The 68,754-nt window shown below is 42.4% G+C and overlaps 1 protein-coding gene across 1 annotated transcript; it reads right to left on the reverse strand.

Annotated features, from left to right (window-relative positions):
- Positions 1 to 1,148: 1,148 nt before the first annotated feature.
- Positions 1,149 to 51,810, reverse strand: TBX15 (T-box transcription factor 15). Its single transcript, XM_065675637.1, has 8 exons — positions 51,696 to 51,810; positions 38,944 to 39,157; positions 31,717 to 31,818; positions 28,954 to 29,125; positions 28,438 to 28,605; positions 25,097 to 25,161; positions 17,703 to 17,800; positions 1,149 to 3,546 (listed from the first exon to the last, which is right to left on the reverse strand). Exons 2-8 carry the CDS (start codon positions 39,033 to 39,035, stop codon positions 2,762 to 2,764), a joined length of 1,482 nt encoding a protein of 493 aa, XP_065531709.1. The 5' UTR covers positions 39,036 to 39,157; positions 51,696 to 51,810; the 3' UTR covers positions 1,149 to 2,761.
- Positions 51,811 to 68,754: the final 16,944 nt, after the last annotated feature.

Genomic DNA, 68,754 nt, shown 5'->3' on the forward strand with positions numbered 1-68,754 from the left:
CTTGATGTTGAATATTCTGATCCTGAATCAACAAAACACTTAAGCATATGCTAAGATGAAGGAATGACTACCCATCTAACTAAGCTTTCTCATTTTATGTATGTGCCACATAAGAGCTAAATAAATATGCCTATAAATATGGTCAACCAGTGCTCACCCTAAGGTAAATAAGTTTCATACTAGAGGCAATTGGGTGGACTAAGGGCTTAGTTAGATCAGGGACAGTGTGCTCAACACCTCGAAAGATCACACTGCGGAAGAGCCTAGGTGACAATTTCGAAGCTTTTTCCCATGGATTCCTGCTAAAATGCATGGAAACTGGGATTCCAGCTCTTCACACTAATGTTGAAGGTCGTGCTCTACATCTGTGTTTTGCGATCTTCAGTGACTGTTTCCTGTGATAATTTTTGACAAAATTCATTTTCTTGTTCTAATCAAGATAAGAAACATGTATTTTGATACTGAGAATTAGTTTGATTTTGTTGAATCTCATTCTATTCTTATCTGAGATACAGGCTCACTAACCAAGAATTAAACAGAATATAGAAGAAAGAGAAACCTAATGCAAAAAAACACCAGAAGGAAACACTGGCTCACACATCACACTACCAACCTGTAGAAATCATTGCCATAGGATGGAGTCAAACCCAACAGCACAAGAAACATCAAAACACAGACAGGTTATTTCTAAAGACTCTGGAAGGACATAACAAAGGCTATAAAACTCCCTATTTCAGGGTTAAAAACAGAGGTAAACAGAAGACAACATGGGGAGGGACAGATTCTCTCTCACCCATAGTCACCCAACCCTTTTTGGCAGGATCCATGGATAGACACAGTAAAACCCAGAATACAGTCGTACAGACTAAGCACAGAACTGGAAAGTTGTAAACTCTGCAGCCATAACTTACATCCAGTTTTGAAGGAGCTTCAGCTTCCCCACTACTTTCATTATTAATGTCTCAATCTCATATTAGAAATGTAATGTAGTGCAAATGAAAAACTGACATAACATACCCCAAAATGACATTTAAAGAATGAGAAACACATTATACCGTTACTTGCAAGTATGATTTTCTACATTGACTGTGAAAAACTGTCCTGAAGACCTTTTTATTAGGTTTCAACAATCAAAATAACAACTCTGGCTGTGCATAAGACACCCTTTCCATGAAGAGAGGCACTTTACAAATCCCAAGCACTCAATTCTTGAAGTTTCTTGAGAAGGCAGAAGTTTTATTTGCATTGCAATATTGCCTAGATTTCACAAGTCAGCACAGTGTCTTCATTTCCTCTGTTGTGCAAACATGTGGGACAGTGCTTGGAAATGTCTGTCTCCAGAAGATCGCCAAGGATGTCTCATAGACAGAGAAAAACACAGAGGGAACAATTGCAAAGATTTATTTAGCGCATTCTGTGCTTGGCACTTAGAAACAGAGTTCCGTGCATAGGGCAAATCTTTATACACCTTTTACTTCATACATATTTTACATACCATTTTTATTGCCCTCTTTTATATTCATAATATTGAATCCCCCACTAGGCATATAAATACATTTATCTACAACACCTCACAACAAATCTCAATAATATCTGTTTTCTGTTACTTGGTATTTGCATTTTCACACAACTTAAATGCGTAACTTGCACCAAGCTACAATTGTTTTCTTATTTTTAAAGGACTTGAAGAAAAAAAAAACAGAAAAGAAAGATGTCAAAAGGCAACGATCTATTTGGTTAAACAGAGATCATGTGGCAGGTGGGAGGTTGGCAAATAGTCAACCTCACTGTTACTGAAATACTAATGGTTTTCTATGGCAAATCTTGCATGCAAGGCCAGCTGCACTTCCAAAGAGCAGAGCTCTCTTTCTCATTGCTCTTCCCTATGAGCTCAGTCTGTAGAGTTTCCTCCCATTGGGTTGAGTGCTATGGGTCACACATTCCCCACAAAGGCTGTCATCTGTTTGGTTTTGGTGCATCACTTTGGGTCACGTCAACAGGAGCTGAGCTCCTCTCTCCCCCATGCATCTTTCTGAAGAGCAGTCCCTGCTTATGTCTGAGCCTCACTTGAGAGTTAAACCTTTTCTTTCTCTTCTCTCTCTCCCATGTCCATCTGCAGGCTGGGTGCTGGTAAGCCTGACCATCACAAAGAAACTGTCAGTCCATGGTGAAAATGCAGAAACCTCTTTGGGAAATGAAGATCCAGCCCAGCAGCACCGTTCCTGTGCTACAGTGGCAGAAGGACCCAAGGGCCACTGTTCACTTCAGGAATGGGCTGAGTCATTCCAGCAGTGAGGAACGGTCACAGAAAGGGGAGGTCTTTAAAGCCATGGGCAGTGCAGCTTCAGAAGATGAAGCCTTGGGAAGACTGCCTTTCTTCAACACCTGGAGGAGACAGCACAGGGGCATGGCTCCCTTGATGCTGAGAGCTCACACTAGCTGAGAGTTAATGCATAAACTGTATACTCAGATGCTTCTCTCCAGCTTCTCATTAAAGTCATGCCCTTCTCTCTGCAATGTCCAAAAAGAGCAGACACTTCATGCCAGGTCCGGAGGCCCTGGACTACAACAAGGTGTGATGGCTGTCAGTCGAGGCTTTCCACAGGGTTCTGTGGCACATACCTAGATGGCTTATATTCTTATTTATCATTACAATACTAGTTCTACTACAAGTTTGAAGGCAAAAATGTACTGGGATGGGTTTATCCCTGGGAACAATGAAGGTCCAGCTGCCTTCAATGCCAAGGACAGGCATGGCTTGTTAGACCATGTGCACAGACATCTGTGAGGAGGAGCCCTGGACCGCACCATACTGTCTGTTGTCACAGGCGTTGGCTGCCTGCTGGTTGCTAGAGGGAGGGCTGATCATGTGCATCCCGTGATCCATCCCTGTGGAAAGGTATTGCCTCTCTCCAAAGGCCCCGCTGGATGGGGAAGAGCAGAGTAAAGTGCTTTGGGAGGTGGTGAGTTTCTCTGGGCTCGCCGCCAGCCTGGGGGAAGCAGGGAAATTGTATCCATAGAGGTTGTAAGGGTTGTGCAGGGAGAAGGCGTTGTAGGAGCTCTGCTGCATGTGGCCACCACCAAACATGTGTGAAGAGGAGGAAGTGGAGGCAGGGTTGCCTGCTTGCATGACATACTGGAACTGGGAGCTAGGGAAGGATCCTAGCTGGCCACTGTATGCTTCCATCTTGCTGTTGCTGGGCAGGGAGGAAGGAGCTGGCATTCCTGAGATCAAGGATGGAGTCCTCTGAGGCATGAAGGTTTCGGAGGGCTGCGAGGCAGAAGCGGTGCCGCTCTGGAGCCGGTTGTAGCCGCTGTCACTCAGCCCTGGGTAGCTCTGCAAGGCAGCCATGTTGCTTCTGGCACACGGAGGATAATCAGACAGGTTGAGGTTGCAAAGCTGACTCTCCCGGCAGCCCACGTTGAAAGTGTTGGGGGCCAGATGAAAGGCTGGAGGGGAGCAGGATGGAGAGAGAAGGTGAGAGGAAGCAGATGGTGATGGAGTGCCCGTGCTGGAGGTTGTCGGGGAGGTGCCTGTGCTGCCTCCTGCAAAACAAAACACATGGGAGGGTGTTCAGACCCCGGGATCACATCTGCACAATGGGACTCTCATTAAAAACCAGCCTAGTTTAATAAAGAAACAGGGGTGGTAAAATGGCCGCTGGAAAACTCTGCCTTTCTTGGCAAGGGCACTCACTTTATTAATAGCATCCCTTGGTCTTTCCTGCTGCTTTTTTGTTATGACTTTGTTTTTCAGCAGAGGTTTTCTTCCCTTTTGAAATAGGAGAGGGAAGCAAGCCTGACACGGAGTAATGCAAGGCAGTGGGAAAAGCCGTAAGGAAGCTCTGCACTCAGTCAAGCAATCTGCCATTTTTAGGCATGTTTATCCTTCCTTTTTTGGGGGTGTCATGGGGGTGGGAATCCTTTCCCCTGTCTCCTGGTCTCCAGGAAGACCACCAACCAGTGAGGTGTATGGCCCCACTGCGAACATGCTTCATCACCCACACAGGGGGCTTTCAGGCCAAAAGTATGTTGGAGTTCTGCACTGTTCAACAGCCTTTTCAGGTGGCTCATGGTACAGCAGTACTGATTTAAGCCAGAAGTAACACCAAAATGGGGGGACACAGGTTTAATCTATAGCCTATTCTATGGAGCAGAGAAAGGGGATGTGCCAGGGTTTTCAGTCATGTGCTTCATCTTTAAAGGGGATTCCATCTGCTGCATTAGTGGCGTTAACAGAACATTGATATACATGCATGTAGGTGGTATCAATGTATTATACAATATTTATGCAATGAATGATAGAAGTTATGATCTTGCACAGGAGAGGTGTTCATGTATTCTGACCTGGGAAAACAATACTGCATAATACTACCAAGAACAGTAACAAACTGAAAGGAAAGGAAGTGATGTGAAGAAGCTGATGGCACAATTTTGAGCTTAAGAAGAGATTATTTATAGACAAGATTTGGAATTAGAAGAAGCTTCCTGAATCAACCAGGAAAATCAGTTCTGAGCTTAAGTGAATGCAGTTTTCTGGTGTGAAAGATTTCTGTTTTCATGGGAATGATTCTCTTTGCATGAGAAGCCATTTCTGCATTAGGGCAGCTAACATTGAAGACTCTTGTAAAAGGAGCAAGGAGGTGCTGGTGAAGAGATTTGATGAGGGGTTAAGGAAAACCAGAGGAACTAGAGAGACAACTTGTAAGGCAGCATTTTGGGAAAGCTGGAAGATGACAGTTGAGAGGCAAAGGAACTAGAAATGAGGGTGTTAGACTGGGCAGCTGAAATTTAACCTAGGCAGAGATTGCACATAAAGGGCCAGTTTTCCCTTGTGTCCCTTTGTGGGAAAAAAAATAGCAGGGTTTTGATACCAGTCTAGGTCTGCTGCAGTACGGGAGGAACTGAGTGCTGTGCTGCTTGGTGAAAAGAAAATAGGTGATGCTAATGGTTAAGAAATGCACTAGAGAGACAGGTTCTGTGTCAATATACAGTGGTAAGAATGTAAGTAAGATTATATCTCTTTCTAACACATGAAGATTAAATAGAATGGGATGTTAGAGTGAAAAAAGTAACCTTGAGACATTAATAATCTTTGGGATTTTTTAATTAAATTGAAACAAGAGTCAATAAAAAAGAAACCCAGCCTTGGGTGAGCACAGCCTGGAGTAGCTGCCAGCGACCCAGGGAGCATCAAGAAAACGCATGTTTCTGTGTTGCTAAGTCAAAGCAGTCATTTCCAATATCAGCCATGAGTAGGAATGCTTGTTGCCGAGCCACTGACTCCTTTTGCATTCATTCAGAAGCATAAATGAGGAACATTGCATCAAATCTCCATTAAAATCTATGAGAAAAGCTGAAGTTTCAAATGACATCATGGACTCTCTGTATTCCCTTCTCAACATCACTGAAATGTTCGAAGTTGCTAGTGCCATTTAGCTCCAGAGTTCAAAGACTTTTTGTGTGAAAATCTAATTTAGCTTTCATTTTAAAAGGCAGATTTCCCTAGTTCTTTTAAAGTCTCTGACAAACAACCTCTGGCTAGCTTTTTTGTGGTAAATTGGTACCTCCTCAAGCCTTTCTCTCCGTCTTTCTATTACAGGCTGTTAATACTGCAGCAGGGTCAGTAGAAGGGAACATCTGCCTCTAGTTTCATTGCAAAGTCTTTTTTAGTTGAAATTGCTGATAAAGGTGAGACTGAACTGAGGTAAATGACTACAGGCACACATTTTCCTGTTAGCCCTGCACTAAAGAGGGTAACTCCAACAAAGAGGGCAGGCAGACAGCTGAGTTCGTATATTGCCACTTAGCTGTCAAAGCCCAAAGTAGAGAGGTCACATAATCACAAAACAAATAGAGCACAAAGTGAGATGTATTAAACACACAGTAATCCCGCACTTGATTCTTTACACCACATATTTCATGAACAAACTTCAGATGGTGACTTACTTGCTGACAGAGCCTGGAGAATAAGTAAAAATACATATGTATATATATGAGCATTTAATGATCTGTTTGAAATAAAATACACAGAATAAATGATTAACTGCAATGTCTTCATTTCAGTCTTCCTTTACCCCGTAGTTAACCTTTCAAAACTATGCAGAAGCAAAGTATAGACACCAGTTACCTCAAGCATTAGGCTTTAAAAATCTGCTAAGGAGTTATGATCAAGTCATACCCATAACTGTGGCTTTGGATCCAGAGAGTAAAAGAGACCACTGCTTGGCAATTGTGTGAGTTGCTTACTGGTTCCAAACTAAGAACTGCACATTTCAGGTTACTCCCAAAGAGGGACTGAAGTGATTCTGCTCTGAAGTATCCCTATGTGCAGACCAACAGAAAAACCCTGGAGCAACAACTCAGCAAGTAGGAAACGAAAGAAATGAGATGTTTTTTTCTTTTTCTCCGTAACTTTGAAATAGTGAGGAGGTGAGAGATCTACCAACAGGAGCAAATGACAGACCTGACAACTCTCATTCAAGAATGATGCTTTGCTGCCAATGCCAACCACAAGCACAGGATGCACCACGCTTCTGCTGCAACAGAGCAGAGCACAGAAGTTCCTGATCATTTCCAGAATAAACTTGACACCTTTAAGAGGAACAGGAAACAATACAAAGCAAGGCCCATCTCAGTTCGCTATCTTCAGAAAGCAAATGGCTCCACTCTGCTCTGAATGATTATTTCTTATCCATCTTTGCTGGCAGCAGTAAGTATGGGCCAAACACAACCTGGACTTTTGTTGTAAGTTATAACTTGGACTGTAGTTGTTACAAAGTCAGCCAAATACCCCTACAGATGGCAGCAAGCCCAGCAAGTATATCCACACCATACTACAGTCTCTGATACACAGATGTGTATGTCGTTTTAATGGGAGGCATGGATACAAACCCATCTAGTACGTAAGGCTATGTTTAGGTCTGGTTTAAGTCAACTGAAACCACATTTAAGCAAGAGAAAATCAATCCCTCAATAACTCTCCTCCATTCCTTTTCCCTACCCACTGTTCTCCCTGGAAATAGTTGCCAACACCAACAGCATTTACCAGCAGTGTCACAGTATCTCTCACCTCCACACTTACCATGATTCCAAAGTGATTAATTACTATTGCATCCAGTCTTTAGAAGACCATTTTTAGCCCTGCATACATTAGTCCTACGTATGTGCAGTTAGCAAGTCACATTTATATAAAATACAAGGTTCATAACTTCAAAGTCTCCTTTTTTGCATCTGAACCTTGTCCCGGATGGCAGATAAAATTGTCTGTCCTCACAGCCTCCTGCCATTATGTCCAGGACTTAGCCAAGCACTGGTACCGTCCTGAAAGGAGCCTGCTCTCTGTCTGGGCATACAAATGATAACAAGTGATAAGATTACCTTATCAAATGGACAGGAGCATTTCTAAAGAGGGAAAGTAGAGAATAATCTCGTGCAAGAAAGGTTAAAACTTGCAAACTGGACTGAAAAGTAAGAAATTGTTGGTCAGGAGGGAACATGGGAAAAGAAGAATGAAATCATGGTGAAAGACAGGGTGACTGTGGAGAAGGTGGGATGTGAAGGCAAACCTTCTTCCTCATGCCAGCAATCCCGCTTGTAACCTGATGTGTAGAAGTGCTGGCTGTGAGCCAGTGTCAAATACATGCCCACAAAGATTAGGGAAGAAACTACAGCTTCTCATCTGTGCGTGAATAGGAACTGCAATTAAAATATCACCTCAAGCGGCTTATGATTGGTCTTCTTTTTCTGTCATCTGTGTCCTTCTTGGTAATGGTGCTGTCTCTCCATATGTTTCAAACAGGTCCTTGCTTTTGTTTTTTACCTGGACTGAGCTTGTGTTAAAGGCAATTTCAGGGTCAACTGCAAATGCAAACATACCCATTCCGTGGATATGATGTGTCATAAAAGAAGGGCCTGTGGTTGTCCTGAAACATCCAGCATGCCAGAGCATCTGAAAGGCAACAGGGACCTCTCCCGCACAGGGCAGGTTACATACAGAACTTCTAACACTGAAGTGCAGATGGAAAACTCATGCCAGCAGACAGTGTTAGCCAAGGGAGCTTTCTGGAAACTGGGAGATGATGGGAGAGCATCAGTGCCAAGGGAGTCTGAAGCAATTGTGCATGGAAAATTTTCTGGGATCTCTTTCACGAATGACACCACAGCAGTCAGTTGACCCACAACTTATCCCAACCTCCTTTATCTGAAATCACACTCATAAATCACACTTTGTATTCCACTGCAGCATATTTTCCTTGCTAGTGTTTCGAGGCATCAGCTGCTATCATCAACTGTGGTGCCTCTGTAGAAACCTCTCAGTCCTTGAAATCCTTGCTTAGGGCAGAGGAGGAGAGCAAGCTGAAGCTGAAGTCAACACAAAATACCTGAACATGAGTGCTATGCCCTGTGCAATGGCAAAGACTCATCAGACAGGCAAGAGCTTTGGAGCAGTCTGGGCAACTTGATCACTGCCATTATCTGACCACATAGGCAGCCTGCAGCTCCTAGCATGGTTGGGTTCAGACAGTGATGATCTGGTATTTGCTTTCTCTTCAGAGCAGATGTGGCTGAAGGTCCTTCGGGCTTGCACCTTGACTTTCTAACAATAATGGGAACCACAAGTTGATTTGTCAGGCAGCACAAAGTTATTATGCTTTGAGTGCAAATGCTTCTTAAACAGCTCAGCCCGCTTCCACCTACAAGCTAGCTTAGTTTATCATGGCTACAGATAGGATCTGCAGGTTCAGCATGGCCAGCCTATGGTCTGGAGGCTGTACTCAGCCCAATAGAGCAGTGTCTAGCCCACAGCCACATTCTTTCATCTTCAGATGTGAGCAGGATGTACCATAAATGACAGATCCCTGGGAGTGATAGGTGCACTACCTCACTGATCAGTCTCCTGGAGGAGCCACAGCCCCTCTTCCGACACATGCCCAACACACTGGTATCTCCATGGTGTGATAGACATGTACCTGAGCACCTGATGGCACAGGAAAGAGGGGCTGTGACCACTAGTCATTCATCTGACTCACAGCTCTCCTCCTAGCTCTTGACTTGAGCGAATAAGCCCTCCAGAGGCAGTTTATATTCACTTGGGCACAGAGCCATGCTAACGGAGCTCTCCAGCTTTCCAAATGGAGCTCACTGGGAGCTGACATGTGTCTGGCCAGCATGAAGTATAGACAGAGGATTCATTCCTAGCTTTCCAAAATTCAAGTCAAAAGGCTTCAGAAGGACTACAAGATTCTTCATCACATCCTTCTTGTGCCCTCACTACCCTTCTGAGTTCTCTCTTCACCACCTGGGAAAATTAAACAGCTTTGATGCCCCTTCCTTGTCCTCTCACCAAGCAAGGGCAGGGCCACCTGGTGATGTGCTGGATCTTCTCTTCATTTTTTCCCCATTCCTAGGAATGAAAAATTCCCACTTTCATGGGAATGAGAGCCATTTCTGCCTTCACAGAGTGTAGCTGCCTGTTTCCTCTCTAGAGCCTTTGGCCAATTATCAAATTATGAATCCACTGGTAAAATCTTTAAAAGGCCCAAACGAGACCCAAAATCTACCGCAAGCCAAATTTCTGGGTTGGTAGAGGAAACATAAAGACTGCTTTGTAGTTCTTTGGGCTACAGCTCACAGAGCACAAAAGATGCTTACAGCAATAGATTTAAGGGTGAAAGTATGTAAGTATGGCACAAAAATAATGAATGAAAGGAAATTTTATTTAAGGTTAGTAAATTATAGAGAAAGACCTTTCTTATAAATTTGCCTCAGATTTCTCACTGGAATTAGTGGTAGATCTATAACAGCTCAGAATAACACTTTACTTCCCTTTAGCTCTTACAGATTTCTGCAACACAAACTGAGCAGTTCGAAAGTTAGAGATAAAACCTACCTCAGTCATCCTCCAAAATAAAATATCTTGAAGCTCTAATGGTAAAAAACAGCCCTTTTTTCTAATGTGGACAAAAAGTATAATTTGGGATGTCTGATTTCCCATCTATATCCAGAGCATGAAGAGGGCTTTCCCAGACAGTAAGAGACAACATCCCCTTTCCAGTCCTCCCAGTCTGTCTTTAACACCAGGGTTTCTGCTCCTCATATAAACACATGGTATTCTTGTCTCAGAAGGCCTGTCGGACAATACTTTTTGTCTTGTTTGCAGACAGTTGCAATGTGGCATGAGCTGTACATCAGCTCCTTCAGAAATGCCTCCTGCTTCCCTTCTTCAAGTACAGACAGATGAAACCAGTTCAGGCACCTACCTTAGTGGAGAAAATAGCTCATTGATGGTAATTATGCACTGTCCCTCATGCCTACAGCCATCAGCTGGGCACAGACATTGACGATAGGGTCATGTAATGAAAGCTATCCAAGGAGATGACACTGAATGAAAACAGGATGCAGAAAAGGACTCCCTGTGGCACAAGTCCTTCAGAAAGTCACAACAGAAGCTGCTGCAACTCCACAGCCGAGATTAACTGAAATCATGGCAATTTCTTTGGCGGTGAGAGAAGTAAATTGAATTGTAGACCTCTCCTGCCAATCTTGATGGAATCTGCTTTGGGCCAACACAGGACCTGGAAGCTCCAGCACATTAAATGATTAAAAAGGAGGATAAACAACTGTGAAACCACAGAGGCACTGTGGGTCAGAATTTCTGAACCGAGGGAAAAGGTTGCAGTATTGTGGCAAGCTCAAAGCACATGCACTTTCTATCTGTAACAAAATAATGTGCCACTCCGAGGAAATGATGCAAATCTTCAAAGTGTCATTGCCCTCTCCATACATTTATATGAGATACGATCACCACCCCCGTGAGATAACAGACATTTAGGCTTCAGTAATTAGAATTCAGCGTAAACACCCCTCTGGTGTAACAGAATGTTTGAGGCTTCTTTCAGGTCATCAAGGAGCACCACAGAATTCGACTCTCAGAGCCTCGTGTCACATCTGGGAGGGTATTTTAGCCTTTCACTGTGAAAGATGAGACTTTGAAGCACCAGACATGCCCATTCCTTAAAGAAAAACTGTCTGCAGCTCAACCAAGAAGAAGCTGTAACAGTTTGTTCCCTGTTGCTTCGTTGAAATGAGGCAATCTACAAGCCATTTGAAGAATGCAGCAGAAACCAGCGCTTGATCCCAATAACTCTGGCAACAACTGTTCTGTTTCCAATCTCCTCTTCAAGGTCAAAAGACTCAAGAAGATAATTGAGACCAAACCCAGATATCTGACCTCTGCCAATAACCTAGACCATTCACAACTGATTTTGAAAGGGAAGCAGCATCTAGATTATCCTGGTGGCATCGCTGAGAGAACTGATGGCTGCCATCAGGAGGCAAGTGGCCAAGCAGATGTATTTGTAGGTTGTTCATTCTCCTTTGACATCAGCAGCTCCGCTCTTTCGGGAGACACTCTTTGGGAATCTGGGATCTCAGATAAACTGAAAGGCTTTTAACAGTCATTTGCTTCTTTCTCCCTCCAGGCACCTGTGATGCCTTCAGATGATGTTCTGGAGGGCTCAGTCTTCCCTCTACTTGACACCAATACAAATTTGTGCATCTACAATATTGTTTTCAGAGGGTTGCAATCAGGACAGCTGTTTAATCATCACCCCCAGCACAGAGAAGAGTATTATACCAAAGAAGACATTAGTCACAAGCAGTACAGATAAACTTTGACAAGACAGAGGTGATGCCTGCCCACAAAGGGTAATGTTTACAGACAGGGAAGCTGCAAAAGCAGCAACAGCTCAGCTCAGGGTATCTGTCTCCCACCTGCTGGTGTGTCCATGCAGTGTAGGGTCTGTCTGCACACATCGCTACTACAAGAAAACATTGTTCTCTTCCAGCAGTAAATGAGAAGATTGAACCTCTTCCACAGGGAGAAGAGGGAGCCTTTTGTGCAGATCCTTTCCCTTTCAGAGGGAGGCCAGTTTGTATACACACACTGCTTGAGAGATACGAACATACCTGCCGCTACAAGAGGTACCCATTGATACCAGAGATAGCAACAGATGTCTTACTGGAAAGAAGCATAACCCTCTTTGCCACCAGTAGAAAAATTTACAGCTCTTGATACTAATCTCAACAACCACTAATGACAATTTTGCAGACTCTTTAAGAGATGGCCTCTCTACTTCTGGTCTCCAGTCCAAGATCAAAGTAGATGCTCAAGCTGACAGAGAACGTGTTGAATCTACTGAGAGCAGTTGGTAGAGTCCTCACTAAAGGCATTTCTTCAAGTAAAGAAACCCCATTTGAATGGAAAGCTGCCTTTAGAACTCACCAATCAAAGCTGCTTGACTCTTGTGGATTTGGCATGGAGGTATCAAAGCAGTAATCTAATGATGAAATAAAATTTTATGTGCCGTAAACCTGCTAATATACCTCATTGTGACTCTCATACTGGTCCTGAAATTCTGCTTAGGAGGCAATTCTATCTACCAGCTGCCTGAATACATTTGATTTTACTTCTTGCATAAATCATCAATTTCTACAAGAAGGATCAGATACTAGTCACTATTGTAATACTGTCACAGCACCTTTCTAGTCTCTATGTCCTGGCAAAACCTAACAGTCACTGACAGCGACCTACTCATCACAGTATTTTGTGGGAAACTGTTTATCACAGAAGACAGCGATGGCCTATTTTACTCTTGGAAAGTGACAAAATCCAGAGTTACTGGAACTCTTCTTTTTCCCTCCTTCTTTCTTTTCTCTCTCTCCTTTTTTTCTTTCTTCTTTTTTGTTCTATTCACTGTTAAAACCAAGAACCTGAGCCACAGATTTTTAATAATGAGAATCTGGATGAGGTTCAATCTAAATTTTGAAGATATATTTCAATTAAAGATTTTACTAGATTCTTGGCTTTCCCCACATCTCTTTGTCATGTGTGTTCAATAATCCCAAGCCTCCTTTTTCCCTAGTAGGAAGTAAACTGCAGGGTGAGTGACATCATTCTCCAGAAGCCTTTCCTGGACTGGTGTTTTCTGAGCATTTCTTGCAAAGATTTTGGTCAGGGCAACTTCTTTTTTTGTCCAAACTGGCTGCAGATCTGCTGTGATCTTGTCAAACATGATGCTTTCCCTGGTAAAGCTGCTACTTTTGGATTTCCTGCTCCAAAAGAGAGGGTTTGCTCTCAGGCCAGAGGGTTTCACTGGCAGAAACAGCATATTCTGCTCCTTGCTATGGTGATCACTCAGGTCACAGACCTTGAGAGACTTACTGATTTGCTTTATTTCAACAGCAACACATGCAAGTAAAGCTTATGGACCACTAGAGTCAGCCACATGAGGCATCTGTGTGACTGGATGATATCAGGCTTTCCAGTTTGTGTAGCAGCTGAAAGCTGTCACTGTGTAGATTAGAAAGTTATTTAATCCTTTTATGAAACAGCTGCATCCAGCACACCGAGTATCTATTTGGTGTGTCACTATGGCCCTTGCTCAACATACAGCTTGGGCCAAACAAATGAGCATTGCTCTAGGATGTATGTTGAACAGCAAAACAGATAATGTGGAAAGAATTATAATACTTTTAGATAATTGTATCATGTGGATGCATCTGGAATACTCTGTGCAGACTTGGTTTTAAATAAATTATTAAGGATCTAGAAAGCTTCCCACTTGAAAAGACTAGTACTATTCACTGTAAGAAGCACAGAAGAGGGACATAAAACCTTATCAGATAATTACATGTATGAAGGTGGATGAGGGAGAACTTCTGTTCTCCTTATCTCAACACATCACAAAATGGGATGAACATTCAGTTAGAGCAGAAAAATCAGAGCCACTTGAATGAAGCATGTTCCACACATTTGTGTCATAAAAACATGGAAATTGCAGTCTTAAGTGTCTATTGAGGATGGGTGACACAAGCTGCCATGCACTCTTCTGTCTGTAAGATAGTACAAGCTGCAACAGTTTTGTACTTCATCCTTTTGATTAACTATGAAAACTGAGTTTCCATTCTCAGGCATCTTCTCCATCCAACAAATCATTATACCTTTGTTTTATTCTCTGAACCTTCTTCAATCTCTTTCCACACTTTAAAAATACATGCTGTAGAAGACCATGTTGTAATGACAGCTTGCAGCTAGGAAATTGTGTCCGGACTAACTTACCACTGCTTTTTGTCTACACAGAAGATAGCATGTCCCTTTTTATCACAGTATTACTTACACTGTCCCTTGCTTGTGCAGTGGCTTATCTTCCAAGACCTCCAATTTCCAGTCAGTGCCAACACTTTCCACTTTCCAGCACACTCAGTGGGTACATTTGTACCACATTTCGTTTCTAGAGACATGATATTGTATCTGGATGAACTAAAAGCCGTGCCTTGTTTGAATGCAGGCAGGTTACCAAGCAATCTCTTACTGCACATCATACTTTTGTCCCCATCATTACTGACCACTTTGCAGTTTTATGAGATTTGTTCCTTTTAGCAGCTACACTGTTAGTTCTGGACAAGTTAGTACTGGAACCAGTCTGCAAAGCAACACCAGGACTGTCCTTACTGAATAGGGTTTTCACAGTTATCACACCAGTGCTGAGATCAGTCAGCTGCTCATTTCTTACCATACAGTAATGGTAACTTTTCCAAGCTGGCATGCATGGCAAAAAAATAAGTGATCTCTCAGAATCATAGAATCATAGAATCATAGAATAGTTAGGGTTGGAAAGGACCTCAAGATCATCTAGTTCCAACCCCCCTGCCATGGACAGGGACACCTCACACTAAATCCATCTCTCCTATACAGTTATTTCTATCAGCCAAACCCCCAACCTAAACAAATAATTCAGGTGGATTTGTTTAACAAAACTGTTTTGGAAAAGGCAAATAACACTTTCATTTCATTAAAAAATTACCAAGTGACAAAACAAGCGCTAAGAATCCATAGCAATCCATAGCACAGAAGAATCTAGCTGGAATGCAACAAAAGCACCAGATTTATGCTGCTGAAGTCCCAGGCTTCTGCCCCAGAAAATGTAATTTTTTCTACCACAGTGAAGGGGACTCACCTGTAGAAAATCCAGACTGAATTCCGTAGTTCCTACAGGAAAACTGCTCCAGGACTTCGCCAGGTTTCATATAACTGGAGCCTATTGCTTTTTCCCTACACCACTGACAGCATCTTATTTCAGTACTACTACGTACTCTTTCCCTTCTCATCAGGTTGAACAACCATAACTCACTCCTCGCTGACAATGTTTCTTCCTAGGCATGTGGTCACTTTTACTGCTCCCATCTTTTCTCTCCGTAGTTAAGTGTGCACTCCTCTTAAGCTGCAGTGGACACATCTAGTCCCAGAAATGTCCTGTAGCCCCAGTGCAGTTTCCCAACTAGAAATTCAAGGAATAAAATGGAGGCTTACAAGTCCTCAAATGTTTATTCAAAAATGTCACATATGCGCCCAGCTTTGGAGACAAAAAGCATGATCTAGAAGTAAAGTGTCTGTTTATTAATATAATACCCTACAAACTTCTAATTCATAAATATGCCCTAACTATTCTATGATTCTGTGCAAGAGTATAAGATAACAGCAGGCTGCTCTGACCACTTAAGCTTCAGATGGAAGAGAGGAGCAAAGTCCCAGGTAAGTCACTTCCATGGAAAATACTGGCTATGGCTCAGAGGATCCAAGGTGCAATAGCTTATGCTGAAGTCAGCCATTAAACACCAGTGGTTCACTTACCTGTCACACAGTTCAAGTGCTTGAAAGCAATGAGATGAAGAGGTATGGGCACAGTACAGCCTGGTTATCTTATGTTTGGAGGGAACAACCACATGTGGCTTAAAGCCATCTCAGTATTTCTTGCTCTTTCTGACAGCAGCTCCAAAGTCTCCGGACCAATATATTTGTGCTGACCTTTGGGGCCTGTCCCAGCAACCAGAAATTAAAATAGACTGCTTTTACCTTGGATTTGCACCTATTGCTGAAACCCGGGGATCAACTTGTTACAGCAGCCACTGGAGAGGTGAGCACTATGATGGAGGGAATATTTCTGGTTCATTATCTTGAGATCATTTTGCGTGACTAAATGCAGACCTTGAGTGCATGGTTTTGTAGCGAGCTGTTAAGTTTTGACACTGACCTGTGGACACAACTTTCATAAAGGGCTGCCCCTAAGCCTAATGGTCTGTGGTGCAGTGGTGGTGGTCTGCACAGAGCCGGATGGTCACAGGGTACTGGCTTGCTTCCTTGTTTTTCAGCTGCCAAACTATATTAAAGCTAAAAATACATTGAATATTTTCCTTTCCTAATATTACTTTACCACGTAAGCAATAGCTGGACTTGCCATTAGGATGTTATCTGATCAGTAGTGGGAGGGGAGGCATGGGGGGGGGGAGGGTGACACAGGGGAGGGAGGCTGCCTCAGCACTGTGACCAAGAGGAGAGGCTGTTATGTTTCTATTTAGGTGGGTGATGAAAACCCCTCTGAATCCCAGTTTTAACCCATCCCTGACCACAAGTGCTGCTCAGCACAAGCCCTTGAGTTTGTGCATGCCTTCCTCTGCCCCATGCTGCCCTGTGGTTGTGTAAAGACCACTCGTGGGGAGTCTAATGCAGCCAGCAGGAGTGTGCTATGTCCTCCTCTGGTACTGTGCCACCAGAAAACGATTGAGCAGGTGACCTGGGCTCTGGGGTGTTGCACAGGGAACTGGGGTGAGGAATGGACAGCCAGAAGATGTCCCTGTGCTGGATTCCCTTCTGATTCTGCCCTGCTGACAGGCAAATGCAGCAGCCGCTGCTCCTCTCCCTCTACAGGGAGACCATGCCATCCCTATGATGGATTGAAGGTCTAGAGGGAAGTTTTGGGGTGACATCAAGTTCAAGTATGAGAGGCTGGAGAGTCTGCTACACATGGCATGCATTTGATTTTGAATGTTTAACCTCATAACTGTCACATTTGAACACGGGTTTGGATTGTCTCTTTTCTTGCATGTATATTGGAATAAAAAAAGGACCAGGTTGCCCTGATACCTCTATTCCCAGTGTTTTTTAACTAGAAATAACTGCAGCTAAGTGAATGAGGAAGTCCTATCCCTGGAAAAAAAAAAAAAAAGAGTAGAGAAACGCAGCCTGAAACTAGAGATGAAAGCCCTACTTAGCAAATGAGAGATGTAAAGGGCAGAAGCTATGAAAAGACACAGCATGAGCAAGCGGAAAATGCTTGGCCTACCTAATAATTCCTCCCAGACTCATACTAACAGAAAGTTTCTCCAGCAAAGCCACTGAATTTTGAAAGCAATGTGATCCTGGGGGAAAGCACATTTCTGGTCTTCGCTTTGTATTTTCACACAAATGGCAAATGTTAACTCTAAATGGAGAACGCATGCCTGGTGCGCTGGAGCCTTTCCTCTCTGTGCTCTCTTCACACTTAACTCATGCTGTGTGCTTGGGCTGGTTTGCCTAGCCCTGTGCTCTACTCTGCTCCTCCTTCTATCTCTTGAAACTCCAGCTCTAGCACTGGGGATGCCAGGGAGATGAAGCAGCTCCATTGCACTTCATTTCACTATTCTATTCTATGATTCTATAAGGCACTGCCTGTCCACCATTTCCATCCATTCTCTCTCCTCTTCCACAGCAGTCAAGAGCTCAAAAGGGTATCTGACGTGCCCATTCTAGCCGCAGGATGTACAGCAGAGCACACCTCCTTGTGCCCTTTCTACACCTCTTTTCATGCCCTTTGCTCACTCACCTTGCTGCTTCTGCATGGTAGTGAAGTCTTCAAAGGTGAGAGTGCGCACAGGAGGCCTCCAGAAGGCATAGGTCTCCATAATGGCTTCCAGCCCCGTCCTGTGCAATGAAAATAAAACAAGCAGAAAATAATGTCAGTCAGTTGGCAAGGGTATTGGCGCTGGGGAAAGAGGGCTCCGACCTCATTTGACAGGCTGCCAGCAGCCACCAAAAGGTCACCTTGGCATCCGTGAATTCCTCAAGCAAGCCTTCCTGCACAGGTCACCAGAGGAAAGTGCAATTCCCCAAGTGCAGGACTGCAAAAGTTCTTACAAGTCTCTTGGTGCCTTTTAAATCTTTTTATATTTAACAAATATCCCAAACTTTCTTTATGCACTGCAGGGGGCACATGACTGCCAGATCCTTAAAGCATACTTTATCATAAAGCAGGCATCCACACTTTGGGGATACAAGTTGTCATGCAAACAAAGGCGGTCTGGGATTCACAGAATCAGAGATTTTGTGAATTGCCTTTCCCCACCACTTTGTAGCTCTGGATGCTGTTTTGAAGTGCTATGGGAAACCATCAAAAAGGGAATCTCCTTGGTTTTGGAATTCACTAGAAATACATGAGATGCTTTTTATAAAAGATCGGTGGCATCTCTGCTTTGGGTCCCTAATTCACTGCAAAGACAGTACCAAAAAGAAAAAGACAAGATCAAGTGAGAACTTCTCCTGTTGGTCTCAGATTTGTTCTTAATTTCACCACAGAATGCTAGCTGTGCTGAACATCTCTAGTGAGGACCTAGGTGCATTATTAGGAAAAGACCCTTCTTTATGAGATAACCGCCTGGAGTTTCTTCCTAGGAAAGATTTCCCTCTGTGGAAGCTGCACATTGCTCCATTCCCCATTCCTCACCTTCCCCTGCCTCTTTTCCAGCAGTAGCTTATAGCCCTTGCACTGACTGAACACGACTAGAGATGCTTTGTCAAATGTGAGAACATATCCCCTTTCAGTGCAAAAGGCTCTAACATCCCCAGAGCCTCTCATCAGATGTTGAGCTGATACTGGAGCCGCCTTTTGCTTATGAAAATGTCTTTCTGCACGTGCCTCCACTCACTCAGTTAACTTTCCAAACTCTCCCCGGAAGCTCAGATGCTTTAAATACATTGGAGCTGGCAAACCAAACTCTGTATTTTAAGAGGAGGTTTAGAAGAGAGGTTGTTGCATGGTGTTTATTAGCTGCTAAGCTGTTAGAAGTAGAAACAGAAGACATCTCTGCATAGCAGTCTCACACTAGTGCTGAGCACATTACAACAAAACTATTTGGTTAATACAGTGGCCTCTGCCAGCTCATGGAGCTCAGAGACAACAAGGCAGCACAGAATGTGAGCCCATCTGCTAAGCTGGGCTCTATGTGCAAAAGCAGCTCTTTGACTACCGGTACCACCCCCAGGATTTCCTTTGCTCCCTTTGTGAGAAAGCCGCACGTGTTCAGGCTCCATCTGCTTCTCAACACACGCAGCTGGGAAGAGAACAGCACCTTTTTGCAGCCTCATGAAATGATCCCCAGTGCAAACACTGAGGGAGGACTTCCTGGTACCATACATCCAGGAGGCATAAAATGCCTTGACCAAGTTGCTCTGCAACAAGACCTGCTGTTGGAAGGACCTAGCTTGGTGATTAAAACCAAGTAATAGATGCAAAAAATGCAGATTGAAGTGTCCAGCTGTGCTAATCCAGCTGCTCTGCATCTGCCACAAGCATTGTGCAGGGAAATAAGGAGGCCAACTCTCTAAAAGCAGTGTTCGCAGTCTGGCTCAGACTTTAGATCCCTGTGCACATAACCCCACTCTGCACCAGCATCTGACTTCCAGCTCTGCTCTCCTGACTCCCTTCCAGTAAAATCCAAGCCCTAATGGGAGGTGGCTCAGTGAAACAGTCAATGTAGGTTAAAACTATTACCCCTGCCTCTGCCTGAAGCCTGCATCAGTTTCAGATCAGGCTTATTACCAGTTCTAAGCTTCTAGCTCTCTGTCTACCACTTTTCCCTGTATCAATTCAGTTCTTGCAACTACCTTAGAATTTGTACTTCTAAAGAAAAGGGGGGAAAAATGGGGGAATAATAAAAAGAAATTAAAGAGTAAATTAGCAGTTATATAGCGCTGTCAAGGGTTGGAATCCACTGTGCCTGAGAGGGCAGCAGTGGGGTTACCAGAGTAGCGTGAAAAGCTGCTGTATACCTGCCCTGTATGCCAGGGAAAGGAAAAATGTGACTGGGAACCCACGTCCTCCCACTCCAGGGGAGCAGGTCTAGAACAGCCCCTTTGTTGTGGACACAGTTCTGTCTACCTCCCTTTTCCACACTGCAACTGCCAGCAGCAACACTGTGGCTTCACTGGATTCCCTGATTGCCCTGGAATGCTGAGGGCAGCTCTCCAGCCACAGGTGTCTGAAGATTGGATGCCAAACTCCACATCTGGCTTAAAGCCACCTCTTTCCTCTTCCTGTCCCAAATGAGAGTCCTTTACTCACTCCAAGGTGTGCACATGATGAGCATGCCTTATAAAACACCCTCTCTAAGAATGTGGGTGATAGAGTTCAAAGTTGTGTCCAGTTCCCCTATGCACAAATTTAGGTCTCTATATACAAGATCACCTTTTTTTTCCTCTTGGTTTGTTCGCTTGTTTGCACAGAACAAACGTTATGGGTGTTTTTGAAATAGTATCTAAGCAGAACACATCCTTACAGAACTTTTGCATCCTTCCATGCATCAGACAAGACCCATGAGACAGCAGCTTCACATGCTAGCTAAACTGTGAGGCACCTTCCACCCCACGCATGGAGTCTTGTGGAAAAAGAACATGCAGCCATGCAGAAAACAGCTTTGGTGAGAAGGCACACCACCTTTTTGTGACTGATTTTACCACTCTAACCACAGCCTTTCAATATATCTTTTTTCTTCTGACTGTGATGTATTCCTATTTTTGAAAGAAAATGTTGAGGTGAGGAGGTGGGAATCAAGAAACTCCATTGCTGTCAACTCTAAAAACCCTCTCTCCCATAGCAGTTTATGACACTGATTTACTAATAAGATATCCAGAGCCACATCACAGACCTCCACCACAGGACAGAAGCGTAGTGCTTTTCTAGTCAGCAGAAATACTGAAGTGCTATTCTGTGTGTGTTCTAGCCCCTAACAGGGAAACAAACCCCACATTGCCAATGAAGAGACATTTTGGGACAGCAATGAATGCTGTTTTCAGCATTTCTGAACTGTCAGCAGCTTCTTTCTGGGCTTTGGTGAGGGCTGCTGGTACCAAATGTGATGGACATTATGCATATGTCATCCACTCTTCCTTCCAAAAACTGCACTGAAAAACTGACTTCAAACTGTCTATCAGGCCATAAACCCTCCCCTCTCACACCATCTTTATGAAGGAAGTAAAAAAAAGTATCAGAAGAGGACTCACTGCCAGCTTCATTTTAATAAGGTCAGTCCTTTAAAATGTATCCAAAATTCTCTCTTTTTTATTCATTCTTTTATATTTAGTGCTATAAAGTTTTAATAATAGGCAATAAATGAAACAGTTCCATTGTCTGAAAAATGAAAAAAGATGTACAGGCTATCTGTGCACCTCCATAATCCATCCCATATGGCCGACCTTGCCATTCCCACTGCACGCAGGATTCAGGTCATCATTGCATTGTTCACTGGGGGAGCCAAACTACTGGCTCCAAGCACCCTCCTGGCTCTCTTATCCTAGACAAAAGCTCAAAGAGCATTTCCAACACAAAGAACTTCTACTCACCTCAGCTGCCCACATCTGAAAGAAAAGTGCTATTGCTTGCTGTCAGCTTAGGGTTTTATTCTTCCATGACCCTGCTGCGTTTCCTGACTCTTGTCCCTGCAGGTTTCCTCCTGGATAAGGGGCTTCTGCAAGCATCCCACTGCCAGATGAACTCTACTCAGTCTCCAAAAAAAGGTTCTGTGGCATTAAATCTGCACCCTCGCTACACAAACATTTGGCAAGCTGAGCTCCATGTGTCAAAGCCTCTGGTTCTCAATCTCTTGAAGTTCAGGAAACCAAGTAATGCCTGCCTTATACATGTACTATGTAGGTATCCTTTCACCACCAGGATTAGTTGTCTTGCTCCACTTTTACAGATGCTTTACATGCTTTTGCAGATAAAACAGAGAGGGACCAAAAATGGTGTAGAAGGAGTCTCTAATAAGTGGGTAAGACTTGACCTTCCAACACAGGCTAACTCCATCCATCAGGGCTAATGGCTACATTACTGAACACCATTAGTTAGCACGGTCTGACTGCAAAACAATGTCCAGCTACCGAGTTGTTTCTCTCTGAAACACCTCACTGCTCCTTCTCCCTGCAGAAGGACTGGCACAGCCAGCTGTGAAGGAGACAGACATGCAAACAACTGAAGGAGATCCGAAAAGGGATCTGTGAAAAAAATTGCTCCCCCAGATGGATACAGGCAGTTCCATCATGATGGGGTGTCCCTAGAGCAGCAGGTTTTTAGCAGCGTCTTATACTAATGAAGAGAGACCGTAGTTACAAGGAACTATAGAGAGAGGCTGTGAGTTGATGGAAGTGAAAGATTTTAACTGGAAACTGGTTTTAAAAACAACAGTTGACTCCATAATTTCTGCAGCAGGCAACAACAGTGAAGCAATATCAGGATACAAAGTAAGTGAAGGAAAAACATCCATCTCCATTTCATGGAAAAGCCTCAACACAAAGCAGAAAGGAAATGTCCTAGGAAAGAAGTGGCCCAAGAGGAGTTCTCCGAAAACCTCTTGGATACGTACTACACTTGTCTGCTTCAAAAATGGTCCCTTTTTCAAATTACCCTGTTTCTTTCTCAAAGGAGGCCTACAATTTCAGTGGGATGTTCCCCACGTCCAGCCTGATGCACCGTAGCTAATCAAGGCTGCAAGGATGTGGAAAGCTACAGAGCATCAAGATCGGCACTCCAACTGACCAGTGATCCTGATGAGATTACAAATTCACAAGAGGAAGAGAAACTAACCAGCACAGTTAAGAAAAGTCCCATTTGAAGAGCCTTTTCAAGGCATGGCTTGGACCTTAATGCTTTCCTCCTTCCTATGTGTACATCTATGTACATGTCCTCTTTAAAGGGAGCAGCTGAGTATTAGAATGTCCTCCACTAGCTGACAACAGCAGTGCAACCTTAGCCAGACCACTGCTTGTGAGGCAGGCGCCTGACTGCTATATATGCTTGCAAATACCTTTGCCTGTTTTTTCTTCCTAAGGCCTCAGGCTGCTCTCTTTGATGTGTAATACCTTAAAGATTTTAATTCCTCTTTACATCAGCAGAGAGCCTTACTGAGCCCTCCCCACAGCTGCAGCCGTGTAGCAATTTCCTGCCCTTTCTTAAATCAATGAGCTACAAAGATCAGTAATTCCCAACCTTTTCAGGAAACTGTCCAAATTCACTGGGCTAGGACCTTATTAATGCCTTCCACGTTAATCTAGCCCACCATGTACCTGGAACTGCATCAATCCCTTTTCTAAAACCAGCCTCCAGTGCAGCTGTATCTCTGCAGACAGGGAAGACCTTGTACCCAGGGCAGATACTACCCACACACAGGAGAGCAGAGAAAAAGCCACATATGCTTCAACTATGAGAACTAATGGCCATGGCGCAGATTAAATAAGGTTGGTAACATATTTTTGCATAGCTATAGTAAGATGATAACAGAGGAGCTGAGCTAAGAAGTTGCTAGGTCAGTAAGATATCTTCTTTGTGAGCATTTAAATGAGTGATGGAAAACACAGGGCTCTTTCCCAATCGCTGAACACTTCCCATACCAATCCATGAATGAGGCAGTGGTTCTGGTGAGCACACACAAGAGGAGCATGCAAGTAAAAACTGAATTACAGTGCCCATGGGGACTGCAAATGAAGGCTATGCAGATGACTTTCACTCTGGTCTGCACGTTCAGAGCCTTGCTTTACAATCCTAGGGTTCTTGTAACATACTCGTATATGTCTAATTCTATAAATAATTTAATGTTTGAAGCCTTTGTCACACAGATTTAAAGGATGCCCCCAACATGTAGATCTGCAATATTTAGATCTGTTGCACACTCTGATGGATTCATGAATGGCAGAAAAAGTTGAGACTTTTTTGTTTGGACTTTCTTGTTCTTTTTTGAAAACTCCATGTCTTTTACTAATTCAAAAGGGGTTTTGTATTTAATCTCCTGGTTTATTATTGCATTTTTAAAATATAATGTATTCTAAATAACATTTAGGTTGTTCTACTTAATCCTTTCATAAAAATCCTGATGAAATTAAGTGACAGTCAAAGTGAAACAATTTGACTCAAAGTGAAACAATTTGACATCACTGGAGAGAAACTGAAATTGTTTGAAACTAAAGCATTTTTACACTTTTATCCTGGAAACCTATGAAAAAATCTTAGTTTTTATGCTAATGTAAAGCAACCATTTGTGCTCAAAGTTGGGAAATTTCCTGTGAAAATCAAAATTTAAAAATGCCATTCAGACAACTCTACATGTAATAAAGAACAAGCAAAAATATCTCCTACAACCTTCATTATTTTGCAGTGTTAGCCTGTGACCTATTTGTCTTCTTTACAAATGATGACAAAAAGATGCAATCCTACATGTTTCTGTCTCTATTCTTCAATTTTGTAATAAAAAATATATTTTTATAAGAATCTCTACAGTATCTTTAGAAGTTCATTTATTTTGCCCAGTTCTTTGGATATCATAGGACAATATCAGTAAGCATTAATAGTTTAATGACTTATCAGAATGCTTTAATTTTGTTTCTCAACAACAAATGGAAAAGCTCAGAGGGACACGAAAATGATAGAAATAAGCATAAACAAATTAATTATCCAGCAGAAAAAATAAACAGCATCAAAACACACATACAGAAGAAAATAGCCTTGAAAGTAGTGGCAACAGAAGAGGTTCAAAGGTAGCAGTGAGTGGGAAATTAAACATATGACACCAAAAAAATACAGTCACAGAAAAAAAATGTTGTCAAGCAGGAATTTCTTAAGCTGTCTGAGAATATCAAAACCCTCTGTCAAGGTTTGGGACTGCAGGATCCAGGCAGAGGTAGGAGCAGCACTGGAGGAGACTTCTGTAAAGAAACAGGGTCAGTCTAGCTGGCTAAGCTGGAAAGTGTTTTCCAAGGAAGCCATCAATATACGTTGGATCTGTTTAGGCAAGGTAAACAGTCCTTCAAATTCCTCTAACAACTAGTCTACAGCAAATTTCTCCTGTAAAAATTAATTGGGATCACAGAACACCTTACTCAGCCTGAAATGCATACCCTGTGCACTCGGCAGGGGAAGGAGAGATCAGTGAGAAAACACAAACAAGCTCCTGTTACCTGTTTCTCCCAGAATCTCTGAAACCTTTAGCGAAGGGGTTTCTGTCAATTTTTAATCTGGTGATCTATAAAGAAAGAAAGTGAGCATTGGTTATCTCTCCAAATAAGTTTCTTGCTTTCAGAAAGTAACAATAATTGATGATTATCACTCTTGCCCAAACCACCTGTACAGTGATCATTCATACATATTTCCCCAGACTTATATTAAAGTTGCTCTTCTGTTATCCATGAGCACCTGATTCAATCAGCAAATGAATGGTGCCAGAGGCAGAAATCTGGCAGTATCAGGAAACCTGGCACAGCATTGGGGCTGAGAAGCTGTTGCCAAAGTAGAAGCACAACTTGGGCCCAGGATATAACTTCGCAATGGCCATGTGGTTCAGGAAGCAGGTATTCTGCTCAGGTTTAGCTGGTATCTGGGGTCATCCCAGCCTCAACACTCTGGATATCTAGCAGCTGGATGCACTCATGGACCTTCAAACACTGCTAAGGAGAAAAGACAAGGCACAGGCTACAGCCTTCAAAGACAGCAGCTGGCCACCCAGTCACATGCAAAAGGTGCTGCTCTTCTGGTCAGCATCTGGGTGGCCTTTCAAGGGTTTTCTGGTCTGGAAACCATCTTTGTTTTACTTTTCCCCCCCTCCTCTAAACAAAGAGAATGACAACCAGACTGAATGCTTTGGGGAATCTTCCTTCCTGCTGTATTTTTAGGCACAAATTCCATGCTGGTAAATATGGAAAATAATACTGGGGGTTTGACCTTACAGCCTGTGGTATCATACTCCCTTGTCAGCTATTCCCCAATCTGGTGCAGCATGAATGCTTCCCTCTGCCAGCCTCAGTCCCTGAGACCCTGCCTCTGGGGTGAAAAGAGAGTGAGATCTCAAGATCCTATCAAATTTGAGGTGTTTTTGCTGAAACTGCTCAAAAAAAAAAGATGAGTTTAATACAGACTGATCTGAAGCGGATTTGCAGGTGGTTTGCTTCTGTCAGAACGAAGCCCTTACTGTGGGTATTAACCTCAGATCTGGAATGCAGCTCCTATTTTTGCAGAAGCTTAATTTGTGAACTTAATTTCCGCTAGCCTGACTTTGCAGCTGTCCTGGGACTTGTGTGTACAGAGACAGATATGTTCTGTGGAGGATGGAATTACAGCAGAGGGAATCCCTGTGGTGGATTTGCTAACATTTTACAATTGTTTCCAGAGACACTTCTCCCAGTAAGACAAAGTTTACAGCCACTGGAGGGCATGCAGGCATATTCAGGGGATTTCCACTTATTTGTAATGAAAAGATTTCCTCAATCCTGCAGAATCTCCTTTACTGGCATTATAAAAATGCCCCCTGAAAGAAAAATTAAACCCCACGTGTTTGGAATCCAGAGAAACAGAAAGAAATTTCAGTGCTTCTTTACAGTGAAGCAGCTTATCGAGCCAGTGCCTGAGAGGTGCCCTCCTTTGGCACCTCCCATATCAGTGTAATTATGTCTTACAAGTCTGGTCATTAGGGAAGAATGACAGGCTTATTTCTTGTCAATTCTCCTTTCTTTTTCTTCTTTCTATATCTGGGCTACAGTTAAAAGTCTGTGGAGTACATGCATTTGGGTGAGGGGGGGGCAGGAAATTTCCAATGCTCCAATGATTGGAGCAAACCCCACCATCATGTTTCAATATTTTTTTTCTGCTGGAATAGTTGATCCATTTTGGATCCTGATTCAAGTCATTTCAAGTGGACTAGACTGAGAAAAATCTAGGAGTGGGCATTCAGAAGCAGTCATGAGAGTGCTGTCAGGATGTTGCTATAAACTGCCCTAAAGTGATCTGACATGGGTCTGTCCCTCCACCCAAGAACACTAAATATAATGACGTCCACTGTGTTCATGAAGTCATTCTCCAGAAGAACATAAATCATCATGGAAAAAAAGAATTTCTTCACTGTTTCTGGTTCAAGACTCCTCTGCAATTTATGGCAGTAAATAGTATAACCTATTTCCCTAACAGGCTTGATAACAGGTTATTTTTCTTCCAAGACAGTTTGTACCCTCATTCTTCTAGCTTATAACAATACCTTACACTCTTTAAACAGGCCCACTATTAACACAGCAAAAGTTTCAGCAACTGAGATTCTTGTTCACATAGCTGGGAAAAAAATACCTAACACAGCCCTTTTAATGCCCTGACAACCCCCACCCTAATAAGGAGGGGAATGGCAGGAAAGAGAAATGGGATGTGCAGAGTTACCTCTCACTTGAGAATAGAATAGGGAGTATGTGTATATGAATAAGAGAAAAGAAGCACACTGGGCCCGAAGCATTACAGAGGTGGTATGAAGGCTAATAGGAATCCTTAGGCAGAGGCAGATGGCAGATGAGCAGTATATGAGGAGACTGCAAAGGGAATGGATGAATATAAGGAGCTTATACATTTATGTGTGCAGAGAACATGCCTGCAGAAGCAATGAAGCAGGCACCTCCTCAAAGACTAGGACACCATCTTTCACTGCCCACTGAAGGAGAAGGGGGAGCAAACATATAATTCACAGCACAGGCTTTCTAAATCTCCTTTCTTTGCTGGAGTCTCAACTGCTCACATTTTACTAACAATTAATTTCCACTTAAAGATACTGTATCTTTGGGGAAAATATGGATAGTCAGAATATTCTGTAATCAAACACTAGTGTGCACTGAGATTACATTTGTTAATGCCATGAAGACTAGTTTGAGAAAAAGGGCAGATCATTAACAGCATCAAGGTCTATACAGAGAGGATCCTACTGTGGCAACATCTTTTCCTTATGATATCTGAAGTCAATAGTAACACTCTCCACTGGGAATTGTGCAAGATCTGAATCAAACATGAATTATGCCTTATCACGTGCAATACATGGACTGCTGCTGCTTATGTTCAAAGGCTTCTTTTATCAGCAAACTGATGAGATTGTGCTCCTCTAAAATTTTTTTGCTTCACTGCTTAAAAAACCAGCTATGTGTTTTCTCTGTGAGATAATAGAACTGGACTAGTTGTACTGCCTTAAAATTACAGTGGGGATAGGACACTCCAGTTTGTACCATGAAGCAGCAAGGCAATGTGAACACAATCTCTTTATGGTTGACATCACTTACCTACTTGACAATAAAAACTACAGGCACCTTATCTGCAAGGTGTTTTCCTGGCTCATGCCTCATGTCTACACACTGTAGCAGAAATAAAACAGTGAACCCGTGAAAGATACACTCTTCTTGAGCTACGTTTCTCAGCAAAGTTAACATCTCAAACACATCGAGCGCACTGATGTTTTTATGAGCACCCATCGCAAAAGGAGTCTGAAGGCATGCAGCTTTACCTGTTGATTTTGGTAAGCTGTCACTGTTGTGAAGACAGTCTCAGGGAAGTTGAAGGTTTTCACCCCATCTCCTGAAGGAACTGGTTTTGTAGGAGAAAGATCACTGCTGAAATCCTTGCGGATGACATGAACACGGGGCTGGTACTTATGCATTGAATGCAAGATTATCTGAAGAAAAAACAGAAGAATAAGGGAAAGGATTTTTTTTCCCAAATATTTTACATGTAGTCCAGATGTACAAGAAAGCTGGGCTGGAGTAAGGCTAATAAGAAAATCGCCCTTTTCTTACAAGTATGTAGCAGATTTTATACTATGTGCAGAGAGAAAAGAGCTTTATAGGATCAGGCAACATTTTGAGGAAAAACACTGAAGTAAGGAAAAAGGCTCCATAATTGTGAAGAGTGGCTATAGAGACCAGCAGGACACAGGAATATCGAAGTAGCAGCAGCAGCACCCTTTTGAGTCTGAGAAGAGCAAGGCTAGGGCAGCAGGCACCAGCATTAGCTTCTAACTTACATGGCCTTGATCATCAAGCTCGTTGTTGGTCAGCTTGAGCTTGTCAAAACTGACCACCTGCCTCATCCAGGTGTCTCCAGAAGCCAGCGAGTCAGGATGGATGTAAACCCTTGGGGGCACTGGGGAGTCTGCATTGCCAGCCACCATCCACTTGGAGCTGTGATACACATACCTGAAAGAGGAAGGGTAGATGGCTATGGGAAGTTGTCACTCACTCAGTCACTCACTGGAAGAACATTTCCAGGGCTCCCCCTCTCTGGCCACCCTACCGCATGCACCCCAAGCTCTCATTTGCAGTCAGGGTAGAATGTGCTTTATTGCAACCTCCTACCTTCTAAATGAAAGCCAGATTACCCCTGAGCCACTTGTTCAGACTTGATTCATTATTAAAACCACCTTTGCAGCTCTTTTCCCTGTAAAACTCTGCCACATGTGGCTTCTCAGCTCCTTAACCCTTTCGGAGTCACAGGGTAGAAAAATGTGAGTAAACAAAGCCCTCTCTGAAAATGTTAATAAATGCCCTGTAATTTCTGGCAATCTGCAATGGCTCTCATGCCAGACTGTGCAAAATACATGTGTCTTCACACAGAAAGAGCAAAATCCAATGGATACCACTAAAAAAACCAATAAACCAGAATGTCTTGGTTTGAAATGTTGCAAAATAGGAAATTCCATGTAGTATTGCAAATGTTGGGATTAGAGTAAGAAGTAACTTTTGTGTTCCTGATTTTTGTGATCTTCAGTGTTCCTGATCTCACCATGCCAAATACACCATAAATTTCCCTACTACACCTTTGCCTAGACACGTGTTTTGCTTTCTCTCCTGTGGCTCCTCCAGCCTGAGGCGTTTCACAACCAGTCCTGCTAACACCTCTGGGTTCTGCCCTGTGCTGCCCCTCACTGGGTCTCTGCTCAGCTCTGCTAAGCTATTTCAGTCCATGCCTACAAACAGTGACTCATTTCCTGTATTTTCACAAGAAAAACAAAATAATAATAATCTGCTCCCTTCACTGCTAGCTTGCTCCATGTGGCTACAAAAGCAAATAAGGACAGAAACAAAGTGCAAGACAATATATGACTTTTCAATGTTAGTGCTGTCAGAACACTCAAAGAAAGTGGGAAAACATCTAGGTGAGTATCAGACACTACCTTGATGCTTCCCAGGAAAAGCGTTTTCCTGAGAAACACTCTAAACAATCTGAGAGCAAAAATGTAATATTTAGCATTTGAAACAGAGGATCAATTCTTGAATCTTTGATATGTGGTGCAGTGAAGACTATCTGGGGAAAAGAGTGACTAACATATCTATCTGGACTTGTGCAAAGCATTGGGCACTGTCCTGCGTGACATTCTTCCCTCTAACTGCCCAATGTCTAAGTGGAGACCACTGTAGTGGTGATCTTCTGTGGCCAGAGCTGTTCAACCCCTTTGTCAGCAACACAGACAATGGGATTGATGCAGCCTCAGGAAGTTTGCTGACAACACCAAGCTGTGGGGTGCAGCCGACACGCCAGAGAGAAAGAATGCCATCCAGAGGGACCTTGACTGCTCTGATGAAACCCCACCTTGAGTCCTACGTCCAGCTCTTGGACCCACAACATAAATAAAACATGGACCTGTTTGAGCAAGTCCAAAGGAGGGACATGAAGATGATCAGAGGGCTGGAGCAGCTCTGGTGTGGAGACACACTGGGCTTGTTCAGCCTGAAGAAGAGAAAGTTCTGGAGAGGTCTTACAGCAGCTTCCAGTGCCTAAAGGGGGCCTACAGGAAATCTGGAGAGGGACATTTTATAGGGGCAGGTAGTGACAGAACAGGAGGGAATGGCTTTAACCTGCCAGAGGGGAGATTTAGGTTAGGTACAGGAAAAATTTCTTCCCTGTGAGGGTGCTGAGGCGCTGGCACAGGGTGCCCAGAGGAGCTGTGGCTGCCCCATCCCTGCCAGTGTTCAAGGCCAGGTTGGATGGGGCTCGGAGCAACCTGCTCTAGGGGAAGGTGTCCCTGCCCTTGGCAGGGGTGTTGGAACCAGATGATCTTTAAGATCCCTTCCAACCAGAACCACTTTATGGTTCTGTGAGTCTATGATGAAAAGACTTGCTCTCAGGGGTCTTTAATGAGTGTGAATAAATCACTTCTCTCTGGACAGTTTTCTGGATGCAGAGGACCATGAGTTTTCCATAGTACTTTTTAGGAGCAGAATCCCATTAATATCAGAGCACTTTCTTCTTCCTGTCTTTCAGCTCAGCTGTGGAGATTCACCACAGGGTTTCTCAATGGCTGTACATTGTAATTTAGGGCCATATCCCCTGTGACTGCTCTGCTGGACAGTGAATGCTTTTAAAACAAAAATCACCCAAGTTAGCTCAGGCCAGACCTGAGATGCCCATCTTGGTTCAGCCGCTGCATACCCATTCTTTTCTTGCTGAAGCAATTCTAGAGGCTCCAGACTCCCCACTGATACGTCCAGTTATCAGTAACCTCAGACAGTCATTCCTAATCATGTAAATTGTGAAATGCATGCTAGGGATCCCTCTGATTAAAAACTGCTATTTCAAAAGACCAAGGTTTCCTTTCAAAAATGCAAGAGAGTATATTAAACCTCTAGGTTTGTCTCATGATTCTGATCAAATCAACTATGTTTGTGTAAATCAGCATGGTCTCTTCCAGCATACATTTGAAATGGTGCATAATGGCCCCCGTCTTTCCTAGGCTGTCATTAACAAAAGATTATCACAAAGTTCCTACCTCTGCACCTAAAAAGCTTACCTGTATCTCTTGTTATCCACAGGCACAATGTCCATGGCAATATAATACTGCTGGTGGGGATCCAAACCTGTAATTTTCACTCTCATGGCTGGAAACATTCTCCTAGGAAAAGAAGAGTAGAAATCAAGAAGAAAATGGTGAATGGGGAAGCTGAAGAGGCTCCTTAAGACCCCTCTCTGGCACCAGGAGCACATTCCTTTAAACAGCCCGGTTCTTGGCATAAATCCTCTAGGCTTGATGTGGGTCATTCTAGCAATGACTGTGCTGGAAGTGGTTTGAATCTTCAGATTTTTCCCACTTAAGAAAAGGGGTAGCAGAATAACAACCTGTGGATAACAATAAAACACTCCCAGTTGAACGTGTTGGCTGTTCCCCGCTCCTAGCAGACAATTCTGACATGCTCCACACAAATTATCCTCTCCAGGCTTTTCTAGGATAGACAGTGTACCTTCTTCCTAGTCTGTTTCCTGCATATTACTGGAGTAATATTTAAAGCCAATCCATCATTCTGAAAGATCCCTTCACTCTTATGTTTATAGTTATTTAAGAAAAAAGTCACCAAATTAATATATATGCTTTATATATATATTAATAATAAGCATATATACTAATATATGCTTAATATATATTAATAATAAGCATATATGCTAATATATGCTTGTTAGGCATATATTTCACATTTAACAGAAACACTGGTGTTTTCATCATGGTTTCCTTGAAGTCCTGTTAGAAATTTTTTTTGTGCAATCTGTTTAGGTGTTGTCTTTTCTACATCATACAATCCACCTATGTCTTAAGCATTTTCCCCTGATGAGCAAGTTATGAAACTCTACAATGGCACAAATCAGTTCTCAGCCATAAGAAGGTATTTTATTCTTTCACATCCAGGCCAAATATACCTACTTGCAGAAAAGAGTGGGAAGAAGGAGGTTGGCCCTCAGCCTTCACCCTACCCACAGCTCTTTCATTTCAGGACATTAAGAAAGCAAGTTCTGACCTATTAGTTAAGTACATCTGCATTGGAAAAGGACGTTTATCATGGGGGGCAGGGAGAGCACCACAGCGCAGCTGCTGGAGCACAGCTAACCCCAGTTATGAGACATAAAACTGTCAGAAGAATTGTCTGCAGAAACCCTTCAAGGAGAGAGCAGACTTGTGGAACTGATGGTGTGAGTTTGATAGCTGAATGATGGAGAGGGGGAAGGAATAACGGATTAGTCTTTCATGGCTTGAGGGCATTACCTTGTTTCTACCACAATAGCTCATTAAATCTGCCAAGCCAAATGGGGACAGGATGTGGCATTTTACAGCCCAGCTCTCCTTAATTGGAGAGAGGTGGCTTGAGAGCAGCTTAAGAGGTAGGTCATGTTTCAGAGAGCTGATGAGAAACCCAGGATTAAATCTGAGTCTCTTTGGGTCTAAGGCTGTGCATTATGTTGGGAAAATTGAACACTGTGTGTCTCAAGAAGCTCTCTCCAAATCTGCAACCCTGTGTAAAGTTGCAGTATCGCCTGTGGGGTTGTTTGCTTATGAAATACCTTGTAAAAGATTACTGCAGATCATTCGACAGGCTTAGAGGCTAACCTCTGAAGTGATTAGACAGAGCTTGGCTGATCTCCGTGCTTTCTCTAAGGTTTAAGTGCACTTCCAGAGTTTTGTAAATTATTACCGGTTTACTTTTTCTGTGGGTGTAAAAGTAACTTAGGTTTCTTTACCATAAGGATGAGGCCTGGAACTGTCACAGCAGGTGCCAGCAGCACTGCTGTGTAGAAAAGACAAAATGGAAAATGCAAGCAGTGGCGACATAGAGATGTACTCAGGTGTAATCCTGGCTAAGTCCCTGTGCTCTGTGTTTCCTCTTGGCTGACTCTTGGCTCACCAGAGGCACCAGCCCTGCAGAAAATAGGAAGCTCAAAGGTTTGGAAGGAATTCAGGCCATTTGAATATGGCTGTATTAACAAACAGTCAAGAACCTTTCATCTAGAAAGATATCATCTAGTTTTATAGTCAACAGCCTCAGACACAAAGGCCGTCTGTTTTCATGGAGAACACGTGGTGACATCTGATATAGTTTAGGAGGAGGTTTTATATCAGCAGCAGTTTGGGATGATCAAGTTATTTATATGTTAGCTTTACCACTCAGCAGGAAAAGAGTCTTCCTAAACTTAGACTGTGAACTTACACACAGTTATTTTTTAGGGGAAATATGATGTAATACAAAACAAAGTATTACAATTACTTTAGGGCCACATAGAAGTGTTTTAAAAAAACCTTTTTGCAACAACCATGTGCCTTGGTCTACTCAATTCACACCTCTTTCCATAATGAGAATGAGGTTTCTTAATCTCTGAATGTGAAGAAAATTAATGATATATAAAGAGATATGAAACCTGGTTAAAATAATATTTGACAGCACAGTAGTGTGCCGATATTAAGGACCATGCCTGGAACTTTCAACAGTAGAAAGAAGTACTTATGGCAGCCAGCATTTTGTTGTTGTTGTTTAAAACATTCATTTAATACAAAAATTCTAGTTAGATTTTCCTTTATGAAAACTGTGTAAAGAAGAAGGATCACAGGTATAGCCCCAAACTGGACTTTTCTTCCAACAAGCACTAGGTTTCAGTTTCTCATCCTTAGGTGCCTCAAGGTGACAACTCTTGTCCCTGCTCCTTGGACCAGCACATATGATGCTTGTATCAATTTGGAACTGTCTTCAAAGCTGGCCTGCACTGAGTGGAGGCATGGGTCAGATGGCCTCCAAAGACCCCTTCCAACATATATTCATTCTGTTTCACAGATTAGTTCTAAAGAGGGCAATTCTCCATTAGAGGATAAGAGATTAAAAGGTACCTATCAGGTTGCCACAAAACACAAATGCAGTTCCTTGAAGCTTTTCAAACATCGGATATACTCCTTAGCGAGCAGAAGTCAGATGAGAGTTCAAAAGGATTGATACAGTTTACCATACAGTTTTCCATACAGTTTTCATGACTGCTTAGTGTAATGATTTATACACTGTGTAAACAACTTAAATAGGAATAAATTTACTTAAGGGTGACATTTGCTAAATGCAAACCCTAAAATGTGTTCTTCAATTGTAGCAAAGGACAATTTGTTTATTGGTAGGAACAGGCAGAATAGTCATTTCACAGTCATAAAAAAAAAATCCAGTTGAGAAACTCTGTAAAAGAATCTGATTTAGGTTGACAGATTAAGTATACACAGTATTTATGATGCGCATGTGTTTTCAGGGCAGCCTGAAGTTATCATTGCTAGTTTAGACCTCCTATTTCCTTGCATTTCAGAATGGTGCCAAATGTATTTTTCTTTAAGAAAACAAACCTGTGAGGAGTGAAAGTGAGGTAAAGCAAGGAATACCTTTCTGTTTCCCTCTGCAGCATAGGATCATAGAGAGGATATGTTTGTGTAGAGTGGAAAGACTGAGGGCAGGGTTTGGGAGCAAAAAGATGCTTTGTTTATGAGGGAGTGGGAATACAGCAGACCTTCTCAGTATCTCCCAAAGGGGACATTTTGTGGAAGCTGGAGAAACCTTATCTGGCCCACTGGGCCAGAACCTCTGGGTGGCATTTTGGTAGCTGTAGCTGCCACCCCTTGCTCTGAGAAGTCCTTTCCATGGCCCCCCCTTCAGAATCCACAGAGCTTCCGAACAAAATCCCTGCTGCAGTCTCTAACTGAACAGCACTATGAGGCCTTTCCATTCTTCCACTGGAAATAAAGAAGCCCCATTTGGTAATGTAAACAGCCTGAAGTACATTTCAGACAACTCAGACTCATGGTTTTGGGGAGGCAAGAAGCTCCAGACAAAATACCATTTAACCCATCAGGAGGCACAGAGGAGCCAGGATAGGGCAAGGTCACTTGTTCCACTCACTGCTGGCTTTTCCAACTCTTATTACTGAGCCCAACCACAGCACTTATGTTTGAGCCATCCTGCAGTACAGATCCAGTAACTATGATATGACAGATGAGATTATTTTAGTCTTTGTTGAGATGAGATTCTGGCTCTGTGACAGGTAGAACCTAGGTCCCCTAGAGGAATACTTCCTGGCTGTGCCTGTGTGCATGCCATAAACAGTAGGCAGCACTTCCCTTCCAGAGGAAGACTTCAAGCACTCTTCATAGTGTATATTCCCAGTAATAAGTGCACTCTGCTTTCCCTTTTGGGTAGCGCTTCTATGCAACAGTTAACTAACAGTTACCCCTGCAGCTCAGGTGACTATGGACTTCAGCTAGGGATTGGAAGGGGTGTGTTGGAAGAATTCAGATTCCTCTTCTGACATTGCCAGGGTACATTCATGACCACCATAGGTGAAGGAGAGTAGAGAATAAGAGTTAAAGATGCTTTTAGGACTAGTTGCTTAAATCAGTACGACCTGGGGCTTAAGTTGAATTGTCTTTATTTTATGCAGTGTAAGGTTGCCTTTCAAACAAAAAGGAGATAAAGGTGATGGCAGATTTGAATGCACTGCGGCAGACAAAAAGCTATCTGCATCTGTTGCATGGAGAACAAAGAAGTCTTGTTAAAAGCATCTTATTAAATTCCGAATAACAATGTTCTGGTGGAAAGGAAGGAAGGAAAAGTTCTAAGAGGACTGAAGTAGGTTACATGAACAAACAAACAAAAAAAAAGACATCTATAAATACAGCACCAAGAAAAGAAAAAACAAGGCAGAATTAAATGTGAGTGAAAGTCTGAAAGTTAAAAAGTGTAGTGGACCTCACGTAGGCAGGATATAGCTCCAGAAATACGTTTGAAATGAGAATGTAGGTTAGAAGCTAGCATTACACAGTAAGAACAGAAAGACATTGTGGGGTCAGGCAGGAACCAAGCAGTGCCTTACGAGTCACGGAAAATTAAGGAGCGGCTGTAGTTATAGGCAACTGAGTCTGTAATTACAAGGGCTTTCAAAACAAGAAGACCTTGCAGGACTCAAACAGGGTTTGAAAAGACAAAGCAATAAGAGCAAAATTTTCCCTGGGGAAGGAAGAAGTTGCAAATTATACTGTGTGTCACTCACAATTTCAGTAAGTAGTAGAAAAACTTCAGGAAATAACACCAGTTCTGCTATTTTTGCCAGAAATCATAAAATCTAATCTATGGGATGCGTCATATATCATGCATCCCATATAGAGGACTACTAGGCTCAGCTCTCACCCCTCTCAGATACACCCTCTCTGACAGAAGAATGTTCAACTTGAGAAGTTACATTAAATTTGTGAATTTTATCACATCTATAAGGACTGTCCCCAATAAACAGATATACTATGTAAAGAAACTGCCCAACTCTTCATTATGCTTTACAATGGTTAACTGCAAATGTAGTCAGCAGAAAAAACAAAACCAAACAACTCTTCAATACTATTAATATTGCTTCTTGAGAAGAATATCACCAAGCAGCAAAAATACATGTATTTAGTAGCTATATAGATTTTGTGTGGGCAGCCAGTGATGAGCCAGTTGTCCATCAGGACTCAAGTAATGGTAAGCATCTTTCTTCAGGAAGAAAGAATATTATTTAGGATTGCAAAAAATATATGATTTTCGCAGTAAGTTATGACTGTAGGGTGACACATGGTCTTTCATAACTGGAGCAATTTCCAAGACTGGAGTTTTAAATGCACTTGAGAATGCTATTAATAGTGCTACAGGAAAGAATCTCAGAAAGAGACATATTTCCAGTCCTTAAGGTTTCCTAAATCTATTCCCTACTAAAAAAAAGTTATCAAAATATATATTGGTTTGGACTTCTTGAAGTTAAGGTGTCAGTTATTCTTAATGTGTGCTGTTAAACACCCCTGACAGCTGCATAAATAGGGAAAGGTATCCTTCATCATAAACTGCAGACTGAGGTTTTCTTCAGAGCATAAACGTGTCTCCTCTGAAACACGAAAACAAACATCTTTGAGCTAAAATCTAAGAAAAATCAAAGCATGTCCAGAAACAACACCAGGACAGCAAAGTCAGGAGCAAGAAAGTTGGTTCTGCCAGTATCATATTTAATGATGCTGGACAGATCACTTAATCTGTTTGGGTCTCAATTTCACATCCTATGAAAAGAGAATAATAATAATTTTCTGTTTCTGCTTTGACATCACGGGAGAAAAGTGATGCAGAATAGCAAGTAGTATAATTCCTCTCATTTTGCCTCTTCCATTCGAGGGAGCAGCCCACTCTGTCGTGATGCAAAATGCTTCCTGTGCCAATGAGATTGTACATACAAAACTGGGAGACAGTCTGGCTCTGATAATCTTCAGGGACATAACTGACGTAACTTCTGGAGTTATCTGGACTTTCTGGGGCTACAGAGCAGCAGTGCTCACTGCACAAGAAAGTGAAACAAGTCTAGCTGTTCTGGCAATTTCTGAGAGCACAGACACGAAACAGAGTTATAAACAGCATATTTTTTTCCCCCAAACGCGGGGTAAATTCCCTTGTGAGAGCCTGCGGAAGGGGCAGAACAGCTCCTGGGGCGGTCACGTGGTCTGGTCATAGTGGCCGGCGCTGTCCGTGGTGCTGACGCTTTTAGTCACGGCATTGATGGCCATTAACACCATTAGGTGGATGGAAAGAAAGTGACGTGAATCAAACCTGGCTAAAATTCCCAGTTTAAGGAATCCAGAAACTCACAGCTAGCTTCCAGCTGTGCTTTTGGCAAACAGACAGCAATGAAGATCTTACCACTGGCTAACAGCATGGCAGGGTAAGGTTTTCTTTTTAAATAAATCTGCTTTATTTGTGGCTCTTCCTAACCTCAGCTGACATGGTGTCATTTGCAATAGCAGAGGGAAACATTAAGCGTGCACATTTTTTTACACAGGAAGTCATTAATGTCTACTTAGAATTGCAGGAAGACGTTTGGTGCAAAGGTTTAAATCAACAGGCTCATGAAGTGCTATGGGAACTTGAAAGGAAACTCAAATAGCTTACCCCCAAATTCATAACTCATCCTAAATTCAATACAGCCAACAGTACAATGATCATTTCCCGATTTATGTGCTTAAAGAAAAGACTATCCTCAACAGTTTCCTGCAGCTGCTAGTTCTCTTTTGGAGCCACTGATCCAAGCAGTAGTATGAAACTTTACCTGTCTTAAGAAAGCCAGTAGGAGACAAAGCTGTGAAAGTATGACAGCCATTTAATTTCTTCTACATATTTATTCTTTTTTTTTTTTTTAACTAGATAGGAAGCCAGAGATATCTTACCTGCCTGCTTTTGTGATGATCATCTCAGTCCCAATGTCATGAAATCTTTTCCAGAGGTCAGCACACTGCAGCTCTACCTGGATCTCTTCCATGGATGAAGGTGGAGGAGGCTGAGGGCCTGAGCCACCAGATGTAAGGTCAGAATGGGAGCCAAATGAGCAGGACGTCCTTTCTGCCAGCACCTCTGTGTCTGAGCCAGTGCTCTGCTCTGAGTCTGCAAAGGAAACACACCAGGTAAGACACTTCAGTTCTACCTTCTGTAAGGGGTAGAACGCCAACAAGGGAAGAGCTACAGAACAGTACAATGGCCTTTTATATATATATATTTATTACATATATAAACATATATATTTATGGTTTTTTGTGATTTATGGCCTGATTTGGGGCTTTGGGTTTCCAACACAACATCTGGCATTTTTGTAAAATTTTAGAAACAGCTGAAAAAAGGACCCTCAACATAAAATATAAATAGTAACAAGTGATGTTGGGAATGGTGAACAAAATACAGATTAAAAGATAAAAATGGAGGGAAAAAAAACCACAAAAGACAAAAGCCAATAATTCAACCCATAGTTTCAATCCAAGATTAGATAGGCTCACTGGAAAAACAACATTCCATTTAATTGAATATCCTCACATACTACTATTGAAGAGTTGGTTATTTTTAAACTACACAGTTTTCTCCTTTTAATATCCTTGTCATCAAAAATAATGAACATTTCTTTCATTTTGCTATTTGGCAGCACCATTTTGGAAATGTATTTTGTTTGCTCCTATAATATCTGTTTTGGAACAATGATATTTCCTGGGAAAACAACCATGCAGCTTTTGGTGAAGAAAATCCTCTGAAGGACAAAAAAGAGAGATAGTAAACATATGGAACATGTTACCAAGGAAAGAAATTGAAACAAATTGCAGAAAAGAGCATGAGACAACCACCTCTTTTTATGGGAGAGAAGAAGAAGGCTTGTTCTAAAAATAAGCAAACAAACAAGAGAGTGTTTTCACTCATTTAAAAGTCCAGGTTGGCATATTGAGTCCGATGGCCATTTCTTTGCAAAATTATCTCATGTATGCATTATGTAGGTACAGTGTATATTTACGGTCCTAGTTCTCATACAGGAGGACTAAGATGCAATTATGCAACTAGCAGCTATTTTGCAACAGGGTGCACACTCACATTGCATCAAAATAATTCACAATACATTCTAAAAAGCAATGTGTTTACATTTTGGACCTGATTTTTAACAAATTTGCAGTAGTTTTGCATCGCTGATTGACAGAGAAATGAAGTGATGTGAAGCAGTCAAACGCCTTAAGAGCTCTGTGGATTTCAAGATAAAGTACAGAAACAATACCTTGGAATACCCTCATTGATCACATAAGTACAAGCATCCCAGAGAAGCAATAAAACATCTATTTGTACAAACAAAACATCTCTCTGCACTTGAAGAGAGAAAGAGATATCTCTGACTGCAGGGAAAACTTAAGGAGACAAAAAGTAACAATCTCTGTTAAAAATGTGATTGTATCACCCCAGCTAAAATTCCTTCCATACCAAGAAAATGCAAGAAACTCTAATTCATGAAGGCTGAGTCTCAGATTTACACTGTTTCTGACAGTGTCTCCTGGAGCAGCTTGCACATCGGTGCGGAGGGCTATAGTTAAGAAGAGGCTTGGGGAGAAGATGCCACCTGCAGAACCACCAACCCTGTCTCCTGTTACATAGAAACATTTCTGGAAAATTCATACTGCTGCAGTGGCATGGACAAGAAGTATTTAGCTGATAAGTGCTATCAGGAAGCATTTATAAGGATGTTTTCAGTAAACTTTGCCAATTATTTAGACAATCTGCCAGTACAATGTAGAAATTCCCTAGGACACTAGAAATGTTTGGTATGTATTGCTCTCAATCCATTCTGAATATGGAGTCCTTTATGTCTCTCACCGACTTCCAAGTTAGGCTAAAGCAGTAACAGGTCCATCTGTCTACAGGTGTAACACAAACCTACCAACAGAGGAGACTAGTAATACACCCAAAACTGATATCTTGGACACAAGATGGTTCAAGATAATACTAGTTAACTGGCTGGGGTTCTGTGGGGACAGAGAATCAATCTGAGAGAAAAGAGGGGATGAAACATTTGCTCCCTGCTTCAGGAGCCCAGTGATACAGAGGCAAAGTCATAGTTATCTGCTTCCTTTAGCTGAAATTATTCCTCGTCAAAGGGTTGGAGCAAGTAAGCCTGAGTAGGGGTCACTGTGCTTAGGACATTTTTTTTCTTAGCAATGATTAATAACTTTATGCTTCAACAGAAAACAAGAGCATGCTTCACAAATCACGGTAAGAACTTTTTGTACACCTACTCATGTGCTGAACTGTTACCGAAAAGTCTTACATCTTCTCTGAGGTCCTAAGAAAGTAAAGTTAGACTACATTGTCTGGACCTAGGGAAAAGCTTCTATTATGGAGTCTTCCTCCTGAAATGAGGTACTAAACTGCGAGTTGAATCTACAGAAGCTGGTTTATGCCACTTCATCTCTGCTTGGTTCTGGCACTTGGAAACTGTGCATCCTCTGACGCAGTACGGCAAACGGCCAACAGATGGCACTTGGCTAGATGCTGTCCCTGCATCATTCCAGCATTTCCTGTACAGCCTTTCAAACTGGGCATGCTGCTGGAGCCTTAGGGATCCCTGGGAATTGACCGAATTACCTGCTGCAGAAAATTGAATATCAAGAGACTTAAACCCTTCTCGCTGATTTTATGCTGATATCACTCCACTGACTTTACAGAAGCTTCTTTAGCTTCTTTTAGAAGCGGGTTTTGACAGTGATGGAAGTGGAAAAAGAGCCACAACCTTGGATATAATTTGCCATGATGGTACAAAACAAAAATCACAAAAGGAATTTACTAATGGTTGATAAGCCAGCATCTACCCAACCATGCACTACTACCACGCAAAGGATAAAAGAACATTTTTCTTCCAAGGACTATTATTTTGTGACCTGAAATATGATGGACAATTACCTCCAAATTAAAGCACAGAACAGCAGGTACCTCTCCTTCATCCAGTTTTGGAAATGGGAGAGGGAGAGTCACTAGTGTTGCTGCTCTCAGTTCAGCCTCAGTAGGCACTGAGATGGGGTTTGTGTTTTCTTCAGCCTTTCCTCAGCTAAACCCACCTGGATGGTGTTATCCAGTTGGAGACATTGAGTTCGTTACAGACAGAGGGAATTCAGGGAGGTTAAGTGTATCTGACATAGGAAAATCCTTCCTAATGACATCTAGCTCTATAAGACTCTGTGACTCTTAACTAGAGCTCCCTACATGTGTTAGGATTCCAACTTGATCAAGAGACAGGTGTGAACATCTGTAACTAAGCAATACAGAAGGGTACAGGATAAGTCTTAAAATACGGTACTTAATTGTGGCAGCTGGCAGCTAGCACAGCTCAAGCCACTCTGCTGCACATACTTGCCGACAAGGAAGCAAGGCAAGAAGAAGATTCAGACTGGGAGCTTGGTTCTCTTCATGCACCAACTTCAGTGGAGCGTGACTTCACTAAACTCAAAGTACATTACTTCTACTTTACATTGGTGTAAGCAGAGAGGAGTTAAGGAGCAGCTCCTGAAGCTGCAAAATAGAACATGGCTCTGAACACCAAGGTGCTTAGTGTGGCTGGTACTAATATTGTGTCTAGCTGAAGGACAAACAGGATTTCTGAGGAAGAAAAACTCCCTATAATTTCTCCTAGGTCCAAAGAGACAAGATGAGATTATTTGCGTTTCCTTATTGAGGCCCTTTGTACATAAGTACACATGTTGAATACCCTGTTGGATGGCTTCCTATCATCCCTTCTTACCACACTGACCACATATCCAGCTACTGCAGTTTAAATATGTTGGACCTGGAGGAGAGGAAATTTCTCAGCCCTTTCAAGCAACCTTTGAGCCTATCAACAAGACCACAGGGTCATTTTCAGAGCTCCCTACAATACCATGGCTGTTGCTGAGATTACAGAGGAGCATTAAACTTGTTCAGATTTTATTTTCCTTAATCCTTTTCCCATTTCTACTATCTCCAGATTGCACTGGAAATCCTCAGCTCAATTTCTTTTGATCCACAAATTCCCAGGCTTCTTGTTGGCAGATAGGAAGGAAAACACCATTCTCACAAGCATGGTGACTCTGAGGTCAGCATCCCTGCTGAGTGCCCCAAGATGATGGAAAATAACTCCAAACAGCTTCCTGCTCCAACATTATGTGTCCAGGGATCGGAGCCCTGTTACACAAACTGTAAGCTGCTACTGCCTGACTTCTTTCTACAGCCCAGCTGCCTAGTACTCCTTATGTACATTCCCTGCTTTCTCATCAGTCTGATACAAGAGGCAAACTGGTATGCGAGATATTAAAAGACATTAATTTTCTAAGCACCTTCATACATGAATCTTTAACAGAATTTTCTCTGCAGCTGGAGCCCAGCAGGGCTACTGCTTCCCTTACTTAACCAACAAAACAAAAAGAGCTCAGTTTAGTCCTTGGCCATACCATGCAGCTTGTGCACTCAACAAATGTTTTACTCCAAGGTATCAAAGAATGTAAACTACAGGAGTGAGAACAATGAAAAAAACCTTACATACATAAACCACCCGCTACCCAGAGGAGCCCAAAAGAGTTGCTACATCCCTCTCTTTTTTTTTTTTAGCTTTTTTTTCTTTCAATTTTTTTTTTTTTTTTAATTTGCATATGTGTAGATCCCTAATGTAGATCCTGTCAGATTCCATTAGCATAAAAGTTTTCTCCTGGGTGGAATGTGGCAGCTGTTACAAGCTGTTAAGGGCTTTTTTTGTGACTGTTTATTTTTGTTTGCAAGGTTCATGAACATTTAGTGTAACAGGTGGTCCCTCCTCAATTTGCTGGCAGTGGGGATCTACAGACTACAAAGGTGGTACCAAATTCTGGACACTGCACAGGCAGAGAAAATTTGGGGGAGTTCCCTTTTTGTTTTCCTATGAACTCTTTCCTATGAGCAGCTAAAATTCACGGGGTGGGAGCTTTTCTTTTGCTTCTGATTGCAGACAGATCTCCTCACAGTTCTCTATATTTCTATTTTTCAAACTGACTACTGCCAACCAACAAAATCAGCAGCATAGGAGCCATACGTATAACAGTGTGACATTCCTGGAATCCAGATACAGAATGTCACCAGCCAATGAAAGCCAAATGACAGAAACTCACTAAATCTGAACAGTCTGTAAGAGTGAAAGTTCATCTGGCCATGGTGGTGGTGGCTGCTGCTGCAATGAATTACTTCAGGTATACAATCATTTTCCCCTGATAACTAATGCTTGGGCAAAAGCTAAATCAAAGACCTCAGTAACTTCAGAATCACATAAGAAGTCTGGCTGTGGCAAAAACAGCAGGAGCAGCAGAGGTGAAGCAGGCTGGAGTTTAACAGGGCCATTCTGATTAACATGGTTGCATGTTACACAGCTGATTTGACAATTGCTCTTGCTATAGGCAAAGGTTTCTAAACATTTCCCAGGTGATTGTAACCATATGCACATGCCACACACAACAACACAAAGATAGTTCTGCAGGTGTTCTTATAGATTGTCTTATCCCCCTGAACTTTTTTCCATTCATTTACATACCCTACCATGTTAATCATGCCTTCTTCCAACATTAAGCCCGTTATCAACCACATACAGCTAGAATTTATAACATGTCTATTGCTGATAATACAGTCCCAGAAAGGGTTGGAAGGGGCCTTTTGAAGATCACCTTGTCTATCCACCAATAATTACTATTGTTGCATTAGTGACTACAAGTTGTAACCAATATCAGTATTTACTGATCTGGAGACAGTACAAGCTGAGAACTGCATCTCTGTTCATGCAGCATTGCAATCTCAGATAGCCAAAAGAAGCATTCAAGTAATTAATTCCAGCCTGAGACCATTTTATGAAACCACAGCAGGACAAAATGGGATTAATATCAGCAAGACTCAAAAAGACAAAACTAGAAGATGGGAAAATGTTGCATAGACAAATAAAGACACCTGGTACAGTCTCAAGAGAAATCAATGGGAGTCAAGCTGATTCTGATGTGAAAAATTCCTCTGGCACTTTAACCTCAAAGACTTCTTCATCCTCCTGAGTTATGGTTTTATAAGGTGTTTTTATATGATGACTTGAGCCAGGAAAGCTTTAAAATACACTCAAGTTGATGGCTGCCCTTACCAAAACAGAGTACAAGGCCAGTATGACATGGGATTATTACACAGCTATATCTCCATAGCAAACACAGCTAGTAGGATAACATAAAAGCAAGCACAAAGACAGGCAAACATGGTGGCTTTGGTTCTAAATCCAAGTCTTGCATCAACTTGACCTTGCATTGCCAAGAACTGACTGCCTTTTGCCTTGGTTTATTCCATGTAAGACTCAACAAAGGGACACAAGCCCCAGCACAGAAGAAAAATCACCCTGACTCAGTGGCATGTTCCAGCTGCTCTGCTCCACTCCAGCAATGCAAAACAGCTGTAAACCTGGTTTAATCAGCAAGTTAAATTGGGTTTATAGCTTCTCAGTATTGGCAAAGAAGTACAAAGCAGCTGGAGTTTACTGGTATATTTAGCCCTCGGGGTTTGCCCTCGAAAGTTAACTCTTGCTCCAGCCAGAAGAAAAAAAATATCAGCCATAGTTAAATTATAAAGTGATTTTTTTTTTATCTCACAATCACAAGAGAAAGAAAACTTACTTATTTTGCCAACACAAAGTTTAGGACCAGACATTCAAGAGACCAGCTCCAGTTTTGAGCTGCATCAGCTGAAAATGGAGATGCTGGCTGTTGGGCTCTGAAGTCATCCTTGGCAAATACAGATTCTCATTAAAGAAGTGTAAGCTAGGTGACCAAGAGTGTTCTGAATAGTGTCACAGCATAGGATTTCTTTATAAACTTCATACCCTATTCTCTCAGGAATACTGCGAGAATATTCTCTCAGGAAAACTGCCTGCATCCCATCAGCCTGTGCTTTAGACTATCCATCACAACTAAAAATATCCCATCAAATGGATGGCAACCAAAAACATGCTCTATAAACTCTCCCATCTCTGGATTGAGGTAACTTCTTTGTTTAAAAGTATTTTATAAGCATAACCTTTCCCCTGCAGAGGCTTCTGGCAATCATATTTCAGGAGAACAAACCCCACTGAAGTAGCCAAATTTGGACTCAATGTTTCATGTTGCGTTACTGTCTTCCAGAAAACAAGAATCAGCTTGGGAGGAAAAAGCAATTTGAAATTTCAGTAGAGAAGAAACCAAGAGATTCCTAAAATTCCCTGAGGAGATTCTCTGCAGCTGTCAGTCAGCATTGCCTTAGAACAAGGAATCACCATCACAGCTTCACAAAAAGACTGCTCAATAGCAAATATTCAGAAAGCTCATACTTAAAAAAGAGTGTGCAGAAAAATAAGATTCAGTTAAATCAAGAGACAAAGTAAAAGAACACGATAATCAAGAAAATGCAGAAGATGGAGAATGGCAACCTTTAAAAACATGAGAAGTACGAGGGAGAAAGTGGATGTTATTAAAAGGAGGAGGTGAAATTGATGACAACTTTAATCTGGCCAAGATCCTGAACTGTACAGACTACAAAGAATTTGTCTGGCCTATGTCCAAGAGCTTGTGTAAAATTAAAGAGTGGAAATGCACTTGAAAGTTAGGGAAAGCTAAAAAAAGTAAGAGACCAGGCATTAGGTGCATTATATGCTGTAGCCTGTAAACATAGAGTCATTATTCTTATAAACAAAACCATACAACAAATATTTACAGACCAGCCTAAACTAAGATGTTGGCTCTAAATAACCACAAGTTGTGCAGGAGTTTGAAACTAGATCCCTGCCCTGTGGCAGGCCCGTCCCTGATGGGAGCAGGCACAAGCTCTGGGACAGTCTGTTTCTGGATTCTGTGGCTTGGACTGCTCCCTGCAAGCCAGGAAAAAAAAATACATCATTTTCAAAAGAGGAAAGCAGGAGACGACTAATGCTGCAGAGGTGTCTGCTCTCTCAATGTGACCAATGTGAGATCGCAGAGAAAGCCCAGAAAATGCAGTCATCAACTTGTAAGTATGAACACAGCTCAAAAAAAATGAAGGTAAAAGTTTTAAATATTTGGAACCTGATATTTGGTGGCCTACAAACCACAGGGAAAAAGACATTACATATGCTCCCTATACTATGGTGGTTATCAAGACAGCCATAGCAGGGAGCCAGCTGGCATCTTAATAAGAAGAAATATCCAACCCTTTCCTGAGTCCTACTGAGCTCTTTACGCTGCTGTCACATGGCAGCAAGTTCCACTGTTTAACTATGCACACAAAAAGGGACGAGTCCGTTTTCATTTTAAAATGTGTTGCCTTTCTAGTATGAGTGTTCATTTGCCGCAGTGTTATAATGAGATAAATACCACTCTACATATTGCTTGTATTTACTTTCTAGATGAAACCGTTTCAAAAGGAAGTCATTAGTAAATTTCCATGGGAATGGTTTTATAAGAAAAATGTAGCTCCATTAAGCTGAAGTTTCAAGTTTAAATTGTTCGTTTCATTCACAATCTACAATTTCCTTTGGGAAAACAGCACTTATCAAGCTAGTCCTGTTGAACTGATGTTTGGGTTTGTAATAGTTCAACAAACCATTAAACTACATTTTTTTCACTCACAAGTTACATTAGCCAAGCTGTCCTTCAGACCCCCCACACCCTTTTCTGAACTAGGCTTTGGAAGACTATCTGCCCGAGTACCATTTTGATCTAAACCTCTTGACTGTAATCCAAATCGCCTCAGCTTTTATGCATAAACAAAGCTTCTCCTTGACTCTGAACATTTTAATTGCTCATTCTCTGAATCTGTTCTATTTTTATTATAGATGTGCGTGCACACACACACAGACACAAAAGTATATGTATGGGACTGAATTTTTAAAAACGTGTTTGCTTTTGAATCAGTGATCTGCCACTGGCTCACAGAGCAGAAATTATAGTGTTTCCAATGGTATTTTCCATCGGAAAGTTTCTTGCAACCTAAGGTTCTGTTGGCTGTTTTGATCACCTCTGCAGAGTGACCAGATGTTTTTACTGAACCATGAGCCTGGGGCATTTTTCACAAGTGATAAACATATTCTTCCTTTTATTTGCTTCACATACAAGTGATTTGCATCTAAACCAGCCATTTTTTCTGCCTCTGACTATGTAGCCTTGCAGATAGGGTTGAGAGAGATGACTCCCCAGAAGCACCTGAGCACAGTGCTGACTTCTTTTTCTTAACTTCTAGTGTTTCAAGACTGAGGCAGAAACTTAAGCTATTGTTTTTAAAAGTGACAAAACAGGGGATGGAGTTAGTATGAGTTCACAGGGGAAAGAAGCATGACAGACTGAATAGGTTACAGCGCTTCATTACAAGAGTATGGTGCATAGGCTTGGAAAGGATGCATTAGGAACTTCAATCCAGCCTGTGCTATGAAAGGCAACAGTGACATATAAAAGCAATTCAATTTGAAATCTGAAATATCAGACACACATGCCAAGCCATAAATAGAATCTCTCTTTTAACTACACCCAGGAATGTACCTCGTATCAATTTGAAATAACAAACAACTTTAAAATAATCAGGGAACCTGCAAATCAAACAATGCTTAGCATGAGATTGTTCACAGGAAGTGTTAAAATTGTAGTTTTCAGAGTTACAGAAACTGATGCTTCAATCCACATCCAGAAAGTATTACCAGGCACTGATGTATAAGAACATCTGAATAATTAAACCACTGCCCAGCTGAGCTGAAGGATTAATGTAGGCAGCACTTCAACAGCAGCTGTAGTTGACAGAAGACAGAGAAGGGGATGTTGAAAGAGACTTAGGGGTACGAAAGGACGGATGAGTAGAATTCCATACGATGTCATCTGACCAGACAAAATAACCCTGTGCAGTTCTGGGCAGTGCATACAAAGACAAAGCTTCCATGAGAGGCAGGCTGTGGTTGAATTTAGCAGCCAGGGCACAAGGAAGCCCTATGGCTAGCTACTCCCATTTCACGTACAGCAGAGGAAGGAGGTGCTGAGCTACGTTCCTCCTCAATCCAGCAGACAGGCAGGATGAGGAAGTGACAGGCAACAGAAAAGCACAAACTTCATGCCCATGCTCAAAAGGTGGCACAATACCAGGTATGAGCTGTTCCCCTATGGAGCAGCAGTGCAACAAGGAATGAGGTCATGGCTGAGAGAGACTCCAGGCCCTCCCCAGCTCCACCACAGCAATTAAATTAAATTAACCCTAACCAAAAGTCAGACAGTCTGGACAGTCTGAACATTGGATCTTAAATACCAACCATTTCACCCTGCAGGTCTGCTCCTGTTGGGCTGCGTAACTTGTTAACACAGATATTGCCAGCAACTGAATTATGTATTTCAAAATCCCACAACTTTCAGATACTTCCACAGAGAAACAGCAGCACAAGACTGATGGCTTAGCCTGGAGGATCAGTCTCAGTGCGTGTATTCTTTCATTTTTCCTTAACATCCATGCTTCTTGGATGTGTATTCGTGGCTTGGCTTTTTCCCTTTTGCTAACTGTCTTCGGCTCAAGCTCCTAAAGTCACATCCTGACACACTTTTCCAACCACAATCCCACATGCCAAAATCCCTACATGCAGTCACACATCCTGATTCCAGGAAGTGCACACTGCTGGACTTTGTTGCCTTCTACTGAGCCACCCTGATTTACGCCTGCTGAAGCTATGGTCCCGAGTGTAATAACACCTACACTGCACAGTTGTCCCACATGTGTGTATCCTATTATCCAAACAACAGATGCACCAGCATGCGTGCACACACATATTCCAACATCTGGTAATCACAAGCTAACTGTAATAACTCCATGAGCTTCGTTCATCTTAGCAAAGCTCACAAACACTTCATCTATACATCCACTGAAGAGGTGCATAACCTTTTCCACTTCACTGAAATAAGTATGTGCTCTTAACCTGTCTTTCACAGTCACATACACAGAAATGCAACCAAGCACTTGTACTTTTAGAGGACATATTCCCTTCTGAATAACAGGGCATGAAAGGCTCTTGACATAAACATTTCACAGGTGTTGTACATGATGTGCACACAGATATATACCTCTATTTCCTGGTCATACCTGTATGCGTGCCTATTATGCCCTTACCTGCTATGAAGTTCACTTTTAAACTTTCTATCTAGAATTCATGCCAGCATAAAACTGATAAAAGGAAATGAAGAATCACATCCAAATATCCGGATACCAGTTAACTTAAAAACATCCCACTGCTTAACACTGGAATTGATACTTGTATAATTCATCATTTCTGATGTTGGAAGTTTCCAGTCTGTTTTCCTTTGTTTCTCTCATCCACATCTAATCTAAAAGATATGTTCAAGGAAAATGTGGGCAAAAACATCTCATCATTTCTATTCAGAATTGTATGAAAAACACTTTAATTTAGGACGCTTGTGCCTGCCTGGCTTTCACTTCAGCGCACTCGAAACAATGGGATGTCCCACTGTGATGTTCTCAGCAAACTCTACCTTAAAGCAAGATATGCTGGAAAGTTCACAGACTGGAAACACTGAAGTTACAAAGGTCTTAGGCTTGCCCAGTTCCACCACCACTGATGTCAGTGCCTCAATGGTGACCTCAGATAGTATCCTTCATGGATGTCAAAAACAGGGCTTGTAATTTTCTGTATGCTTGAATACCCACACATTTTCAACCACGCAGAACTAAACCATTTCATAACCCATTCTTTTAAAACCTTTACAAGCATGTACTACACTTGGAAAATTATACGCACATTTTGAGTTTATTGCGGCTTTTTTCCAGCCATCTTCTCTCTAAAAAATGTTAGAGTTTTTGACAGTAGGAAAAATGGCTTGCAATATTTTGCAGTAGCTGAGAAGGAATGTGATGCTTTCTACTGAATTGCTTTAGAACTTCCAGTTAGAAAATTAAGATGAAAATTTTCATGTGGAAAAGAAATATACAAATTTTTCAAAATATTCACTCTCAGCTACAGGTAAGAATGTAAATATTCCGTATGTTTTTGAAGTAGAAAATAACAAGAATTTACATCACCATTAACTTCTACTTTATCCTGCAGGATATAAGTTTAATCCAGTAAAGTTTCCCAATCTCAAGTGTGCAAAAATCCCTGACAGCAAAACAAATATACTTTAATACAACAGCAACTTCCCAGGGTTCTGGATATCTTGGAATACCAGCTCTGAATCATATAATTTGTTCCACGTATCTCATTGCCCTACTAACTATGAAACTGAAAGGTAAATGTAATGATAATTCATTAACCATCTCATTAATAAAGAGATTTACAGATAATGTATTGAATTTGCAGTCTTCTTGTGCTTCCCAAAAAGCCCTGCTCAACTTCATGCTGCCATCCAGCATTAGACCTCACACACTGAGACACTCCTCCCACACTTAGAGGTTTCCATCTAAACCAACCATGGCACAGAGGAAACTGATAGCATGCTACTGCAGAAAGTACACTGAATAGAAAGCCAAAACCATTCACAATAAAGCCCCTGGACACCAATATATCAAGAATCCAGTATCAGACAGTCCTACCAGTGCTTGTGTTCATTTAACATACTCTACACAAAAGGCCTTAATGAAAAAGCATGTGACTTTCCTGATATGCAGAAAATACCTCATATCCTTCCCAGACACAGCTGTAGACTTATCTTACTGGTCAGCTCAAGAAGAGAAAAAGAGTCAAAGAAGAGCTTTAAGGTTTCACTATTAATGGGGTGGAAGTGCACAGGCAGCCAATCAGCACATCCTTACTGGGCCTCTGAACTTCTTATTTCATCACCTAATTGATTGTCTGTGGTGCTTTTGAGCATCCTCCCATGCTCTCCTTATTGCTGAATTGCTGCCATCTGTGGCTCAAAAGCTCCTTTCAGCCCTTCCCATCCTACAGCATGAGGTGGTTGGAGAAGCACTAAACTAATAAGAAATCTACCAGTTCCTGGGGGGGGGAAAGAGAAAATGATAGTTTCAAACCAACACACTTTCATCCCCTTTACTCCACCTTCCCTCGAATCATACTTCTGCCACCTTCTTCTTGTGTGGTAAAATTTTATGTAAAAAGCAGCCCAAGTTTGTTTCTAATGTTGCTGAGCTTGACCATGTGGCTACAAGAGGAGGCAGCAATTTCCTCTCCTGGTACAGCTATGAAACCACACAGTGATGCTTCAAAGCAAAGCTGTGACCCACCCTTTCCAGCCTGGAGCCCAGCAGGGTCTGAGGAGCAGCTGGACTCCTCTTCCGTGAGATGTGTTATGGAAAGAGAGGGAGGGAAAAGAAGAAAACAAGGATAAAACAGAAGTTAAACAAATGTACAGGGTTAGAAAGGAGTAGGAAGAAGCTGGGAATTGGGGCAGCTTATTGGAATTAGCTTCTTGACACCAAATGCTTGAAAGAGAAGACAGTCCAGGAAGCATTTTAACCTCATAACCCCTACTTTCTCACAAAACACCTCAGCAGAAAGAATGCCTATGAGCCAGGCTAACATCCTCAATACTAAGCAATTCTTTTCCTCCTTTTCCACAGCTCTTATCAGCCTGTCTTGCTTTCTGCCGTGGCACCAGGTCTGATCTGCTCGAGCAGATCAGCTCCTTTCTTTTTGTGTGCACCAGGTAAGCAGGGACCTCTTCACCCATTTTGCTTGCCCATTTCCATTTCATGATAGAGGACAATATGAACATAATAGAGAAGTCTGGTATTGCTTCAATAGGACACACTCTGTTGCACAAAGCACCCAGAATCCTGACTAAAGAGTCTGTTCTTTATTTAAATTTTATGGTGTTTAACTGTAAAGAAAGCAGTACTAAAAAGCCATTCACCCATCTGCAGACTCCTTCTCCCAGCTCTGAGCAGGCAGCATGTCTTACAACTCTCCTCCCTATAACAATATGGTACAGTTGCAGGCAAGTTCCACTGAGACATAGAGAAAAAATAAATGAAAATAGAATACCAGTGACTGGCTGAAATTCAATGGCTATATCCACGGCTGAATCTTGAAGCATCTTTGCAAAATGCCAGTTTTGCACCATGGGTATTGTTTTGCTGCTAAAACAAGTCCGGATATTTACAGAAAAGTAAACTAATGCATTTTGGTGGCCTCATTGGAAAACAGGAGCAATGAGCTTCCCCCAGAAGTCAGCAAAGCAAATCCAGTGTTACACCTATTACATCTATTACATCCCCATTACTTTTTCTGCAACTAGGGCAAGCCCCTCACAAGCTTATTATATGACATATTTAACAGAAAGGCAACACACTTTATGTATCTTGCTGTAAAATACATGGCTTTCTTGCAAGGAAGACACAGCTAGAGAATAACCAGCTCCAGTGTTTACTGAGTAGGAGGAACAGAGAAGGTCACATCCATGAGACATGCTTTGTATAATAACTCTAGTGTTTCTAAATCCAGTGAGGCATCTCCACGTGGACTTACAGGCCATAGATACTTTCGGGTTACTTAAATAGCAAGCATGATGCTGGCTTTGTTTTTTCTTGAGTAAAGGATACCTTACACTGATTGGCACTCAATAAAAACCGGTAAGAACCTCCCATAGAGTAAACCCTTGGAGCACAAAGTGAGCTGTGCAGGGTGTTGCTGGGGCAATCTATGGTGTGCATCTCCATCCCACCCACCAATCCCTCCATCCCACCACACTCATCCAGCCTCACACCACCAAAACTTGTACTTCTTGTGTCCCTTGTGTTTCAAGCAGCAACTGGCCACGCAGCACTCCCTGGCAGCAGAGCACTCCCCACTCAATGGCACAACCAGGAGGTACACTGCCCTGAGCCACAGCAATCCCCTCCTTCTAGAAAGGCTGAGGCAAAGAGCATTCCCTCACACCAGGAAGGACCATGGTTCTCTCATGCGCAAAGCAGGGAGCACATGTGCCAGCACATACATCCTGCAGCCAGTTGGTTGTGCTCTACCTTTCAGTGTGGCATCATGCCGTTCACTTGCTACCCTCCACCTAACCCATTATATAGCAATGACTGTTACCATCTATACATAGAGAAAGAAAAGGAGGATGTATACCAGAGGGTGCCACAAGACAGCTAGCTGCTCCTGCCATTCCTTAATGGCACTGTTGGCTCTTTGCAAGGCTCCCCTTCCTTTATGAAACTCATGCAGCTCAAATTTCAGACACATTCTCAACAGACTTCAGTAAGTCCACACAGGCTTTGTATGGAGGTCCACCACAAGCCTTCTCCTCAGCAGCAACAGACCTCCACCTTGACAACAGTAAGTGTGCCAGTCCTACCCATGAGGTACCACAGGAAAACATCATCTGGCTGAGAGTAAAAAAGTATTCACCCTTAGAATTCACCCTCAAAAGCTTTTCCCTGACATGCTCTACCTCCCGTGACCCCCAAGGTATTCAGCATTTACCAGGCCAGAGATTCAAATGCTGTAAAATGGTGGGTGACAATAGCTCTCTGTAAGTGTCACATCTGCCATGGGGCAATTTTGGCCCTGGTTGGAGCCCTTATATGAAAGTCTACCTGCAGTCAGACAATCGTTATGCTAATCTTCCAAGAAGCACACAGAAAAAGAGCATCTCTGCTGCAGAGGGCAAGACTGAGCAGCCAGTTGGTGCAGTAAGAAGAGGAGCTGAGGCTCATCAAACTCAGCTTAAACTGCGCATCCATGAAGTTGGGGATAACTCTCATACTCCTTGTCCTGGGCTTAATCCAGATTCGGATCTCTTGCTAAAAGACTCCACAACCCACTATCTATGTCCTAAAGACCTGCTGGGTGCTGGTGTTATCTTTTAAAAAATGAGACTAGCTTTCAGGAAAGAACTCAACTGAACCAAAGGTGAGATTTTTAAAAGCCTACCCAACATAGTCGTCCATTCTCTGTATAACAGAGAGCATCATCTTCAGCTCCAGATACTCTGTTTGCCAGCCCCTTAATCTTAAATGGACACCGCATACGTGTAAATAAAACACCTAACAGCACTGATGCGTTTATGACACAAAAACATGCTAATAATTACTGCAGGAACATTACACTTCTTTTCACATAAACATACATTTTTACCAAATGCAGGAGTAACAGAGCTAGAAGCCAAAATCCTTATACCTATGTTTATCTAACTCTTAGGGCAAAGCAAGCAGAAGAGCAATAAGTAGAAGTATGCTGCTACTCTTTAAGTGAACAGGACAATACTAAACTTTGCAATGACTGAAGAAGGAATCTACTAGTATAAAATAACGGGCATCAAATTCTTAGTTTCTACACCTGGTCTAGCGTTTAACATCAAAATGAGCAAATACAATAATAAAGTCCTATTAAACCAGTCAAGAGCTCAAAGGAAGTCTCTAAATGTAAAAAAGAAAAGTCTCTGATCTATATCTGAGATCAAGAATCAGTTGCTTTTCATGTAATAGTGATAGAAGCAGCAAGAAAAGCCATGTGTAGGTCAGCTTGCAGAGAGTGGCACACAGTAGGAATGGCTGTTAGACAAGAAGACAATTAAACAAAAGAAAGTGTCTTCTCTGAAATGTTCATCCTGGAAGTCTGTATGAAAAAAGAATGAGACCTGCCTTTGCTAGGACAGACACCTCCCTTCATTTCCAACCCTGCCTGTGAGATACGACAGGAACCATCACCAGAGATTACCCGTACCTAGAGGTGTGAGACCCAGGCTCATAAGGAGAGCTAGAGCTTCCTCTGGGTTTCCTGCATAACACATTTCTCTACGAGGCTCTGAGAAGCCCTTTCTCTTTGACTTGGTTTCTTACAAACCACGTACAGTCAGTACTCTGTCTCTGTGCTATGAAACTGATGCAGCATGAGCAAAACCTGTTCCTTTTTATGAAAAATCCATAAGATTTGTCAGTACTAGCATGTTGTTCACTGAAAAATCATTTTTTATGGGACCCAGCACAGTCTTTGAACAGTTACATTTGTGTCAAACATAGCTGCGAGGATAAACTTCCCATCTGGTCAACTGGCCCCTGAGAATGAAGCACAGTGGTGCCGGGGTCACACTGGGACCCGCAGGCACAAGAGGACAGAGCTGAAACTGACCTGATAAACTTTTACCTGTATTTTTTGTCTTTAATGCCTAATTTCCAGTGACATTTGCTAATGCATGAAAACCAGTATCTCTTTGCAGGAGGAGATGCTCTTAGCAGTTAAGAATAACCTCCCAGTTGAGTCAGAAGATGCTCTAGCACAGACTTCAGCACCCCTTTGTGGTTACCCTACTCTTACCATATCCAGGTCTGGGCAGAGGATCTTGGAAACTGGCAGAGAACTAAGCAAGACCTTCAAATATGAAAATCCATATGCAGTGAATACTGCTTCTGTCCCATCCCTGCACACTGACCCACTGAACGGGTCCTGCAGAGTGCTGATGCAAGGACTGCGTGCTACTATTTCACCCTTACAGTGAGAGTGGCACTTGGCTTCAAAGAAACTTGAGTATGTGTACCTCCAGCTATAAAATGTCTGTTTAGCTGCTCTATTGAGCTGCTGGAGTGGAGCAAAGCAGCCTTCAGGCTGCTTAGCACCTAACCCACTGTTTTTTCTGATTTTATTATATCTTTTTTACAGTATCATTGCTATTTCATACTTTATTTCTTTCACAGTCCTTAGACTGTCTTTGCACTCCTGGTGATTTACTGCACGTGATTTCCTCAGATGTATTTATGCACTCAAATACTCCATAGCTTTTTATTTCAAAGGCTTGCAAAGCACTCAAAAGAATCTGACAGAAATGAGCAAAAAGAGTATTACAGTTCATAGAAATCAGTCACACAGGCCAGCACAGTCTGCTTAAGAATGAACAGAGCTTTCAAACTTCATAATGCAGCATGCTTGCCTTGATAATACAAACCACCAGAAAGCAAAAACCTCTGTGGCAGCACAGATTGTTTTGGTACAGATCCCAATATCTCAATGAACGTTTTAATTTCTGCATACAATTTAAAGTAATTTTATGCAGAATTTCTCTCAGAAAACTACTATACTCTAGCTTCTCCAATGAGTTCAAACAATTCCTTGTTTATTTTAGACCAAGGTTGGTTTGAGGGGATTTACACAAGGGTTACACATGTGCAAGAGCAAAGACACACACATCTATTTACATGCAATGCCCTCAAACCCCTGCCAGGAATATTTCCCTGGGCCTGTGCTCAGCTGTGCCAGAAGTATCCTGGGGAAGTCCAAGCTGAATCACTCTTACCAGAATTGCTCAAATCTGAGCCATTCCCTCACAGGGCTATGATTAATTCACAGTTACTACTTCGAAGTAGCAGTATATCCATTAACATTTGCCATCAGACAGACTGCCTTCCTGTACAAACATGAAGCTCCTGCACAGAAGGCTAAGTCAGGCTCACTGATGGTGTCTGAGGACTTACACAAACCACCTCAAGTTGTTTCTTACAACTTTGGCTCTATGCCTATATCCATTATGTAGTTTTAAACCATCTCACCTTGTTAACAGTAACACCAGTTCAATAGGTTTCGCACCCACACGTTTCACAGAGAAAGGACATCCCAGCCTGCCCAGGGCTCTCCTGGCTGTGGATGGAAACCAGGCTCCAAGGGAAAAGAGATTTGAGAGCCACCATGGACAGGAGGAGCCTGGGAAGCAAATCCCTTCTCCCATCCTGTATCCCTTCACACTCTTCCCCATTTCCGCGCCATAGGCAATGGCAAGCGGCAGCCACTGATGCTCTCTAAGGCTGAGCACTTAGCAAAGAAAACAGGCACATCAGGCAGTTTTCTTGCTCTGCTCCTAAAGTCAAAGCATACAGCAGGGATCATTACACGGCTGAGAACACAGTTGAATTTAGGTCTGATTCAGTTGTCTCAGGAAAGGTAACCTTCACACCTCCTAAGCCTAACACTTCAAATTTTATCTTTTAATATCATAAAGACCTGTTCCTTAGAGACATACAGCTCACTGCTCTCAGTAGTTTTAAACAGAGCAAGCAAAGTATGATAGAGACAATAAGAGCAAGAAGAATACAGAAGACAAGGGGTAGAAGAAGCAAGATGAAATAAGGGAGAGGAAAAGCAAAATGAAAGCAAAAAGCCAGAGACATAATGAAATAAAATAATAGGAAAGAAAAAAAGGCAAAAAGAGAAAGTCTGTCCACACATAGACAAAGTAATTCAGTGACTGCAGACTTACCAATCAACAAATTGAATCACTGAAAACATTCTCAAGAATTTCCTAAGTAGCTTGGAAGCCATGAATGCTCAGGAGCCATCTCTACTGCCACAGAGAAGGCTCCGACACTTTCTATTTACTACAATTAAGGCTTCAAATTCCTAATTTTAGGATTCCCTTAAAGATCCATCGGCTCATATTCACCCCCCAAAACTCTTGAGACTATTCTGAGTCCAGATGCTTTCAGAGGAAACAGGTAGAAACACTGTGGGTTGCAGAGCAGTAGGTAAGAGGAGAAAGAACAGGATAAGGAGAACGGGGAAAAGCTAAAGACATCAGTGGGAAAAGAAATTACTAAACAAAACAGTAAAGAGCTGTAACAGCACAGCTTTAAAAAAGCATAGAGCAAATAATGAACCAAAATAAATATACAGACATTACAAGGAGGTTAGAAAGACATAAAAACATGAAAGAAAAACGTAACGAGGGAACAGCAAACCGAAGGAGAATGTGTTCGCCAGTGTAATATACTGCAGAAAACAATTCTACATCTCCATCGTAAATTACGAAGCTATTGCAGAGGACCTTAGAAAGGACCTGCTCAGACAGCCAAAGCCAAGACTTGCCCTAACATCCCATGGGAGCTCAGGTAGAACCAATTATGGATAGGTTTGGGAAACATGCAAAGATAGCGTACAAGACAACAGGTAACAGCACAAAACCACTGTCGTATCGTTTGGCCCCAAACTGAAGTATGACCTCTCTCTTCTCTACCAGCTGAAGCCTCCAACAGGAGAAAGCACTCACAGGAACCCAGGGATGAAAAGTACTCAGCTGCCCCAGCTTTTGCAGCTGTCAATGTAGCAAAGGCACAGGAGAAAACGTGCGCAGTGTTCAAAATTCCCCTAATAGTAAGGAGAGAGCAGACCAAGATGCCCTGCACAAAATGAATATTAACAACAGAATTTACTGCAATCCATGTTGTTTCTCCCCTGTTTCTTCATCCACCAATACCTTTTGATCAAAATATCTGAGGGATTGCCAGCAGAAGGTTTGGTTGGGTCCCATGGTCCTCTAATGTCAGTGTCTTGAGGAGAAGCTTGTAACCACGGTGCATTACCAGCTGACAGGGCAACCATGACCCCTCCACACATGCCTTCCTTTTGCACTATATGAAGACTCTTAGTAGCAGAAATAGAATCACAGAATCATAGAATAGTTAGGGTTGGGAAGGACCTTAAGATCATCTAGTTCCATGCCCCTGCCACGGACAGCAACACCTCCCACTAAAGCATGTCACTCAAGGCTCTGTCCAACCTGGCCTTTAACACCGCCAGGGATGGAGCATTCACAACTTCCTTGGACAACCCATTCCAGTGCCTCACCACCCTTACAGTAAAGAATTTCTTCTTTATATCCAATCTAAACTTCCCCTGTTTAAGTTTTAACCCATTACCCCTTGTCCTGTCACTACAGTCCCTAATGAACAATCCATCCCCAGCATCTCTACAGCCCCCCTTCAGATAATGGAAGGCTGCTATGAGGTCTCCATGCAGCCTTCTCTTCTCCAGGCTGAACAAGTATTTAGGAGCATTTGTAAAACAGGGTTTGTGACTGAAATATTCAGGATGCCTAAAATGATCTTTAGATCTATGCACATTCAGCACAGCGCTGAAGCATGCACCTATGAACCACAGTGACCTTGCTCACTCTGTATAACCACTTAACCCACAGCACCAAACTAACTTGGGCAGTCCTGCCCTTGCCCCAAGGGGAAAATGTGGGATGAATGGCTGATGTGATTTCTTCTTTGGCTTTTCGTTCAACCTGGAGAAGAGCTCTGCAGGAGTCAAGCAGTGTTTCTCCTACAGTGCTCCTCCTTCTGACCAGGAGTGCATGCAGAAGGAGGTGGAAGTGGGAATAGATGGACCATGACCCAAAGCTCAGGTCATCAGGCAAGAACAAAAGCTGGTTGGCTTCCCACTGCCCAGCCACAGGGACAGATGTGTAGGTACGTGTGCATTGTGCCTGCAGCAAATGACCCACTGAGAAAAGGAAGATAGCAAGGAGGCTTGACATTCATGAGCAATAATTTAGTAATAAGAGATACCAGAATTTTCTTGACTCTGTTGTTCTAATCCACCTGAGAAAGTGATGGTAAAATGAAGCTATGAGTGAAGCTCGTCAAAACATGATGAGGAAATAGTTTTTCTTCATAAAGTGCCATTTTGTAACAGTAGAAGTATATCAAAGCGGTGTTATTACTGTTTCATAAAAGAAACCATGTCTCGTTCCATGTTTCATTTTGCTTATTACAACCCTTTTCATACTGACATATGTTAAAACGTCAGTATTAAAATGTCCATTTATTTTTCTGAAATGTCTTGCATATTTCCACTTACCAAAATATTTCACTCTGTACTGTAAAGAGTGACACAGGGAACAAGCTATGAATTATATACAAGGCAGAGCTGGAGTAAGAACAGATGATGGAATGATCCAGCTGATGGAAGGAAAGGCTGCTCTTGTTCCCTTTCTACAATAACCCTCGATTTTGCAGGTGCCGTGCTCTGCTGCAGGCTCCACTTGGAATGGGAAGGCTGTACAGCCACATGCCTGTGTGCAAAATGTCCTGAAAGAGTACAACTGCTCAGGAAAACTGAAGTGTCAGCAAGGACATCCATGTTCCTCAGACTTTAGTCACTCCTAGCTTAAATCAAGGCCAAAAAGTCTCAATTAACAAGCAAAGCAAGCTTGGGGAGGGGGGTCATTTGTTTGTTTGTTATTGTTTCTTTTGGTTTTGAGAGGGGTCTAACCTTGCAAGCTAGCCTGGCACTTGAGACTCAAGCTGAGGTCCTTCCAAGAGGTTCCCCTCCACTGAATTCAAGGACCGCTTCTTCCAAGCTCAGGATCGGAGCGTCCCAATGAGTAGGAAGTCAAGTAAGGGATCTAGGAGACCGGCGTGGTTAAACAAGGAGCTGCTGGGCAAACTCAAGTGGAAAAGGAGAATCTATGGATTATGGAAGGAGGGGCTGGCCGCTTGGGAGGAATATAGGACAGTTGTTAGAGGATGTAGGGAGGCAATTAGGACAGCTAAGGCCTCCTTGGAACTCAATCTTGCTAGTCGGGTTAAAGACAATAGAAAGGGCTTCTTCAAATACATAGCAAATAAAACTAAAACAAGAGGCAATATAGGCCCACTGCTGAACGAAGTGGGTACCCTGGAGACAGAGGATATAAAGAAGGCAGAGGTGCTGAATGCCTTCTTTGCCTCTGTCTTTACTCCTGCAGACTCTCCCCGAGGGCCCCGGATTTCTATAGCCCCAGAAGGAGTCAGGACAAAGGAGGAGTTTGCTTTGGTAGATGAGGATTGGGTTAGGGATCAGCTATGCAAACTGGACATCTGTAAATCGATGGGTCCGGATGGAATGCACCCACGGGTGCTGAGGGAGCTGGCGGAGGTCATTGCTAGGCCACTTTCCATCATCTTTGGTAAGTCGTGGGAAATGGGCGAGGTGCCTGAGGATTGGCGGATGGCAAAGGTCACACCAATCTATAAGAAGGGCAAGAAGGAGGACCCGGGTAATTATAGACCGGTCAGCCTTACCTCCATCCCTGGAAAGATGATGGAACAACTTATTCTTGACTCCATCACTAGGCATATCAAGGATGAGGGGGTCATTAAGAACAGCCAACATGGTTTTATGAGGGGGAAGTCATGTATGACCAACCTTATAGCCTTCTATGAGGAAGTGACTAGGTGGAGGGATGATGGTAGAGCGGTAGATGTAGTTTTTCTTGATTTCAGTAAGGCATTTGATACTGTCTCCCACAGCATCCTCATAGATAAGCTGAGGAAGTGTGGGCTTGACGATCAAGTAGTGAGGTGGATCGAGAACTGGTTGAAAGGAAGAAGGCAGAGAGTTGTGGTCAATGGCGCAGAATCTAGCTGGAGGTCTGTGACTAGTGGAGTTCCTCAGGGGTCGGTGCTGGGACCGGTGCTGTTTAATATTTTCATCAATGACCTGGATGAGGGAACTGAGTGCACCCTCAGCAAGTTTGCTGATGACACAAAACTGGGAGGAGTGGCTGACACACCAGAGGACTGTGCTGATATTCAGCGAGACCTGGACAGGCTGGAGAGTTGGGCGGGGAGAAACTGGATGAAATTTAACAAGGGCAAGTGTAGAGTCTTGCATCTGGGGAAGAACAACCCCATGTACCAGTACAGGTTGGGGGGTGACCTGCTGGAAAGTAGTGAAGGGGAAAGGGACCTGGGGGTCCTGGTGGATAGGAGGATGACCATGAGCCAGCAATGTGCTCTTGTGGCCAAGAAGGCAAATGGCATCTTAGGGTGCATTAGAAAGGGAGTGGTTAGTAGGTCAAGAGAGGTTCTCCTCCCCCTCTACTCAGCCTTGGTGAGGCCGCATCTGGAATATTGCGTCCAGTTCTGGGCCCCTCTGTTCAAGAAGGACAGGGAATTGCTTGAAGGAGTCCAGCGCAGAGCCACAAAGATGATTAAGGGAGTGGAACATCTCCCTTATGAGGAGAGGCTGAGGGAGCTGGGTCTCTTTAGCTTGCAAAAGAGGAGACTGAGGGGTGACCTCATCAATGTTTACAAATATGTGAAGGGTAGGTGTCAGGATGATGGAGCTAGGCTTTTTTCAGTGATATCCAGTGATAGGACAAGGGGCAATGGGTGTAAACTGGAGCATAGGAAGTTCCACGTTAACATCAGGAAGAACTTCTTTACTGTAAGAGTGACAGAGCACTGGAACAGGCTGCCCAGGGGGGTTGTGGAGTCTCCTACACTGGAGATATTCAAGGCCCGCCTGGACAAGTTCCTGTGTGATGTACTGTAGGTTACCCTGCTCTTGCAGGGGGGTTGGACTAGATGATCTTTTTAGGTCCCTTCCAACCCTTGGGATTCTGTGATTCTGTGATTCTGTGAAACTGATTTTATTCTTGCAACTGCAGTAACACCTTTCTTGATGGAAAACAGTCTTGCTGCTCTCCCTACTCTGGCGCTACTGCAGTAGCAGAAATAGGAGGTTGTAAAAAAAGATTTCTTACTTTTTTAAAGCAGAAATTACTCTAAGAGCAGCCGTCCACAAAATGGTTATTTGCACACAGTGCTCCTAAGGTTACAAGACATTTTTTTTAGCACAGGCTTTTGTTTATTTGTTTGCTTATTTGTGGAGGTACAATTCACGAGTAGCAGCTCTGCCCTCTGACTAAGAATCACTTTTAAATGTCACCTTCAGGACATAACCACAGAAGTAAACAGTGGGTTAGAAAGTACCAACTCATTGCTCCCCAATTCCCCAAAAAAACCTGTGCTGCAGCATAATTTTAAGTCAAACAGGCAGTACCCTCTGAGAGTGTACCCTAATGTAATGCAAAGTGTAAAGAAAAGCTCTTTCTTTGCCATTACGAATGAAAACCAATGCTTCAGTGTCATTCACTGTAATTTCTTCAATATTCCCTGTGGTGAATCCAGCTCCTTAAAAGTCCTCCTATACAGCAGGCAGGCATGAGCCAGCTGAAAGTCATCTGCAGCGATCTTCTGTCCTGCTGCCTTATTTCTGTTCGAGTTTAGTGAGGGCTTCTTTTTTTTTTAGCATGAGATTTCAACGGAACTGAAAATATCTCATAGCACAAACTCTGCAGCATGCTGTGAGTAATTTACAGCTGCCAAAACCATCTAAGTCAAATCCCACGAGGGATTCTTCTTTCTTCAACCCATGCACGTTAGAAAACAAAAATGGCCAGCAGCCATCCTCCTTCTTCTCCTCTTTCGCTGAGCAGATTCCTGCAGCTGGAGCAATGTCATTAGCAGCTGCACTTACAGACTCCATGGCAGAAGCACGGCACAGTTTAGATATGAAACACGAACAGTTCGATCCATAACAACAGCTTCACCTTTTCTTTTTTCTTTTCTCTTTTCTTTTATTTTCTTTCCTATCCTTTCCCATCCTTCCCTTTCCCATCCTTCCCTTTCCCATCCTTCCCTTTCCTTCCCTTTCCTTTCTTTTCCTTCTTTCCCTTCCCTTTACAAAAACTTGGAAGTGGGACACAGACATAACTTAGGCATAACCGGTATTCTGTCTGTGTTTTGTGATAGTGTTTGATTAAAACTGCTTTTTTAAGGCAAACACTGGGAAATCTATAAACCACCATGCAAACCAAACACGCACACACAGTGATTTAGGTTTTTCGACAACAAAAACGCACAAGCAGTCTCGAAAAATGTGCGCCTTGATTCTCAATTCAAAAAGAAGCCTCAGGACTATGTAGTGTGTGACGGGTGGCGAGTTCACCATCCGTAAAATGCTGGAGAACACCTGAATGAAAAACAACAAAAGTTGGGGCTGTTCAGCCTGGAGAAGAAAAGGCTGCATGGAGACCTCATAGCAGCCTTCCAGTATCTGAAAGGGGCCTACAAGGATGCTGGAGAGGGACTCTTCATCAGGGACTGTAGTGATAGAACAAGGGGTAATGGGTTAAAACTCAAACAGGGGAAGTTTAGATTGGGTATAAGGAAGAAGTTCTTTACTGTGAGGGTGGTGAGGCACTGGAATGGGTTGCCCAAGGAAGCTGTGAATGCTCCATCCCTGGTGGTGTTAAAGGCCAGGTTGGACAGAGCCTTGGGTGAGATGGTTTAGTGGGAGGTGTCCCTGCCCATGGCAGGTGGTTAGAACTAGAAGTTCTTAAGGTCCTTCCCAACCCTAACTATTCTATGATTCTAAGTGTTGGATTAGGTCCTTGACCATACAGAAGACAGAGAATGCAACCGCTAGCCAAGCTGTCAAAGCACTGCTTACCAAATTCAAAGAACAAACCGAAGCAGAAAAGGACCAAAAAGAAACAATGCCATGAGAAGTCTTCAGAAAGAAAAAACTAATTGCAGAAGCACTTGGTGAATTGTAAATGTCACATTTTGTGGCTTGTGGGCAAAATTCCCCACCCAACTTTGCTCAGTGCGAAGGAGGGCAAACAGAGACAGGCACTACCCAGGGCTGCGTCGGACCCTGCAGAAAAGCAAAGGTGTCAGGGAGGATATACACAAAGACTGCTCCCAGCAGCTGCTCTTTGGTACAAGAGACTGTGGGGACTCAGTGGAGAAGGTGCAAAGCAGTTCCCAGGGTTTCCTTTCCCCTGCTCCTCCAGCCCCACTTCCCTGCCCACCACTTGTCCCCACTGCTCTGGATTTAAGCCTGTGCACATTTAGTTTCTGTACAGCAATTATTACAAATAGTTTTTAATCCTTATTAAAGGCCAGTAATAGTTATTCTGTGAATGCTGACAAGAGCGTGTTCTGTTCTGAAAACCTATATGGGGAATTTATTGTGCAGCCTGGCTATGATGTATCAAAATGTTTTCCCCAGCTCTAGTGCAATGGGCCAGCTTTCCTTTGAATTTTTCCTATTCTAGAGGGCAGAAGATTCCAGCCTTTTACTTTGTCTTGGAAAGCTGAAGCAGCAAACTTATCGTCCTCTTGCAGAGCAGTATATGATAGTTCGTTCACTTATATTCTCCACCAACAGCACAGAAAGTATCAGTTCATCTTTGCACAATGCAAAATGATAGTGAGAGATGCTGGCTGGGTTTCTGTGTGGGATGATTCCCATAGCCAGGTCCTGTGGTCCACTCCACAACAAAATGCAGACTAGACTGGTTTTTTCCTAAAGAAGCTTCTCATTGTCTTGTGCGTTCCTCAAGCCAAAAGCAATTTACTCCAACATTCTTCCTACCACTGCCTGCATGGGTTGTGGTAAAAGTCCATATATTTGTAAGGTTCTATTCAGAGATATTTTCAGCACACCAGAAAATGAAAAACATTTTAACAGAAGAGGAAAAAAAATTAGCAACATATTAACTAAAACTGACTTGCAATTTAAAGACATCAGCAACCATTGGTTAGTTAGTACAAAAAACCTTTCCAGTTCAGGTTTGCTTTTGCTCTGTAATTCATTCTTGCATAGTCAATGTGACCTGAATTATGCTTTCCTGGTGCTTCCTTTATACAAGAGTATTTTTGCTCTTCGATCTTTCCAACCCCCTGTTTTCCATTATTGTTACAATGATGTTATTTTTCATACCACTTTCCTTTCCATGATGACTCTTTTTTTCAGCCTAGAAACTTCTGTACATGTTAATTTCAGTGATTTTCCTGCCTCTCCTCCTTGATCAGGACAGCAAACTGCACTTCCAAAAGTTGGGCTTTCTGCAGAATGTCTCAGTTAGCCTCCTCCCTCCAGCCCCATGCTGTCTGAGATTTCCTTCTTGCTTACATTAGCCACTCTTTGAAGACCTCATTCTTGTGCTTTAAACAGGTTCTAATGGAACCTTTAAGAAAGAATTCTTTAAGCAGTGTTAAGCAAGCCAACTACACTTTACAGGAAACTCTCCAAGCTAGGTGAAGAGTAAATTACTTCACTACACATTAAGTTATCTCTATTTTTTAAGCCAATATCAAGAAAACTGGAAAAAATATTCATGCTGCTTTAAAACTTACCATGTTCACTGGAATTCTTCTTCAAGGGGCTATCTACACAGAGATGTCCAGGAAAATTAGACTAACCTAGTAACTATCAGTGAAGCTGGTAATTTGAAGTGCATTTTCTAAAAAACATCTAACTACTTAAGTGGAAATCCCTATTGGGAATTAAGATGACCCTGAACCGATTTCACTCACTTCATCTCTAAAGATGGCAATATGTACGATTTCCATGTAAATTAGCTAATACATTAAAAATCAATTCATATTAACTTTCCAGCATACCCTTCTGTAGCAAAGTCCTCAAGTATTACCATTTAAGTCCAAATGTTTCAGGAACTTCTGAGTAACTATTTGAGTACCCAGCAACTGTGTCAATGAAAAGAAACCGTAACAGACCAAATTCATTTAAAAGAGTCCTTAAACTCCGTCATCTGTGGTGCTGATTACATATACTTTCAACTTATTTCAGCAGATCAGAGGTCCATTTGTCACATGAGCTAAATGCATAGGATGGAGACAGTAGGAAGACACGTCCAACAAGAAGACTGCAAGTTGTAAGCTGCCCAAACAACTCATTTCATCCCCAACCCCCTCACTGCCCAAGTCATGGGGTCATTGGAAAAGCAACAGCAGAGAGGGATTTTTGTACAGAATCATTAATTGTTCTGATAGACCAAATATACAGTCTATAAAACCCTTCTGCACTCTCTCCATTATATCTATAGTCCACTTTGGAATGCACTGTGCCTGCATGTTTTCTGTAAGAAGGCATTAGACCAGTCCAGCTGCCCATCACTGTAAATCCATGTGTAGCTTTTTGCTCATGCTGTCCCATATAGCCAACATTTGAACATCTGACTTTTTCCCAAATTTACTTTTTAGTAGTGTGTTGCTGTATTTTCACCATCTTTTACCACCTTGATTTGAACTTGCATACCAAGTTGTCTATATATCGACAATTTATACAGACAGAATTGGGACAATATTCAAGTTCTGGAGGTTTTGAAGGTGGCACATCTATGTTTGTTTGTGCAAAACTGAAGTTCTTTTCTTGCTGTCCTCTGCCTCATTCACCACCCACAGTTAAGCACTCTGTCAGACTCAGGAACCCTTGCCTTTGTCTTGGTAATATAAAGATTTCACCCTCTTACACTGTAAGTATTTCTAATGGCTAAGGAAGATGACAAAATACCTTGGTCATGCTGCCTTCCTGATTTATGAGGTAATGCTGGTGTGTGTCGTGATCATTTTGGATCAGTTTTAGAATATGCTGTTTTCTTAAGTGAAATAAGTGAATTTGAGCAAAACCAAAAATTCACCTTCAATCTCCTATTCATTTGCTAGGAATTGTCTTTTCTCTCTACATGGAGTAGCTGCAATTTTTCAGTCTCAGCATCAGAAGGCTCATTGAATATCCAAAATAACTTCTGTTCACCAATTTTTATTTGGGGGGCACTGAGGAGAAATTAACATACATCCCCCAGGTAACTGTCAGTTGCAAGTGAACTTTTCCCCTATTGCTCCCTTTCTCCTGCAATTTTCTTCTGACACTGACATGAAGAAAAATGTTTCCCACCCAGAAGTGTTTAAATGTATGCAATTCCGGGTGGGAAGAACAGGCTCAGTAGAATTCAAACCTATGGAAATGATGTTTTGTTCTGTAAACTGAGCAAACACCAGGATCTCCTCCAGAGCTTGGAGACAGAGGCAGAACCCTGCCATACAATGGGGGTAACTTGGTAGACCAAATAATGGAAGCCCTGTGTCTGCACGAATGACAGCAAGACTAAAACCCTCCCGTCTCAAAGCATCCGCAGTTCTAGTCTTACGGCAAGCTATTAGCATCCACCAAGACTTCCTGATAGCAGATGCAAGCGCTTCCATTGAGATAATCACTTTCACAAGACTAGTTTGTTAGAGGGAGTGAGTAGAAGATTAGCACTTTTTGTGGTTAACAGTTGAAGTGTCAAATTGTTTTCTCAAGCCTGACCTGAAAGCTGATTAAAAGTACACATGTATTTGCTTTTAGAAACGACTTCTTTCAA

Source organism: Lathamus discolor, chromosome 4, assembly GCF_037157495.1.
Source record: "Lathamus discolor isolate bLatDis1 chromosome 4, bLatDis1.hap1, whole genome shotgun sequence".
NCBI classification, from domain to species: domain Eukaryota; kingdom Metazoa; phylum Chordata; class Aves; order Psittaciformes; family Psittacidae; genus Lathamus; species Lathamus discolor.

What these genes read in the sequence shown, in the direction of transcription:
- TBX15 (XM_065675637.1), bottom strand. Translation starts at nt 39,035, where the DNA reads ATGGAAGAGATCCAGGTAGAGCTGCAGTGTGCTGACCTCTGGAAAAGA. An exon ending in GTGGATAACAAGAGATACAG is followed by an intron (nt 29,126 to 31,716) that starts GTAAGCTTTTTA and finishes TTCCTCTTTCAG; the next exon opens with GTATGTGTATCACAGCTCCA. An exon ending in TACCATGCAGAAGCAGCAAG is followed by an intron (nt 3,547 to 17,702) that starts GTGAGTGAGCAA and finishes TTTGTTTTGCAG; the next exon opens with GAGGCAGCACAGGCACCTCC.